Genomic DNA, 72089 nt, shown 5'->3' with positions numbered 1-72089 from the left:
CCGTTTTACTGATTTTCCTATATGCTTACTGAGATATCAGATGATATGTCAAAAATTGTCATTTACTCTTAGTATGTAATTGATATTTATCTTTTATTTTTACATCTCATTTAATATTAGACAATCTTTCTTTAAAAATTATCCATTTATGTCTTCCTGGATTATATTTCGGTGCTTTGCTTTAAAATAACTCGTGTTCACATTGCTTCACTATTTGTGCTCACTGGAAACTATTGTTTCGTATCTTGTATGAAACACCAAATTAGTCTTTATTATCTATTCCGATAGATTTTTCTCTTACATAAAGTACTCATGACTTAATTTATTATAAGGGATTTCTTTTTTAAACTTTAATTTCCGTGCTGCTACTACTAGGGGTAAGAACCACTTTCCATTCCATACCTGTAATATCTAATCATCCCATAAATATCATAATGGCGTTGATAAAATATAACAAAGTTTTAGAATTGAAATATTAATTCTGATCGAGGTTTTGAATAATGTAAGGTTTGGACATCAGGATCTTCACATCATAAATCTACTATTGGTGTTTCACTTCGGCTCCTTGGTGCTTGAGTTAAGGCATATCAGCCTTAATAATTTTTTATTATGCAAATTCGAAGTTACAGTAAAGATACATAGTTTACGAATCTATATAACAAAAATTTTGTAGTATGTACAAGTAGTAATCTTCGTGACATATACTTTGTTTCTATGTTACGTTCTATATATGTTTATATATCAGAAATTTTTTACGGTATCCCTAATTGTAATTTTAGTGGTTAACAGTTGATATCCTTAATTTAGGATTACGTAAACTAAAAAAGTAGTTGCCAACCAGCTAAACTGGACTATATCTATCACCTCCAAGTTGTTAAGGTTCAAAGTACAATTCCTAAGTTTAGAGGAAATGTCTTAGCAGGATAAATTTATATGTATCTGCTAAACTGTTAATAAGCATTGATTATTTCGATACTGTTACATTAAATTCAATTGAATTAGGCTGTATCTAATCTGTACAGATAGAATCTCTTTAGGGTATTAATCTAGTTAATTTTTAATAGACGAGGTGACTTGTGTAGCTAAACGGTTTTAGATCCGAAACCTATATAAACGGCGAGTTCGCTGACAACAAATTAGATTGCGATTTTCTAGTAAGTCTTGAAGGCCTCCCGGTGCTAAACGGTATCTGTCTTGGAATACCAATTGTCTGTTATTCCAAATAATAGTAGTAAAGGGTAGAAATTACCCTCTCAATCCTTTTTGTGAGTTAGGGCTATGCCTAGCTCGTAACGGTACACTACTTTCACCTTAAATAAAATTATGACGAAGCAGTGACAAAAACTTCTTATTAATAATTTGATTTGTTTCAGGAGATATTTTTACGGCTGAGTTGGATACTTATTAGTTTTTGCCAGTTGTAACCATCTAGCATTAGTAAGCGATACCATACTACGTAGTAAATACGATACTGAATCATAAGACAGTAATGCTACGATGGCCAAGATAAAAAAAAACTTTAACTTTGTCTTCAATGAGTATCTGCTAAATAAATTATTAGGTACAATTTGAGTAAAACTGAGCAGATATGACTTGTAATCATATCAAAATAATTAATTTATATTCTAAATATAATTCACAGGACGACACCATAAAATGATGAACAAGTCTTAAATCAGAATATATTGCAACGAATGTTAGAAAAGTAAAAGATTTAGAAGAATAATTAACTAATTATCAGTTGAACAAAGAGAACAGCTTTTGGCTTCTAAAGATTAAGATCTGATCGTATATAACAATACATTAATTGATTTGCTTTATTTTTAGAGATATATGATCACTCTTAGAGATGATCTTTAATTTAAATTACCGACTACTCTGACCGATGCCCATCTGCTAACTTTATTTCTGACGCGTATGTACACACGTATTCGAAAGATACATATTTGATATCAAAAAAAAACTATTGAATAGGCTTAAAAGAAACATACCGATAAAGAATTCATTAGCTTTTGCTATGCATTTTTAGATCCACTTCGTAATTTAATTTCTAACTATTCTATTTAAGCTATGCCGTAGCCAAACCAAGATCTCATCTACTCTTTTTACTAGTACTGTTAATAACAGAGCTTATCCGTAGTAAGCCCTAATATTGATATTACCTACATAAAAATTGAACAATATACTACTATGATATGGTGAAAATCAATTTTCTATCTAGTTTTTTTAGTAGATGGATTAGATTTTAGTAAGGTTGCAGATGAGGCATTTTGTGATATGTAGTCACTATTATATGTTGACACTAAATGAGGACCTTTGATAACTCATCAATAACATATGTACAGTATAGATAAAATATGGCAAATTTATGCTATGAAACCTTGAGCAGCTTTACTAATCATTCAGTTCCACATCGTTATAAACTACAGGAGTGGATCAATTCATCTCAAAGTACCATTATCCTAAGTGTAACATGTGCATCGACCTTGCAAGCATCAATGCTATCATTAATGGAGAGATACGAGATCTTTTTACTAGATTTCTTAATCCAACAGAAACCAGAACCCCTAGAATTTTAGTAAATTAGTTTTAGTTCTTAATCAGAACTTGAAAACAACGGAAAGATAAAAGCAAAATGCTAAATAGTGCAAATGTAGTAATCAATTAGGATATACAGATTATACGGTAGTAAACAAGCTAATCCAAAATATAGTTTACAGTTCCTACACATAAATAGTGAATATATAAGATTTTCTGATGTTAGAGAGATTTGGAAAAAAGATTTCTACTAGTAGTTCCTATATTTGGCTTATATGTGGTTAGACCCTTCATGTAGACAGCATTCGCAATAGATACTCTTATTAGCTAATAATATACAAACTATTTAAAGAAACGTTAATAGCATGCTTCGCTGAAATCATATCTACTCTCACCTTCAAATGTTAAAGAGCTCTTTATAATCACTTAGCCACCGCTGGAACAGCACTAACAAAACTAGCTTAATTGAGGTTGCTATAAATTTCGTTTCAGAAGGAAAGTCAAGATAGCTAATCTATCGTACCTTTCTCTGTTAGTAGAAATTTTTCGCAGTAATTTTCTTAATTTCTAAGTTGTACTCTTATTATACTTCCTTGAAAATGCGATTATTGGCTAAAATACTACTAAATGACCAGAACTCAAACCGAATTTATGGAGCCACTCAACTTCAGCTTTACATGAAACATAATACAATTAAATAAGTTTATTGAATGGACTTTAAAAAATATGATAATTTCAAATTAATAATAAATTGTTGCGATAAATTGACTACTGTAACCCAAAACTTTTAAATCATTAGGATCTTCAATTATCTTAATATTAACATGTAATGCTTAATTACTATTTTCTTCTCATTTCACGAACGCGTACAAGTATTTCACGAAATCTCCTACGAATATTTCCATCAAATCTTAGAAGCAAGAATGGATTAATAATAGTGATATTACCTGTCATAGATACAGCCAATAAACTTAAAATAAATAATGCTGGACTTCTATTTTGTATTTGCGTTAAGTTTACTCTTGTTAAACCCATTGCAAACATAAGTGCAAAGTAAGGAAATGTCGTCAATACGTAACATAATGAGATACTGATTAGTGATTTGATTAGCTTCTTTTTATTTTCCAAGTCCTGTTGCAATTGTCGTGATTGTTGCCCAGGCCGTATATAATTTCGTTGAAATATTATTATGCGCCAATAAATGATAATAATAACTATTGACGGCAATACATAGAAAAACGCTGAAAAAAATACTAAATATACTGAAATTGATGTTGTAATGTTAGGATAATCACATATAAATCGATTGCCTCTTTGTGCTTGAATAAACACAAAATCAGGAATTGCCACAGCTGCTGATATTATCCAGATAAATACTTCGGTAATGATGATAATTTTGCTTTTGTAGGTTCGATAAAAATAATTTAACGGTTTTACGAAAGCGAAATATCGATCGATACTAATTAAGCATAAATTCATAATGGATATACCGTATGAAATATAAACGACTGAACCAAATAAGCGACATATCACATCCATACCTTCTGACTGGTAGAGCTTGGTGATAAGTAGCAAATTACTAGAACTGAGTGAAGAAATGTTAGATATACCATCAGAGATCACACAAATTAGCATTAAATAATAAGTCGTCTTACGAAAAAATTTATCAGATGTAAAGATGTATAGCAGTAAAGCATTAGCTATCAAACCAATAGAGCACAGGCAGTTTATGAAAATGGAAAAATATGAATAAGCATCGTCATTTGTAATAGTGGAGTTAATGTTCTCCATTTTGAAGTGATGTTTAGAGGATATGCTTTTGAAACGCAAATTTTGTAATAAAGCAATAATTATTAAGTTCAAAAACTTCGCCAATAAATTTATTAAAATCTAAAGGTTAAAGAAATAAGAGCATAAAAATGCCACTCTTAAAGTTGGATTTGCTAAAGAGCTGATTTAAATTACAAGTCTATAACTAAAATTCATATCGATTACTCTTATACAACAAATCATCAAATTAAAAAATAATTTAAGAAATTATCTCCTCTTATAATCGTTGATTAAATATTGCAACAAAATAAGAATTTAATAATTTTGCAATAATTAGAGCGCAGTATAAAACCGATTGTATAAATAAAATATGCCAACGAAATTTTCCTTTAGTGCAGTTTCTATAGATTATCAAGGCAAAAACTTTCCTACAGTTTTCCTTTCATTAAATATGAAGCATAAGATATGGATACCACTCACGCTTTCCTCTCTAAAATCCTTGATATATGAATTCTGTGAAGATCAAAGTATTGATGCTATTACAAGATAATTTCAATCAAAATTCTCGAAAGCCAACAGAATTTAAATTTAAATTTCCAGATTGACATTTATCAAGAGTGCAAGCTATACCTTTGTCTTCTTCAATTTTAATGAAATCCGAAGCAGTAGTCACGTTTCTTTCAATTTTTTAATTAAGAAACATTGATTTTACGATTAATGCGTTGGGTTAAAATACCTAAACAAAAAAGTTTACATTCGTCATTATTTCATCAATTTATTTATTATTTAAAAAACGAAAGAAACTCCTATATTCCTGCAGTACTGCGATTTTTTTTGATAATGGCGCAAGTCACCTTGATTTAATGTTGCTCTAATAGAATAACGCAATTCACTTATCATGAAGCGACTTTTTCTTATATAAATTCTTATCTTTTAATAATGTTACAATTATCCCATAGCTAATAAATAAATGTTATTAACAATTAATAAAATCTTAATTACTAATTACTAATTACTAAGGCTAATACCACAATTAATTGACGGAGTCTATACTCCGTCACACTGGACTACAGTACTGTAAACTGATCTTTTAATAGACTTTAGTTCTTAGCTTTTAATTGAAGAAATGTTCGTTGTTATGATTGAGATCTCCTGACGATGGGAGATTATTAATGTTTTGAGAAATAATGGAAGTACAGTAGATATCGGAGGTAAAACATCTGACTGTACGCTTACAGGGCTTAATTTCTTCCTAGAAGTCTTCCTTTTCTTCGTTTTAAATTTCAGTTTATAGCAGCCATACAAACTAATGGCAAACTGTCATCAGATTTATAATGGAATCAGCTTAAGTAATATTTCTTTTATTGCAGACGGGTTAAAATTTATTATTTTCCAATTGTATCATAGTTGAGTTCATCATTAGAATGAGGGAAGTTATTATATTGCGTACTTTTATATTAGTATTTTTCTGCATTTTGATTAATCAGTAATTGCCAAATATCCATTGCTGTGAAAAAGATTTCGCGCAAGAAAAGGGTAGAAGAGTAGGTAGAATTTGAGCGAATTGCCACTCGCAAATTAACAAAAACAGTTAAGCAGAAAAAATTCTTTACTTTAGACTATTGTTTGTTATAAAGAGGTAGCTACCGTACAGATACAGATATTGTAAATGAATGTAGGAGGTAATAATGCCTAAGATTGTTGTAACTATTGAGATTTAAGGCTGAAGTCAGCAATACCTACAGCTATGATCATGGAATAATACGGAGAGTAAGATTATTGGATAAATTGGAGTACTTCATATATCAAAATGGAATACATAATAGCAAATGAATAGAAGAATTAGCAACAATTTTAAGTCACTCGAATAAAGCTAACAGTCGATATTTGGATGCAGAGTAGAAAACTATATCTAAATCTATCCTAAAAATGCATACGTATATTTCAGGATAAGCTAAAATTATAAACTCATAGTACAATCGTAATATACTACATCTGGTGTGTAATATTATTAGACTATCAGCGAGATTGAGGAGAGAAATGCGTTCCAATAGTAATCCTAGCCTGCATGTTGCTCCCCTCTGTAGTTTCGATTGTCACGCTAGACTTTCAATTGTAGCAGGTGTTTATTTAAATTAATCATCGCTGAAAGAGAATTATTAATAATCAGTAATAATATCTGTAATGATTCCAGCTAATTGTGCTGTAGTAGGTAGTACAGTAGGTAGCCAATAGTAATAGCAGGAGACTATTATTCGGTCATTACAATATCATAATCGGGAAAAAAGAGAAACTTAGCTTCATAAAGCTCGATTTGCTCAAATATAAGCTTAATTCGACTCCGGCTGTTGATTAGTCCATTATCTCACAACAAATAACAGTCAATACGTGCTACAAGCTTGACCAACTCAATTACAGCCTTTAATTATTAGAATGGGTAATGATTTGTCATTTTTTCAGAAATGACATCGGACATGTGGTTGACCAATGTAAGGTTCCATGATCACCACTTGTCACAACTACCCTTGCGACACAAGAAAACAACACAGCACTTATAGTAAACTTTTCTTTAATCCGCAGAACTACTCCGCTAGCCTACGGTATAGAAACTGGAATCTTTGCGAAGTACTGGCTCGCTCAATACAATATACCGTATAAAACTATCACAAAACTTAGCCTTAACCTGAATCATTTTTTATTGATCACAGTCCTTCTTATAGACTCTTTCTGTAGTTACAAACTTATTTACTATGCTATTAACATACTTCAATCACAAACATGTTATTACGATTAAATTATCAAATACGGACATTCGAGGTAATATACAATTTCATACGTAAATCTACTTCGACTGTAAGCCCTGTCAAGCTCCTATATTCTTGATACTTACTTCTAACATATCACTATATCATCATAATATCATTATAACTTAGGTTATTACTAACAATATCATTTCCTAAAGTAGTAGTTCATAATTCTAAAAAGTTCAAAACAAAATGTTATTATAAACTATACACCCATATTTAAGTTATTTCGATGACTGTGACACCACTTCAATGTAATTAAAAAGGTGTAATGATCTACGCGAAAGACAAATCAAGATTTGCAACGAGGAAAATTGATACTATGAGTTTATCATTAACTTTTCTTTCTGCCGATTTCTACTTGCAGCATGGCTTTAAATTCTACAATTTTGTCTTGGTCAGGATATCAAAGTAAACTATTAGTCACTCTTAAACAAAAAATGAAGCCAAACTATGCTGAAAAGTCAGCCAGCTTGCAGTGAATCTCTCTATATATTAATTTATCAGGTCATAGATAATATTGCAATTACTCATCTATTAATTAATAAATATAAACGGTCGTAGACAAATAATTACTATATATTTCCTTAATCAGTTACCCTATAAAGCTATGCTACGGCTGCTTTGCAAAGCTAATTTGAAGCAAGGTTCTGCGAGAATATCTACATAATGAAAAAATGAGCTTAGTTTCAAAGTAGATGATTCTGTAATTCGCTAAAAACGATAGTGCATTTGAAGGATAAAATTCTATTCCATGAGTATAACCTCAACGAAACTTATGATGCTACCGTACTTGACTTAAGTTGCACATAAAACATATACATAATTTCTTTAAAAGGATTTTAGGTCAATTGTAGTTTCAAATTAATGGCAAGTTATTTCGATAAATCAAATGTTATAACCAAAATTTTATTAAATTATATTATTGGGAGCTAAGATTATCCTGATATTAAAATGATGTCAATCTGCTAAATTCAACCTCATCTTCTCGTTATTCTACTAACACTTTCAATTTTTTTATGAAATCCGCTACGAATAATTACTCGGAAGTACTTGAGTATTTCATGAAACCTTATACGAATATTTCCATCAAATTTTAAGTACAGAAATGGACTAATAACAGTAATATTACTCGTCATGGATACAGATAATAAGCTTAAAGTAAATAATGCTAGATTTTCTCTTTGTATTTGTGTTAAATTTTTCCCTGCTATACCCTTTGCAAGCATAAGTACGTAGTAAGGAAATGTCGCCAACTCATAACATAATGAGATACTAATCAGTGATTTGATCAGCTTCTGTTTATTTGTCAGTTCATGTTGCAGTTGTTGTGATTGTTGCGAATGTTGCCCAGGTCGTATACAATTTCGTTGAAATATTATTATGAGCCAATAAGTGATGATAATAACTGTCGACGGTAACACTTAAAAGATAACTGATACAAATACTAAATGAAATGAAATTGATGTTGTAATGTTAGGATAATAACATATGAAGTGATTGCCTGATTCTACTTCAGGAAATACCAAATCAGGAATTACTACAGCTGCAGATATTATCCAGATGAGTACTTCAAAAATGATTATAATTTTGCTTTTATAAGTTTGATAAAAATAATTAAACGGTTTAACGAAAGCAAAATATCGATCGATGCCAATTAAGCATAAATTCATAATTGATATGCCGTAAGAAGCATAAACAACAGATCCAGATATTTGTCATATCATCTCCATAACTTCCAACTGGTTGATGTTAGTACTTAGTAGCAAATAATTGGAAATCAGCGAAGATATTTTTGATACACCATCAGAGGCAACGCAAATTAGCATTAAATATACCATTAGCTTTTATGGTGATAAATACAGCCTACTGAAATTAGTAGTTTAATTGGGGAATCGGGAATAATCTTCTTACAATTCAAATCACTGTGATTGCTATTTACTTATGGTAGATTGTAGATTATCGTAGAATGTTCGGTGATAGAACGTATTGTAATGTGACAATTTTGTTTTAGGGTTAGGGTTAGTCATTCGATGTCTATGTTCGTAAATACTGTTGTCTTCATTAGGTAGCAATAGATAAAGTTAGCTTTTGATTCAATATCAGGTTTCAACGTTAATATTACTAGCTAAGATGTCTTTGCTACTGTAAAAGAGTATATAAATGCGATAAATTGTATAATAAAGTTAGTTCTTATAATAAATGTTTAACGTAAGATACGATTCTTCTAAGTCTTTTTTTAATCTACTGGTATAGGAAAATAGTTCCTGAAAGAGTAGATACTGCTCCCTGATACGTGGTTCAGGGAATCGACAGATTAATCGTGCATTACGTTATCTTGCGGCAAAGCTGTTTTGTAACAATAATTTAATAAGAAATTACGCTATAATCAGAAATTAATTAAGTACCTTATTGAATTACATTTAAATTTAGATAAAACAAATTAGCAAACTGATAGCTGCACTAAAGCCATCACAAGCAGTTTAGATTTTATACAATTTTAATGAATGAAGTATCTAAGGATAAAACCGGATATTAATTTAAAACTGATGCAATTCAATGCTTGCTTCTCCGTGAATTTCATCATTCTGTATTAAGAAGCAGTGTTAAAGACTACTAGCTAACAAGTTTACTAGTCTAACGTAAAGTACTTCCTATGAGTTAGTTCTATAGATTACTACCCTAATCTGAAGCAATACCTATTAAGAATAGAGTAACGCTGCTGTAACTTCCAAGGATCACTCTTCTACAATGCTATTAATCAACAGACACACTGTCCTGTAATGTAATTGAAAACAACTTTTTTTATTGAACTCACTACTTACAATTCCACCGATATCTGCTTATTTAAGATCTACGCTACTATAACATACTAAAATTTCAACGGTAAACTAGGTCATTACTAGAAATTCAAAATTCGACGAAAAATAACTATCAAACAATTTTAAAATGGCCTTTATTCAAAGCATTTATTCTATTATCGTAATTAGTATATTAATTATTTTGTAGCTTTCTGCAGATATATGATCATATACATTTAATGACCATTATTTAAATTAGTTTATTTTACATCAGCATTGCAGCTGTCTAAACTTTCTTTCAAGTACGAGTAATAAGCTTCAATTATCAAGGAAATAGTATATGAAAGATTAAAAGAAATATAAAGGATACACCAATTAATTTTATAAATATATGCGATTTCTTAGTAAAAAATGCGATACTTAAGAATTAAAAGTAATCAGAAAAACGAAATTTAGCTTAAAATTAAATTATTGTCTAGTTTTATCTATAGATGAAAATTAAATTTTAGTAAGTTTATCGATGAGGGATTTCGTAATGTATGGCTGCCAATTATTTATCGCAATAGATTAGAGTTTATATAATTTATCATTGGTATCTATGCTATCATTAACGTAGAGACACAAGATCTCACCATAAAATATTTCTTAATTAAGATTGATATAACTTCGTTGAAAATATAGCCCCAAATATAGCTAAGATTAAGATTGCAAGATTGCTCGAGAGTAGTTAAACTTGTTTGTTAAACTGTAAGATTTTGTAAGTTTCTTTGTAGAGATAATTACGGTACGTATTGTAGCAATTCTACAGAGATGGTTATATCAAGATTTTGAAATATGTATAGCTTGCGCTAAATATGTTAGTACTACAGGATTTATATTATATAATAAACGTTTGCGACTAATTTTATGTTAATAATTTAGATATTCTAATTGCAGCTATATTGTTCTTGGTAGCTGTAAAACAACCTAATTTATGTGATGAAGTGACAATCACAAGAAAATATATTTCTTATTTTATCATTATTTTAAAGATAATTATCGTAAGAATATAACTTAGACTTAAAGCTATAGCAGAGAATATTCTTCTTAATATAGAAAAATGCGAAGGATTAGATATCTTGATGTTGCTTTTAAATTGATGTGATTTAGTAATATATGATCAAAGTTTCTCATTGAACTATCTAATACGTTGTAACGATATCCGATTGAATTAGGTAACAATGCTAAATGCCGATCAGAATCTGATAGTATTTTAAAGTTGCTAAACAATTGCTGTAGATATTTCCATTACAATTAACTTGTATTGCGAAATTTAGGATCCAATGTTCTCTATAAATAACCATGATATTTTTATATAAATAGCAGACAACTTGATAATCAAAATGATTACATGTTAAGTGCTAAGCTTGTTTGGTTGAACAATACTAATATATAAAGAGAATTCTAGTGAATATTCATTTCAGCCTACTGTATAATTTATCCTGACTATCACTGTGTAATAATAAGATGGTTACCGTGCAAGATGTTGTGAAGTAACATAAGAAGCATTAACCTTCCGATTATTTCAACTATCGAGATCTAACACGAAAGTCTGCATTATTTACGCTATAGCGATAGAACACATTGAGAAAGTAAGATTATCGGGTTGCAGTGCTTTATATATCATAATAAAATATGTAATAGTTAAGTGTGGCCCAAAAGAAGGCACTAAGCTTTATCTAGTAAATGGTAAAGTTATGAAGTATCCATTATTAATATGTAGATGTTAAGGAATAACTTTATTTTCAATTTTAATATTTAAAGCATGGATAAGATTTCTTTCCCGATGATAGCATATTATAATAACGCAAAGTGAAAACAAGATTGTTAATAAAAGCTACTGAGCAATTATAACCAGAAGCCTGCTCTAGCTAATTTTACTTAAAGCAATTAAGTAATTTATTAAAACGACTCCAGTTCTCATTTTTGTGCAGTAACTTAAGTACAATTAGATGATATTCCTCTGGTGGTTATAACTACCGCATAGCTAACAATAATTAAAAGACAATTACAATATAATATTGTCACGGTGCCACTACACCGTTTATGATACAGTAGAAATTAAGTATTTGTGTCTTGACAGATTTCTACCTATATAAGTTAGGTCGACTAAACTTTTATGATTTGACTTGTAACTACGAATATTGCTCGTTAGTAGATGATTTCTCTAGTCTTTTACGAGTACATCGCGTTGTTCAAATTAATTGAAATAAAGTAAAAGTAGCTCGACGTTGTGAAGTTTATCTGTGTAATTACAGTCTAGAAGGGAAGTTATTACAACATTATATCAATTGTACTGAGTAGCTTAAAATTAACATCAAAGTTTACCGATAAATCAACTAATTAAAACTAAATTTAATTCTATAGAGACCTAAACATAGCAACCAGAAGGATCTTTCATTAATAATACCAACTTTTAATTATTTATCGTTCACTCCCATGTGGATGTTTAAGTATTTTATGAAGCCTTTTTCGAATATTCCCATCAAATTTTAAATATAGGAAAGGATTAATAATGTTAATATTATTTGCCATGGATGCTGCAAGTATGCTCAGCACAAAGATGGCTGGACTAATCCCTTGTATCTGAGTTAAATTTTTTCCAGTTATACCCATTGCTAATAAAATAAGAAAGTAGGGAAATGTAGCTATTACATAACACGTAGAGATGCAGATTAGGGATTTGGTTAGTTTCTGTTTATTTTGTAAATCACGTTGTAATCGTTGCTTTTGTAGGCTAGGTCGTATGTAATTTCGTTGAAATATTATAATTTGCCAATAAACGATGAGAATAATCATCGACGGCAATATGTAGAAGACAAATGAAAAAGATACCAAGTACGCTGAAGTTGATAATGTCATATTAAGATAATCGCAAAAGAATCGACCATAATAATCTCTTCCAGGTTGTAGAAGCCAAAAATTCGGTATGACTACAATTACGGCTATTATCCAAATGAGTAATTCGATGATAATGATTATCTGCCGTTTATATATTTTATAAAACATATTAAGAGGGTTAACGAGAGCAAAATATCGATCAATACCAATTAAGCATAAATTCATAATGGATATTCCGTAGGAAATATAAAAAACTGAAGCATGCAAATGGCATACTTTGACTGCATTATGTAACTGATTTATTTTACTATTTAAAAATAAATTAGTAGAGATAACGGAAGAAATACTCGATGCAACATCAGAAAGAATACAAATTATCATTAAATAATAAGTTGTTTTACGAAAAAATTTATCGGAGACAAAGACACACAACAGTAAAATGTTAGCTGCCACGCTAATAATGGATACAGTGTGGATAGCAATAGTAAAGTATGTATAGATCTGCACAACATTAATGGTCGTGTTAGATGCAGACATGCTTAGGTGCTGTTCGATGAGGGCACTTACAGAGCTTTAGTTTTGATGATATATAACAATCAAAACTAAGGAGGACGTAAATACAGTCTCGATTAATCGGTAAATTTTGAAAATTATATCAGTTTTAAAATTTTTAAATATGTATGTAACAATTTCTATAAAGCATCTAGAAATTTTATTAATGGTCCATTAATCGATATTGGTTTTCGAAAAGTAGCTGATGTAAACTCTGCTCTTTGATTTGATGATACGCTAATTTATCCAAGCGATTGGTTTTTTAACAGATTTGTGTCTATTATGTTTCATGTTTGAAAATTAAGCGCAAAGCCAGTTCTCCATTTAGTATATTATCGCATTACAGCCTGTGTTTCGTTAACGCTCTTTATCTTACGATTTATTTTTTATCATATATCGAATTAGTCTTTAACAAACTGTTGAATTACACGTTGATATAGTACACCAAAAGAAATTTATTCGCTAAGTGATCATTTTTAGGATTTATCTGCGCAATAAGGAATTAAAACCAATTAAGACTCATAATAATCAGAAGACTAGCCGAATATATGATATAAACTTGTGTTGCATACAGATCAGAAAGCAAATGTTGTAAGGATCTGCAATTAAATTAAGATGCTAATTCTAAATCTCGAACGTAAACGACATTTCATCACCTCTAGTCTAGCCAATCATTATCAATTTAACTTATTTGCTTTCGCGATAAAATACCTTCTTAAATGAAATTCAGGACTTAGTTACCAAAATACAGACTCAGCTGAGGAACAGCTTGGCATCAACAACCTTAAATAACATACTCATCCTTTATTATCTCTAAAATAGGGATATATCCAGGTGAGCAAAGGAAAGTTAAACCAAAAATTTTAAAAAGTAAACGTAAGAAAATAACCCTGCCTGGCAATATAACTATATTAATATTGTTTTATGTAGACAACGATAGTTTTTAACTGAATGAAATTGTTTTTAATTCGAACAACGAAACCAGTTTTACGAATAATAACTGGTATACTAGCATACTTGTCACAAATTATAATTTTTATGATATAATAACCATATTAAATCGCTTCAACGGGGTTATATTTTCAAGAGAAAAAATCTCACCATTTACTATTGCTACATTACTACGTATTGATCCTACAAAACAGCCAAAAATTATTTATTGATAATTATAAATCACCAAGTTATAAAGCACAATTATGATAGTAAATGAACCAAGAATTGGCAAAATAAAATGAGGTCGCAGTGAATATTTATGTGGTATTCTTATCAATTAAAGTCAGTAGCGATGCTATTTTTAATCAATAACGATCTGTAATATTGGCATGGCAAATTAATTTAATGCTAAATACGGTAAGTAAAGCAGCATATTAAAGTACATGTATACCTTGAATTACAGACAACGACGAAAAGTTTTACAATGGTCTTTGAGTAAGAGCCAACTGCGATATAAGAATTAATGTTAAAAGTTCTGCTTAAAATAGCCTCAGGAAGCTAGAAAGCAGTATAGGAAGAACAATGAAATTCTGTTATCAGTTGATTTTATAAATAGAAATTTATTTCAAAGCTGATTACCTCTTAATACGTATTAAATTCTATGCAAATTACCTTATACTATTCTCATCATTTGTATTGGTGGTGTATTCGTCAATGGTACAAATAAAAATTTTTACCTGCACACGTGTTCCAGCTGTCGCAATCTTAATTGCATTTAATAAGTGCATGCTACAAATAAAACGAAAATGCAGAATAATATACTAATTTACACCCAGATTTGACAGACGCGTAAATAATATTTTCACTCAAAAATAGCCAGCCAAATTAATCATAGAAATAACCACTGGTGCGTACTGCTTTCAGCTCAGCTTTCTATCATAATATCGATCATGATAGAAAACTTCAATCTAACACTAAAATATATAAACAAATCAACTGTTTGAGATGAAGCTTCTGTACCTAGATGAGAATCGTGTGCCTAGAGTGTACGAGTATTTCATTTCAGTCAGTGACTGTCAATTATTTAACTTTCTTTTTGCTCTATTAAATTTATTATTCAATGGTTTTATTAAATCTTATACGAATACTTCCATCAAATTTCAAGTATAGAAATGGATTAATAACTGTTGTATTACTGATCATAGACGTTGCAAGTATGATCAGCACAAGTACCGTTAGACCATTAGTTTGCAATTATTTCAGGTTTTTTCCTGTTACACTCATCGCAAATATAAGTACAAAGTTGGGAAATGTCACAAATGCATAACATGCTAAGATGTTGATCAAGAATTTGATTAATTTTTGTTTTCTTGCTATATCACGTTGAAAAGGTTGCATCCGTAGCCCAGGTGTTATATAATGGCGTTAGAAAATTATAATTTGTAAATAAAGGATGACGATGACCGCCGGTAGCAGATTATTGAAAACAACATGATTCTAAATAAACTGAAATTGATACTGTTCTGTTACATTAGGATAATTGCATATCAGTTGATCAAAAGTGTCTTTTCAAGCTTGCATAAACACTAACTCTGGTATAGCCATAACTACTGATATTGACCAAATGAGTAGTTCGATAATTATGATAATCAACCACTTAGACCTTTCATAAAACATATTAAAAGATTTAACGAACGCAAAATATCCGTCGATAATAGTTAAGCATAGGCTCATAAATGATACTCCATAAGATGTGTAAACAAATATTCCAAATATTCGATACGCAGTCAACAAACCTTTTGTCTGACTGATATTACTATCTAGGAGCAAATTAGTGAAAATACACGAAGAAATATTCGACAAGACTTTGGAAGCAATACAAACTAGCATTAAAATATTACGTTGTTTCACGAAATATTTATCTGATATAAAGATATATAGTTGTACATTATTGGCTATCAAATCAATATTACATATAGAACTGATAGCAATAGAAAAGTAAAGGTAGACTTGAAAATCACTGGTCGCATAGGTGTCACAAACTTATGTTGCGAACTACTACCCTAAACTAATAGATTACTTATGCCTTGTTCCACTACACCTGGAGATCTACTGTATGGTAGTTCTTTACTACTTTCGGTTACACAGAGATAAGACTGTTCTAAAAGATTGGTATAGTTTTTATTGTAGCGGGTGCTAACGTGTCGCCATTATTAATATCTACTGTATATAGGCTCTACTAATTAATTTCAAATACAATTATGCCTTTTGTCGTCTAGATTGCGCAATCTAGACATTAATATTCTCAATTTCAATTATCGCTTACCAATATGATTCATTAGCTAAATACTAACAAAATCTATTTAATTAGCAAGTACGGTGCTTTGCTACGTAACAATAGGATATTAGCATATTGAAATATGGAGATGATAATGTTTCTTTTTTTTAATTTTGATCTCAATGCTATAATAGTTCTGAATTTAAGACCGAGGAGTGTCAACAAGCACTAGGTGAGAATTGGTAGTTCAGTTAGTGTTTTGCAATTCAGAAAAATTAGCTATTTTCTTTATGCTATTATAAGCAGCTTTAGCATACGATTTGATGGGCGTGAGTATAATTTATAATAGTTCATAAAATATAATGATAATTATGACTTAGCGTTCGATATTAAATGTGAGCCTAACATTACCTGAAAGCAGAAATGCTAGGATGTTTGAGTCTTAAAATTTTTGCTCAAGCTAATATTTTCGATTGTTATATAGGTGCTGCATAAGTAGATACAATTAAAAAAATGGATACACAAATCGTACGAAATATAAATGAATTGATTAGCTACATATTATCAATACCGGCTGAACTAGAATAATAATCAAATTAATTTTCTCAAATCAAATTGCGATATTAGTGTGTCACGGTACGCCGTTACTAATTAAGTAACTGTTGATTAATGAATGCTTATGAATAGATAAGATAAGGTTATGTGCTATGTTTAATGCGCTCGTAGCTGATAATAGGATGGTAGAAATGAGATAGAAATAGAAGTTGTTAGCAGTTAATTTACTGTAGGTTTATAAGGTGTGTTAATCTCTAAAAATTGAGCCGTATATGGACGAAGGTTAAGCGTCTGAACACCTGATAGCTTGTAGCTATCTAAGTCTGAGAATATCGACATGCATATTTAGTAATAGTATTATACTAATTAATGTAACTTGTAAAGTATGAATTCTCACTCGTTAATATTGGAATTCACTGTAGAAACCTATTTAAGCGCGTGCGTTTGTAGAATAAAGTTAGTAATTGCTCAAGAAACGGCAAGACTCATATCGTGAAGAATAGTGTAATAATTAGTCAGTTGTCTGTGGAGATCAGCCGAGAAATCGAGTTCTCAAATACTTCTCTCATAGGAACTGAAAGTGCTGGAGAAATAGCCCAAGTTTTAAGTAACTACACTAGCGTTCTTTACTTTCCTTTGCCACAAGTGAGGGTTGTGACATGGTGATATATACCGATCAAGAAATTCCAAATTTTAGAAAAATAAGGGCTTTATTGAATCTTATACAAATATTAACTACTTACAGCTCTACTCTAGCCGAATACTATCATTAAAGACTTCTAGAACGAATTAACAGAATAATCTAAAGTTGTATGCTTTTATAATTTTCGTAGCATTCGCAGCTACAATCCGCATGACAACCTTTTACCTTATTTTAAACATAGTTAAATTAAAAGTACAATGAATTAACTATATCCTAATATATGATTTACGGTTCTATTTTTACCTATAACCTTATTAGTAACTCAACACCTTACTGTATACAGCTATCTGAACTCTAGCATAGAGTCTATACCACTACAGTCTATAGTTATGGCTATCAAATATCTCTTAGGATAAATATAGAAGGTACGCTACCGTACATTATACTAAACATGGCTAACAGTCTACAATCACAATACTAAGTTATATTACAATTAGTTTTGCTGAATCTTCGAAAATTGCTATCATAAATAGTCACAAATTAGTTATCATAGTTATGATTTAATTAGGCAAATAGAATTAGCTCAAGTTAAGTGTTATATTGAACAGCTATATCTTATTTACAGCGCATGGTCTAATTTATTCTTGTAAAATGATAGAATGTTCGCCTGTAGATAGTAGTACGTACCACCAAAATTATTACGAAATTATCTCAACAAAATATCTAAATCTGGTTAAGTACAGAGTTTAAGCCACGTAAAGATGTTCTTAATATTTACAGTTAGCTTTCAGACTAATTTTAATTAACAGTAATAATCGATTACTTGTTTTAGCAACCGATATTATATCAACAAAATAATTATAATGGATCTTCTAAAAGTATAAACGCGTTAAAATTGTGATGTCACACAAAATATTTTTAGCATAATGTGGGGTAGATGATTATAAAATGAAGCACAGTATGCTATAAAATCATAAGTATTTGGCTCTAATAATCTACGTCTATGTCAGTTACTGATAGTAAATCATAATATTTGATTTAACACTAAACGACCAATCGCGGAAGTAAATAGTCACCGCGGCAGTGAAGCAATAGCCTGCAAAGAATGAATAATTATCAGCTGATCACGAAAATAGCGGCTCCGTTGAATCGGTAAATGTAATTAGTTAGCAAACAATGTTACTAAGATTATATTATTCCTATTATATATTTTTCGCATCCAAATCAAATATCAATAGATATTTACCCATGTACCAGCTGTTGTAACTACCATTATAGTAAAAAAGCGCTAAATGTAATAAAAATGAGAAAGTAGAATAAAATTTCAAAAAAATAAAAGCAGCTCGTAAGTTTTGCGTGATTTTCTTCTACATCTATTAGTTAAAAGGGTGATCATTCGATACGTATTATCTTTCTAATAATAGAAGAAAACAATAATATTAATAATGAATAGTCTGATGGTTGGAAATAACCATAGGAAAATTTAACCGGTTAACTGTAATGCATAAACAGAGACCAAACATTTTAGAAAATTTCTAACTGGGTTATTTTCAAAGTATTAAGGCAGTTTTACTGGGCTATTGGTGAATTTATTACTACATTCAAGGATTGACTATTTAGTTATAATTTAAAATTTTTTTGGTATTATTTCGAGTTTTACGTTTCCAGGTACATTAAGAAAGACTATGTTATTAATGTGTACAGGTAAAGTATAACTACTATCGCAACATATATAAAAAGTTTCCACCCATTCTGAGAGATGGTAAAGGATGAGTTTCGCATGACAATCTATATATTAGCATGCTGGCTCATATAGCACAGATAATTACATTAAGCACAATCATAACGTAAATCTATACGTTAGCTTTACTCCAAGAAAATTATAGTAAACTGTTGCCATCACTTTTCTGTTAATAGAATACGAACTGGTCTACGATCTGATTTGCTCCGTTTAATATCATATATAGTGTAAGATGACTGCAATTGTTTAGATTATTGTCAAGATTAACCTAAGTCAGTAAATTCCTATGACTGGAATAAGTTAGGAATTTTAATTTTGCTGAAGTTTAATGAAATTTATAGCTAGGTAATGGGAACTTAATATTAATTAAATTATATTATAAATGTTCTAAAAATACCTAGCCAATATTTATCAATTCATAAATATGTTCGTTGATAGTTCGTATCAAATGTAAGTATTCGTCGAATATACTTAATATGACTATCACTTAAAGAAATAATCTCATAAATCATAGTATCAAGTCCGATACTAAATTTACATATAATAATGTACTATTTATATATTACTTAAAAACCGCCTGTCACAAACCAGCTTCGTGACGAAGATAACGTAAAACAAGTGTTTAAATCAATATAGTCTCCAGGATTCAGTATCCCTTAACTACCTCACAAGAATTTAGACGCCTTCGTTTCTACGTTAAAACAACTATACAACTCTTTTTTTATTCAACTATCTGCCGAGCTTAAATATCTTTCGTTAGCAGCTATCATGCATGAGTCATAACAGTTCAAGAAATTTAGCTCATATTGGATAGCCAAATTACTACAGACATTATTCATAATTTTGGACATGTGCTGAACGATTCTAGATAATTAGACTACAGTATGTCCACACACAGAATTATCTATATTGTATCGTCTATAATTGAATTTCTTCAGGATATTCATCACAAGCGTTACAAGACATAACACTATATTCAATTAATATTAGTTACCTTAAGAGAAGTCTTACTACAATACAGCATAATTTACTGTAACAAAATAATAACTACTGTAGTTCTTACCGTAAGTCATTATTAATTATCGCCATATATAATGTTAAACACTAAATTTAGTCATTTACTCTTCACGGTGGTTCGTCCCGTGACACCGCCTTTAATCATGTTCATAAATTTATACACTAGTGTTGCTAGCTAATTATTTGTTAACTTCTTACACTGACTATATAATATATATATTCACTGAGTGATATGTTTTTACGGTTGGTATAGCAGGTTTACCTATTTCTTCTCAGAATAAATTGTGGAAGATCTCAGAAAATTAAAAATAAGCGTAAAAGCGAAGGTTTTCAAACTTAAACTTATAATTTCACATTAATTTTACAATCATGAAATAAACAAACAATTCATTAAGATAGTACATAGCTCATAGCTGAAAGCAACATCAATGTACTGAAATTAATGCCTATAAATCAATATTTATAGCGTAAAAAAGAAAGACTACTGGTACGGGTTTACATTAGGTTTATTAGCCTCGACAGTTTTCTACCTGCTTTCCTCTAACTGAAATACTGGCTCTTATCAATTTAGGAATGAAATCTCAACGTACACTGTTAGCTAAGTAAACACCAATTAATTATTATCACTTACATATTATTTCAAAAATTCGTAGTTGTCTATTAAATATCCATGAAATCCTAAGTAAAGGTATTATCAATCAATACTAAGCAGTATTATTTATCAAAATCGGACGAGAAATTTTTCAGACAATGCCATTTCGTAATAGTCATATATTAATGTGTCGGAATAATCTTATGAAAATTAATATACTACTACGAGCTAAATGTAAAATATTCTAGTATTGTTATTGCTACGAGTATATTCGTGCAAATAATTCTAACTAATAACGATTTTCTACCGTTTATACAAGCGTTAAGAACATAAGAAGTTTTAATTAAAGCATAATAGCGATCGATGCTATTAGTATTTATTCCTCAAGGGTATTCGACTTGAAGTATAGATAGAATCGCACCCACGATATGTTGCTAACAAAAAATAAGGCAAATTCGTTTTTACACTGTTGCTATTCCAATTTTTACTGGCGCAAATACGTTTGATATACTATCGGAAGTGAAACAAAATAACATTGAAGAATCTATTATTAGGCAAATTTTAGTTAGCAGTAAATACCTAGAAATGATATATTGGTAAATAACCAAATAAACAGACGTTTATCAATTAACTGTTACATGAATTCTGTCAAAGGCGTTCAATAACGGTTGATTAATTAATAATCACCTAGATAGATTATGATTATAACTTCTGCTATAATATGACTTGCATTAGCTCATTTTTATAGATCCTATGTATGGCAAAAGCATTTGCATTATCTATGCTTTAAGATAATCCAAATTACAGATAAATTACGAATTACTAATGTAGCCAGCAATGCCAGCTACACTTAAATTTGATAAAAGTGTAGCTTAATTGCTGCTTTATGCAATTATACCTACAGTTGCATTGTCAAAAGGTGCTATAAATCAATATAGAACGTTACATTTATGCAATAAGTAATAGAATAAATCTAAACTACCTTTCATGTTGCCGTCGCTAGTGATTGTATTGTGATAGATGGGAAGGTAAAAAGATGCTTTATTCGATCATTTTGTACAATGTCGCGGTATAAGCTTGCTTTCTGCCCCCCTATATACTCTACTTTCAATATACGACATTATGAAAATGAAATTTTCTATATCGTTAGCCTACGTAGCGTTTCCTATATTGTAAAAATAAGTATATAAGGTTCATCTCATAAAATTTCGATGAGCTCCTAGTGTGATGGAGGGTTCGATATCTCAGAGGTTTGAGATTTAGTCGCCATTTACAATTATTACAACAAAGGGTTTATAAAAGTTATGCTTTATTGTAGGTTAGTAATATGAAGTACAGTGAGTTAGTACGGTAGATCAGCGTGCAAGCTGTCGTGAGTAACGAGTAGAAGTATTAGACTGTGAGAGACTAACTAGAGGACTAACTGAGAGGCTAATGAACTCTGAGGTAGAAATCGCCGGTATTTACAGTTTTAAAGATAGAGCACATGCAGAGAATAGGATTGTGGAATTAGATACAACATATACCATAACAGGTTACAAAATAGCAGATGATTGTAGAAAACAGCGAGTACCGTGATAACTAAATACAGTAGTCTATATATGAATGTAGAGTAAGCGGACTGTAGATCTGTCTAAATATAAGAGCAATACAACATGTCTATATTTAAGAGTAGAATATAGTTACAGTATATTCTAAATACACTACACCTAGCATCATTTAAGTGCAGAGTAATAGGAACTGCAATCCGCTAAAAATTTCTAAAAATATTATTGACAAAGGACTGTTGCTATCATTAAACACCTTTATTATTATATATTATGACTGAGATTTGTATACGTATCGTATCATAGCAATATTCATAATTCCTTCATATCATTTTTACTTAGAGAATAAATTTTCTTTAAAATAATGCAATCAGTCATATTGCTCACTAGCAACTTCAATATATCCCTAGATAATTGCTACAACTCGGTTAAAATAAGCAGCCAAAATGACGATATGTAGTAGACTATGCAACATTTTGTTACTGTTTTCTTGAAATGGCAACTTAGTACAGTAATTTGAAACACAAATTCTGTCCCGACCAATATATCATTATATATTACGTAATATTTCCGAATAAATGATAGAATAGGGAACATAATTTAACTGTATATATTATATATAATCAATACCTATAGCGAATACTTCTGAAAGGCTAGCAAAGTTATTATACTTGCATGATCTATGAGAATAGAGTGAAATTGCCGCAAGTACATCAATTCAGATAGAAAAAATTAAAAAACTGTACATACATTGAATTAATGCTGCATTGTAATTTTTTTTAATATTAAGACGAACGGACAAAAATCGTCAAGCTTGGTGCAGATATATCATGAACAAGGAATTTTTTCCGGCAGAATATTCTTTTCACTTTTGCTCGAATATTAGAATCAAATTTCAGGCATAGAAATGGATTAAAAATTGCCATGCTCATAATCACCGAAAAGGCCAATAAGGAAATTACAAAAGCGAATACACTCCGCTTACGAATTTGTAACATTGATTGTTGAGTTATTGCTAAAGTCAGTAGAAGCAAACACGATGGCCATGAGGATAAAATATAGGATAATGAAATACTAGAAAGTGCTTTGATTAATTTTCGTTTTCTAATGTCATCCAGACGTTGTGAAGATTGTCCAGGTCGTACATAATTACGTTGATGGGTAATTATTTGCCAATACATAACTGACAATAAAATAGAAGGCATAATATGCAACAGAACTGCATAAAATATGAGACATAATGAAACACTTATGGTTATGTCTGGAAAATCACAAAGTCTAGTATCTTCTATGTTAGTTCCAGCGAAAAATAAAGCAGGTATAGGGATTAATGTAGAAAGCATTAATATCAAAATCTCACTAGCTATCAATATCTGCTTCTTATGTAAGCGGTAACAGGGTAAAAATGGCTTTACCACTGCCATGTAGCGATCAATTCCAATTAAAGTCAAATTTAAGATAGAAACACCATAAGATGCAAATATAACGTAAATGAAAATTTTACATGTAACCAATACTGAATAATAATTGTGGCTGTTTCCAGCAACAAATACACAAGAAGCGAACGAAACAGAATTGCTTACTGTATCAGAAATAACTCCGATTAACATCAGAACATAATTCGTTTTATGGAAATACTTGTCGGCTATCAAAATATATATTAAAGTTATATTTCCAGCCAGTCCGACGCTAGATAGAAAAAATCCAGATATTGCAAGGCAAGAATAAAATATATCGAATTCCGTAGACGCATTGTAATAGGTAGAATTCATCATGCAAAGAAAAATATTTAAAAATTTCTCTTGTTCCAATAGAAGATAACTGATGCAAACTACACTAATATTTTTGAATTGAAGCCCCTGACCAAATATAAATGCTTTCGCAGCTGCTGCTAAACAACGATTCCGTAGCTGCCTTTCAATTTTGCTGATGCCTACTGATATTAAAATACACAATGTTAGGGATTCTTATAACTTTATTTCTCTGTATTTGTAACTCCGAGCAGTCGCAAATGGCTTCCAATGACAATAAGACCAAACGAAAGGAAAGATATGGATTTGTTCGATTATTATTAATTCGAAGCGAATAAACTATTGATCAAATACTCTTAATAGGAAGAACAACAGCTTCAGGAAGTATGACTAAAAATAATAAGATGATAATTAAAATTAAAAACACTGATTTATGAGCATGAGGCAAAACTAACAATTGTAGACACAGTAATTGTGCATTCGATCCATTTTGTATCAATAACTCAAATGCAGTCAATAAATATATATGTTACATGGGCACCAGATGCCATTGTATTAGCCAATTGTACCATGTAGCTATAGCTTCTAATGATGGATAACACCATGACTACTTTAAACAATATTTAAATATTTTAAAATAGCCAAAATAGATCACCTATGTTATCTCTTCAGCAGGTTAATTAATTTATTTTCGTTCCATATCATCTATATATTGATTCTCTGCGAGTCTTTAGAGAAATAATTTTTTTATAGGATCAAACAAAAATTGAATCATCGTGTTCTTTTTGTTTTATCGATCACAGATTACTATCAATTTATGATCGAGGTAGATACTGTAAAGGGAATTGAAATTCTACCATCCTGCTATATTAGAAAATTTGAGATTCGATATAGACTGTTAGTACCAAGGCTATTTCTTTGTTGATGGACTCTACTTTTACTTTCTAAATTTAAAATTTTACAACTCTCGTTAATATGAGGACTAAATTTACCCTCAGAAATATTCAAATGTTTATTTTTCTCAATGCCATGTATTATAGCTATCATTAATTACTCATGTTTTTTCCTAATGAATAACAAGACATTGACGAACTAAAACATAACGCCATATATTAACAGTGACAAACTATAGCATTACAATAGATATACTTAATTATACCAAAACGTCACTTAGCGATTATTTACTTTACCATTCCAAAATGACCACTAAAATAAAATCACACCTCGCTGTTCCTGGGTTATTGATATGAATAGCAGCATACAAAATTGAATAAATTTTCGGTAATTATATTTAATGTCTTTATGCTTTTGTGTAGAAATTTATTTTAATATTAGGTCAATAAAGGGCTTGTACCATAATTATGTTACGGCTAATATCCAAATTCTATTATGATATACGGGTATATTCGTATTTGTTATTGGAAAACTAAAGATTTTTTCTAAAAATTGTTTATAAAATATACTATATATACTGAAGTAGGCTGCTTATCCTATCGAAATCAGCAAGATTGCTCTCTCCTATAACTAATCTGTTGCTTTTACTGATTTATACTGTCTAAATGGATATTTAAAAAATATCGATAATACAGATTTTAAACGATAGAAATGTAGATAAAAATACTACTCTTGTATTCTTATAGTCAATTATATACGTGTGTATTCGTATATATCATAATATTTGGTTATTGTTAAACAGTTGGGTTATTAAAGAGTCATGGACTTTAATACTGTCTTATTATGCTATTAACTCCATTGTTCATTTATTTCTGGACTTTCACGAAAGCTCTTTTGAACTGAAAAATTGCTTTCCAACTTTGAATTTAGTTCAAGCATTTTCCTATAAGATTAATATTACAGGTTTACCTCTTCAAAATCCCAAATTTAAAATGCCGTTTTGTAATGTCTTTATCCTATCATAGTTATAGATTAATCCGATACTATATGATGATTCTAAAATTAGGGTAGAAGACATATCCAGGTAGATTTAGGATAAATTATCCACGCCATTTACGCTCTTATATCTACCCAGGTATTTTATAAATTTCTTCCATTCTAACTCAAGGATTTACTCCTATAAATTACTTTTCAGTATGCCATACTTACAAATTAAAAATGAATTCGTTGATTATTAAGCTGAGTCAAAAGTATCGGATATTCTGATTGATTGTAGGGTCTCTATGCAAAAATTAAGTGTATAATCCTGCAGACTGCTATCATCTGAACTCTATAGCAAGAATAAGAATCTTCAGTTCAATTTTAGCGCATTTGCAGCATTATGCTATTAAAGCAATAGAATGGAATTAAGCGATCTAGCTAACAATAAAAATTCTTTTTTATATGTCTCGTTTTTATCTCCTTTAAGCAAAATGAAATTTAATGACGATTAGTGAAATCAATTGCAAAAATTTCAACGATTTAATCTGACGTTGGAAATGTATTATAGATAATTCAGTTATGCATAGCAGAGTCGTAAATCAATACCTATGAATGGATAATCAGAACGTGATGGTAACATTATTATCTTCCTCACGGATGCTACTTATAACTATTTTATAACATCCTTCATTGATTTATAGTAAATAAAATCATTATTACCCATGATAAAAAATATAGAGAAGGTAAATAATGTAATAACCTTAGGTTATAAGTTCCCGTCATAACTTTTGACGCCTACTAAGAATTACTTTCTCTACTAGAAACATCTTACAGAGAATTTAATCATGAAATCCAGTAAAATTCCTTTGCCAAACAACTAGCTTTCTTTATAATCAAGTATTAGCCCCTTTAAAAAAGAACTACATCGTTATCAGATCATATTTGGATCTGTAATTATCATATTTGTTGAGGATATACAATTCATTTTAAAGCTACTGAACTATAGTTGATTCTTTTACAAATCACAAAAAAGTTACTATTGTATCATTAGCGTAGTATTTAAATTTGTGAAAAAACCAATCACGAAAATTCCAAAGTTGTAGAAAATTAGAACTTTATTAGATCTAATACAAAGACTAGCTACACGCAGCTCTACTCCAATCTAATATAACTATTCAAGGACTTCCAGAAAGAATGAACTGAACAGTCTAAAGTTGCCAGCTTATATTCATTTCGTAGCAGTCACAGCCACAATCAGCATAGCAACATTCTACCTTAATTTACACATTGTCAAATTATTATTAGCGACAACATTTTACAGCGAATCATCATTAATCCGATATGGAAACAACTAAAGTGTTTCCGTAAATATTATTCTTAGCAGTCAAAGTATGGCAAACTAAGTGTTACGTTTCTAGTAACATAGGATAGTACACCTGGGTCTAAGGGTAATTTATACTTTATTTAATCAGCCTTGGCATGCTAACACTTATGTTAACCGAAAATCCCCCCAACTCAGCGTTACCGCTGTATTTATACCTTTACCTAGGCGCGTACAATCTATTACAATAGCTGATACCGAGGTACATCTGTACCGTACACTACAACATTTCAGTTTTGCTAATGCTACTGTACCTGTACGTAACACTAAGCATATCTTAATATATGAATTACAGTTCTATTTTTACCTCTAGCCTTAATAAAACTAAACACCTTACTATATATAATCATCTAAACTATAGCATAGAATCTACCATTACAGTCCGTAGTAGCGAGCTACCAAATACGCCTGTGATAAATATAGAAAGTTACGCTTCCGTACATCTTACTAACATGGCTAAAAGTCTAGAATCACAACACTAAGTTTCGTTACAGAATTGCTTTTAGCATGTTATAGAGCGATAAAAGTAACAAGTAAGCTTACTATATAGATAGACTATATCATTCATGAAAAAAGAAATTGGCTGCATCCCGGAATATTTAATGTTCTCATTTATAGAAAGGTATTTGTGACGTTAAACGGTTCTATATTCTCAAATTCCTGAAATCAATCCGTGAATTATCTAAGTTATTTATTGAAATTGTATATAGTTCTCGTCTCAATATTGATTTGATTAGCTATATAGCTTTCATTCAGTAATTTACAATATGTTTTATCAATAATAGAACGGGATATTTATCGTAACATAATTCATAACAATAATTTAATATCCTTTGTTTTAAGACGAAATAGGAATTTAAATTTTTTTTCGCTAGCGGATGTTATACTTTTGGACGTCAATAAAAATTTATGATCGAAGTATCTTCAATAGCAGGCATACCATATATATAATGGTCGAATCAAGTTTAAAATTAATCATTAACTTTGTGGAAGCTTTATAAATTGCTTTGGTAACTTTATAACTAACCAAGGCAATCTGGTTTACTTCAAAAAGCAGCCAACAACTTGGTTATTTTATAAAATGATTCGTAAGCTATATAGAATTTGCAATGATTTGATCACTTTATAACGTAATTCACTACTTTGTAAAATTATTGGTTCAGTAAACTTAAGTTAGCATACCGTAGTTTTTCCTTAACCTTTGGAAAATTATAATCATAATAGGTAAGCCTAATCTTTACAATAACAGAATTGTGCTCGTCGGTATTTATGTTGGTTATTGATGCATTTTACATTTCCTTCAAATTTTAATAACAATGCTAAGACAACATGCTTTAATTCTCTATTAAATAGAACGAAACATTTGCATTAGAATTACTCTGATTTTGATGTGATATTTAATTGACTTATAGAGTTTGGCAATACTCGAATGCAGTCTATCATCGTGTAACTAAGAACAGCTCCTTCAACGAGAATTTACGAGAATTTTTTATAACTTAAGCAATCAAGTCAGCAGTGTTGCTAAATCATCATTTATTCTTAATCTATCTTTTACATAAAAATTATGTATTCGTGGTGAGACTGCTGTCTGATTTTATCAATAAAATTATTATTATAATTATTAGTGTTTTACTGATGCACCTCATATTCGATTATAATGGCAGCTACGTTTGATTGTGTTGGTAGCTATATTTAATATATTTAAGTTACTAAGAATAGATATTATCGTGATACTAATATTAGATTATTACTTACTACTATTTTAGAAATTGTGAATGACTAATATTGACTAGCTGACTATTTATGGTACTAGATTTACATGATATGCGATACTGTAATTATAAAGATGCTTAGTACTGAAAGTTACTGGGTATTAATAGAAGTGTATTGATATCTTAAGTAGAATGATTCAGATTGCAGACGATAATGATTTCTATTGAGGAAAAGTGTTTAGTTAGATGAGTCGAGTCTGATTGTGGTCATAAATGAATTTGACGAAGTGTATTTAAGAACTGCGGAAATGAGCTCACATTAGAGACTTCATTTCACTTTGAGCTCGGAACACCATAGACTAGATTCTTGTAGTAATTAATTATTTGTAATGAAAATGATAAGTGTAGAGATCAAGCTACAAAACTTTAACAAACTTTGATTCTACTTTCGTTGCACTCCGGTCGACTTAACGCTAATACTTTGACACCAAATAAAATTTGGGAAAATAATCAAACAACAATTTATTACAAAACAAAAATGGAGAGAAATATAAACCGAACAACCTTACGAATACTTAGCTTTAAGTATTAATAAAATAAATGACAGACTTAAAAACTGTCAACGACCAAACAACCTTTCAAAAAGAACAACGTTTTAACTTACAACAATTCGACCCCGAAGGCCTTTTAAATTCAACTAGTTATTCAAATAAAATCTTCTTCTACTCTCACTCTAAATTTTCTAATTGCACTATCATTTATATCACAGTAATCGCTTTATAGGCTTCGCAGAGCCGTCAGAGGTATTTAAAACTAAACAGTTGCTAACCAATCGCTCTCAAGATCCGTTTTAGAAAACTACTTTGCACCATTTAAGAAAACAAAAATCACTCAAAGCTCAGACACAATTTACCCTACGATTCCTTTACAAAACACTATAAAACCAATAAGCTAACTATAAAATACATCAAACTTCACTTCTAACATAATTTCTATCATTAATGCACTATAAAAGTCTAAAAAAATTAACCTTTAAACATCAAGATTTAGTCATAAAAATAACATTCTAACTACTTAACAATCAACACAACTTCTGCCAATTTCCATCTTATTTTCTATTTTCCTAACTAACTTTCCTAATGTGACTTTCAAGTCACGTCATAAAATTCCAAAGTTTCAAATTCGTAACAAAAAGTTCAAATTTCAAAAATCAACTCTTACGATATTTTTCATGAACAAAAATCCAAAAATTAAAAAACAGGAAAATTATATCAGACATAAATTAAAACAGGAAAATTATATCGGACATAAATTTGACCGGTTCCGAAAAATCCGAATTTTATAAAGATCACAGTAATTGCTTATCAGACAATTTTATATGACTATTGCGACTACTTTTCTGACATTAGTATCGCTGAGTATTGACAGTTGATGTTTTAGCGTCAGATTGTACGATAACTGTACGATTATAGACTACATTACAGTACTTTACCGTCATGTTATAAATTCCCTTTCTCTAAGGATAGGGTTTTGTTACTAAGTCAAATTCCTTTACAATTTAAATAGACGATCAAACGCCCTTTCTTTAGATTAGGCAATTGCTCTAGGGCTACTTCTATAGTAATCTATATAATACCTATATAATTCTAAATAAATCTATAAATATAAATCTATATAATTCTAAATTATAAATCTAAATTATAAATCTATATATTTTAATATTTGTATCACTTTATTACGCTAATACAGATAGAAGCATATTATAATGTGGAAAATCTAACACGGCACTGCTGCACATTACACTATGATTAAGAATTATCACTGATTAACGCCAGATATCTTGTCATCATGGATAGCTGCAGCCTAGTTAGATTAATTTTGTTAGGATTATGAGATATCTCCTAGTCTGAAATATGTGATATCAGAAATTGTATTACTACTAGCCTAGGTAACCAAAAGTTTATAGAGTAACTAATGTGTTCGGTATTCACATCATCTAATCTTGCCGATTTATGTATAAGATTTCTAATGATAAAATGAATAATTGTTGCTGTTCATGGTATTTAAGAAAGAATGTCATTCCATTCTGCAACAATATAGTAGATAAATGAGAATGACTGCCTTGTAATTTTGATATATCCTAAATGAAATATCTACTTGCGTTATTAATCTGTAAAGACAATCTTCTAGAGTAGATCTGTCTACCTATAACTGAAATCTATACAAGAGTATACCGATTTATGATACAGTTATGTCATAGAGTGCATAAGAAAGGAGAATATTAGATTTTGCCTTTGAAACAGTAATACAATATGATTGTGTACCATAGTAAAAATAATAAATTGCTATTTGTGGCGATCATACTAATCATTCGTAAACCTATCTACAGAATTTCATAGGATGAATTCTTACACAGTACTGTAATATAAATTTAATCTTTGCTCGTTCTTAATTACATGCCAATTCTACAATATATTCGATTTCTATTGATTACTCCACTGCAATGCTCTTTAATTAATTATCACTTTGATTAAATACGCTCCAAATGGTAGTGTTTCTATTTTGCAAGAGCAAGAAGGAAGCAATTGACAGTAGTAAAGCTATGTGAGAAGGAATCAAATCGATCAAATCTAGAATTTGCCGCTGGCTGAAACGTAACATTTCTTTTCTTCTTCTCAAATAAATTCAATTAATTGATCGTCATAGCAATTGTTGAATCAATTTTTCTGTTTACTTTTTCAACCAAATACAATAAATTAATTAAAGAGAATTAGTTTAGTAAAGTTGGTAATATATTAAGATTAGTTATAACTAGTCTTTGTTTAGCAATGGTTAATGGAAACTGAAATTGATGTATACTACAGTTGCATATGACACAAAGATGAGCTGAAATTATTGATATCGTAAACTTATTGGGAGCCAAACCAAAACTCTAGAGAATCTACTTTGTTTCATATAGCGTGATGATTATAGAATTGTAATCACCCTAGATCTGGCAATAATAGCGTTTGTTCACCTCCGCTAGCCATTTACGGATAGAATTGTCGATAAGAGATTAAATCTACCTTGCCCTGCTCTTTATTATATTATTGGTAGGATTTCTTTTTATTACTTTAAGAAAAGAATTGAATATGCAATATGACAGGCTAAAGAAGTTATACTAAAGAGCTAAAATTTTTCGCATTGTTTTAAAGAACTTTGCCTGAATATATTTATCAAATTTTATAATTATTAATGGATTAAGAATAGTAATATTAGCAAGAGTAGACATACAAATAACCGAAATGATAAATAGGGCTATGCTTTCATTTTTTACTTGTAGTAACGGTTTTTGAGTTATTGCTTGTACAATGTTAAATATACAGAAAGGCCAAATATTAATGATATTGTAAGCTGAAATATTTATGAAAGCTCTGAGATGCTTTTGTTTTTGCGTTAGTTGCGTTTGTCTTCCATTAATATAAATACCTTTTAGGCGTACAAAAATTTGCTGATGAACGATTATTCGCCGATATATAATGAAAATGAACAACGATGGTAAAATAATGACTAGAAATGAGTGTAATATCATCAAAATTGAATCTGTTATAGTTATGATCTTATCATCACAAAATGTTGTCTCATCCTCGTAAACTCCAATAGCCATTGTTCTTGGTAAAGCAACTATAATAGAAAACAGCAATAGGACTATTTCACTCATAAAAAAGATTTGCTTTTTATGACGACGATAAAATAAATTGAGAGGCCTAACGATTGCAATATAACGATCAAAACTAATTAAGCATAAATTGTAAATGGATATGCCAAGAGAAGAGAAGGAAATTTGTTGAATAGCGCGGCAAATCAAGGTTCCGTAACTGTAGCTGATCGAAGTTGATATCGTGAAGCTGAAGGCAAATATAGCTGTTACATTTGTAACGATATCAGATAAAACCCCTATCATCACTAAAGAATAAGTTGTTTTATAGACATGACGATTAGTAGCCAAAATGTATAGTAGGATAAGATTGATTAACAAACCGATAATATTTAGCGCTATGCCTACTATTCCAAAATATACAAGAAATTGACGGAGATTTAGCCTGTCCGTTTCAACAGATATATTGCTATAATTACTACTATTGTTATCCATATATAAGAGGATAGTATAACATCAGTTAACTGCAAATAAAATTTGATTCAGGTAATTCGATACGTATTCCAGAAATTAGTTTAAATCCTTGAAGATATCAAAGATATGAAAATGTTATGGAAATTAACATTAAAACCTAGATATGAATTATAAAATAACCCTAATAGTTGAGATTTTTGTGCTTGTTTATGAGAAATGAAATAGCAAATTCTTGGTGGTAAGGTCATAATATATTAGATTAGAAGAGGAAAACTTCTCCAATTGGATTATAAGACATTTTGCTAGCACTTATCGAAGGTAATTAAGAAGGATGTGTTGATCAATTCAGCTAAGAAATGGCATCGTCAGACGCGGTTAAAGCCAATGTAACCGTATCACCGCTTCGTATTATAAACTATAATCGATTCGGAGACAAGCATAATATAATTTAACGGAAGTACGCAAAGAGATAGGTATATCGCGATTGAGTTTAGATTGCTTTCTATATTGACGTCATTCTTATTGAACAAATAGAAATGCGTTGTTAATAACCGGTGAAAGATTTAATCTATTGATATGTCTGATAGCACAAATTGAACTGCCAAGATTTCCGATAACATAGTTTTACAACTGTATGAGTATATAAAGAATCTATTATCTTGTTCATAAGCAGAATAGCTTGCATCTATGCCGATACAATGGACATATAGAGATTGAAAGTCCAAAGTCATTCGCTGTTGTTGACTGGAAAAAAAATCCTTAAGAAATATAGTACCATCAATGAGTCAATCGTTGGTAATAATTAAAATAGCAGAACAACATTTACTTTCTCTTCAAAATATTAATATATATGAATACTGAATTGAAATTGCGCGTAGCAATCATTATAAGTACTCTCTGAGCCCTTAATATGCTGTCGAACGGATACTGTAAAAACGGTAAAAACCGTACTGTGAAAAAAATTGAGATATTGTATCAGTGTCTTTGAGATAAATTAAATCTTCTTCTAATGAACGAATAAATTAATTTAGATGAACCTAGTTCTGCAATCAACTGCCATTATTTCGAAAACGGTTGGAGTTGCATATAGAACCAACTAATCCTTTTACAATGCATTCGATTAGAGTATCCTCAAGGTTTATGAATTACTTCAGCAACAACTTTGATTTTATCGTCTCACTATTGGTTCCGTAAGCTAACTTCCGAGCACAATACCCAAACGGATACGCCTATTTATAACGAAATTAGTCTTTTAAAGAGTATTCTTATTAATTAAGCGACTGAAATTTAATTCTACATATTCCAAAATTAAGTTGATTTGAGCTCAAAAATGGCCATCAAGAAGCCATTTCACTTTCATTGATCATTCGTGTACTGTACAGTACTATCATACAGTACAGAATACACGATACTGTAAACTGTACACTGTAACATGCCTTAGGAGAACAAGCCTTCTCGTCGGATGGACGGACTTATTGTACCAAATGAGGCCACCAATGTTAAAAAATGACTACTTCGTACTTACGGTAGTAAGTATGGATCTTCCATGTCTGCTTTCTAAATCTTTGGTACGAACTTCAATAATACTTACGATCTTATATAGCTATTTTCAAGCAGAAATTGACTAACAGATAATAAGATTCAGTGTAATATTACTTAATTTAGTAAAAATCAATCAAAAACTGAATCGACCGTCTGGATACTTTAGTACCACCATCATAATCCTAACCAAGTGTTTGCCACCATATTTGAACGTGATGAGGCAGAAAGTGTCTGTCTGTCCAATAGTGATCCATCCGGGTCTCCATCTAGTGCATGAGTACAGTACAGTACAGTAACACTCTGCAGCAAAGTACTGTTGGTACAGTAAAGTAGAGATTGGGTATAAGTGTATAACGCGACAGCGTTACCTTGTAATGTACACTGTGCAGCAACGGCGGATATATTGCAACTGGCGTGAACGCTGTAATGTCCATCTTTTATCACAGTCAATTGGTAATTTGATTATGGAGGAATTTCTGCTAGATTGAATAATATGCACTGATATGGCGTTAAGTTGTTAGGCATTGCTCACGATTTCCCTGTCTAACAATTGATGTTTTAAATTTATGATTCTTATACTCAGATATCTTGAAGTTGTTGCTTTCAGTAAGGGAGATTGAAGATGTCGACAAGTTCGTTGTATCCTTTTTTAAAGCAGACATCCGTAGATATGCATGACATTACTACGTCATTGATTCCAGATTCCTTTACAACATTTAATCCATGGCTAAGTCTGTGGTTTAATCAAAAATTGAATGCTTGTCTGATTCTAAATTTCTTGATCATTTATTCATTGAACACGTATGTTGTCATATTCTTAACACGTATCAATCCTCTAGCCAATTAACTGTCCCGTTTCCTGATAGCAAGACAGCAGCAATTGCTTATAGGACTCTAACTGTCGACAAAGAACCCAAACGTAGCTCAGCAGTCAAAAATCTACAATTAAACGACAATCAATTGCTTGTGTCAGTATTAAAGTAGGATGGTCAACAAATTACTCTCATAGTTTATAAAATACTAAGAATTATTTCGTGCTGTAGACTAATAATGTGTTGGTATAGCGAGTATTGCATGGCTACCTTCAATTCTCTTGATGTTAAGTTACTCCGGATAGGAATCAACAATGAAGCAGTATTAAAAATACCTACTATACTTTAATTAATGTATACTTCAGAGTGACTAAATGTGTTGTAGTATAACCATTGATCGCTATTCGTACATCATTTTTCTTCTCTCACCGACAGGCAATTTAACTCACCTGATCCAAGATCATTAAGAGTTGGAGTCAATTCGTTTTTGGATTTGTTAAAGTTAACCGTCGAAACAATTGAACAATTTGGAGAGTAAAAAGTTGCCAGACTATTCCGATAGGCATCGATCACAACTACAGTAGCAAATATTTGGCCTCTTATTTATCGGACCTTATAACACAAGACCGCTCTAAGCATTCCGATCCCTTGCGATCAGCTCATTACGTGTAAATCGTGAAGATACGACTAAATGATACCGAGTGGATCTTTTGTATGATAAAATTTGGCAATTTTTTGCACTAGCTTTGTAATATATGATCCTGATACATTGTAAAATTACCGTACAATATAAGCATACATTATCATGGACTGTTAAAGTAAGAAAGCAAGACAGGCAAGATACTGTACGCCGATTCTGGTATTGTTGAAATTAATTAATTATAATTGATTATAGAAGAGTTCAATAAAAACACCCATCTGCATTAATATTCAAAGCCTGTTTAATACTACACTGAAAAATCACTGCCGTTTATTGAACGGTCTGCCAACAATCCTTGCGTTTTGTTACTACCGCAACCACGTTATACAGTCGCTCGTTAAATATATAATTATGGCAATTATCGTAATTTTGGACTACTGCTTATATGCAAAGCAACAAACACTCGTATTGACCTACAATTTAACGATATATTAACCGAACAAAATTTATTCTGACGCTTGCAATATGCAGATTTAAAATGGTACATCATACAGTGCTGACATTTAAACTTGAATTGATTTAACTTAACTTATAAATTATAACAGGTAGTTCACAAGTTCTTCGATAAAATATATCTGTTGAAATGGCAATCATACAAGTGGCCTTTTACAAATATTTCTTCATAAATCAACATGGTTAGCGTACTATTACGAGAAAACGCTGCTGTAGTGCCGTGATTGTAGCTAGCTACATATAATACAAATCTATCGAACATTATAACCTTTAAAATTCATGACTTATTCCAATCATCGGCTGTTATCATTTATAGAATACTATATTCACTTAAGCAAGCAACTTAACAAGGAGCTGGCGAGTGTTTTGCTATTAGATAAATGGACACGTTATTAACTACAATAAATTTAAAATACTAATCCTTATACGAGTGTATGTCGTATGATTTAACCACTACACATCAAACAGGCTTCCTTATTTTCGAGAGAGCAAACCATCGCACTTTCTCTATCTTTCTGCAATTTTTCTTTATCTACAGTAAATTGTATAGCACTGGCCGCCGGCTTTGTCCGTAAATAATACATGCCAGTCTTCAGGCCCTAACACAATTACAGCAATGTAACATTCAATCGCATTTTATAAATAGCTTATTTAGCTTTTGTAGAACCCTTTAAATAGAATTGTGCGTCATTCTATATTCATACCTTTTTCCAGGCGTAAAAATGCATGCTGGTTAACTTCGCAAAATTGGGCTCAGCAATATGTACGTTAAATGATTGACTTTGATCAATGTAAGCTCCCCGATCAGCTGCCATATCGATCAAGGTTCTTTGAGAAATTTCCCATACGGTTTTATATAACGCTTTAATATCATCTGGTATGTTGTTTATTTTCTGTGATATAACACAATCTATACATTACTTTCTTGATTTCCGATGAAATACTAATATCATATTCAACTTATGTCTTTCCAATTTAATATTAGTACATAGTACGTACTTGAATAGAGCCGTTATTAGCAATAAGTTCATTTTTCATCATATCATTCCAAACACCCATATCCGTTAAATCTTTCAGCAAATGCTGGTTGACCACCTATTTTCCAAAGCGGTAAAAATTTTGAACAGATTCATAACATAAGATTATGTCCTATAAATGCTATATCTTAGTGTTAAAACTAATATTTTGTACATTGAAACGTCAAGTCCCCTTAAAATATTATAAAATCTTATAATCATTGCAAAGTAGACTATTAGAATAACCTGGAATTCTCCTGACAAAACACGTCTAGAATAAATATTGCTTGTATACGGCTCAATTGATTCGTTATTACCAAGGATTTGAGCAGTAGAAGCCGTTGGCATTGGAGCTAATAGTAAGCTATTTCGTAAGCCATACCTATTGCATCAAATAGGGATGGTTAATAAAAACACTCCATGCACACTACTCCAGTTGACTAGCAAAAGTTTTATGTTGTAGAACATACTTTTTGATGTCTTCTTTTAACGAATTCCAGTTCCATAAATCAGTCGGTTGCTTTTCCCACAAGTCAAATTGTAATTGCTAAAAGATATTTCAAAAATGCCATTGTCAATGTCGTAAGTACACGAGCAAGGCAATATGATAGTATCCGTAATCATTAATTCCGACGAATAGCTACTAACCCCTTGACTTGCTGGAGACCCCTCATAGGTTTCGTATGGACCAACTTCTTTTGCTAGCTCACAGCTAGCCTAAAGTAACATGCGTAAGTTAGATATGTAGAATTAAATTATTGCATAACGTAATCCACCACTACGTTCAGTATTCTACCTGTAGAGCACCATAATAAATACTTTCAAAAATTTTTATATTCAAGTCGCGAGCCTCTGGTCCATCGAACGGGAAACGCATTAGAATAAAAGCATCAGCTAATCCCTATAAGAAATTACATAACCAAAATAAGATAGATGATAATATATAGAAATTAAGATATAATGTAAATACCTGAACTCCAATCCCGATAGGCCTATGTCTTTTGTTAGATTTCTCAGCCTACAAAAAATAGCATTCGTACAATACATTATTTCGCAATTATTCAAAGAACATTTATACGATAAATTCCACTATCAATCAATATATTAAGGCAACGCTATCGATTTACTTAACGTTTACTAATATATTAATTGCTATTCATAATTCGCGTAGCCTACCTCCGGTACAGGATAGAAGTTAATATCTATGATTTTGTTCAGATTGCGTGTAATTACTTTAGTCACTTCCGCCAACTTATGAAAGTCAAAGGTTTTGTCAGGTCTTACGAACCGAGGTAAAGCAATCGAGGCGAGATTACATACAGCAACCTGTAAGATTGTCATATTTTTACGTCAGTTAACGGAATAAAGATGTCAATCCGATCTAATACTCGCTAATAATTCATGTACCTCATCAGGGCTTGTATATTCTATAATTTCCGTACAAAGATTGCTGCTTTTGATTGTGCCTAAATTCTATAGAACGACACATCGATTGCTGTTACATAACTGTTAGGCAGAATTGAATATTAACGAAAATCATGTTGACAATTTGTAACTACCATACGAACCTTTTGATTACTTTTACGATTGCACGCATCTTTATATAACATGTAAGGAGTACCAGTTTCTACTTGGGCTTCCAAGATTGCGAACCAGAGTTTTTGCGCTCGAACTTGTCGAATAAACTTTCCAGCGTCTTCATACCTGTACACGTTAATAAAAAAATAATTCTTGTTATATTATCGTCGTTTATTACAGTATTGCGTAGAATGAATGCACCCAAGCATTAAAACGTACTCTGTATATAACTTTTCAAATTCTTCGCCATAAGTATCATGTAAACCTGGACAATCATTCGGGCACATTAACGACCATACTCCGTTTTCTTCAACTCGTTTCATAAACAAATCCGGCATCCACATTGCATAAAACAAATCTCGCGCCCTCTATACACGATATAATTATAAGGTAGTTTTAGAAACAATGTGCAAAATCATTCGATTGCTAATTAAACAAGCTATAATTTACCTGCTCTTCTTTTCCAGTATTCTTTTTCAAGTCTAGAAAATCAAAAATATCCGGATGCCATGGCTCTAAATAGATTGCAAAAGCTCCAGGGCGCTACAAGATAGCATGCAATTTTAGCTGTTAGTTAATCTAAATCATATTCGAATCCTTAATATGTCGTATGCTAGTTTTTACGATACCTTATTTCCACCCTGATCAACATATCTTGCTGTATTGTTGTATACTCGAAGCATTGGCACTAGTCCATTCGAATGACCATTAGTCTGTGGCAGCATGAAACAAATCGTAAAGACAATGTTAGCGAGGGAATTTTGTTGGATTACGTAAAATAGAAACTAGCTTGGAAAGTAAAAGGACAATACATACCCCTGCAATATAGCTTCCAGATGATCTAATACAATGCACACTTAAGCCAATCCCACCAGCAGATTTAGAAATCAAAGCGCACTGTTTAAGTGTATCATATATACCCTAAAAGTACAATTTCAACCACCCAATTTAGATAATGCTATAGCTAAATGTTGTATGTAGACTACATACAGTACCTCAATACTATCATCCGACATTGTAAGTAGAAAACAGCTAGATAATTGAGGTCTGCAGGTACCAGCATTAAAAAGCGTTGGCGAAGCGTGTGTAAACCAACGTTCGGACATTAAATTATATGTCTGAAAAATCAACTTTTAATGTTAAAATCGTACATCTACTATAAACTACAATACATTCGACAATTGACTGTAATATCTGTGACGATTAGAATTTTAAGGCTACCTCAATTGCACCATCGATGTCTTCCCCGTGGATACCAACAGAAACACGCATTAACATATGCTGGGGTCGCTCAGCCACTAATTGTTAAAGAATTTAATCATGATATTAATATACAGCGATTTCATACTTGAATAGCTCCATATGTAAATGATTTGAATTATTTTAAGTTCACCTTTTTTATCAATTTTCAACAAATACGATCGCTCTAGCGTCTACATAACATAAGTGTGAATTTGATTATTGAAATATTCTCATTTAAGGCTGTGACCGAATAATATGCTTATAGTGATGTTGGTAACAAAATCAGTAATTGCGATGGAGCCGTTGTAGATCGAAAACTGCAGATTAGTTTATCATTTATGACAAAACTTCAATGTGATGAAATATCTTGATTGATTCCTATACATACGAGTATTGTAGTCACATAATTATAAATAGTAGGCTTAACATCAGCATGATTATTGCTTTGGTACATACTAGGACCAGATATCACATTCGGTTTAGAAATGTATGATGACTTAAAATCTAAAATGCTACCGCTTGAGCAGTTCAGAGGAACAGCCATCAATGTAGTTTAGCGAAGTAATAAATTAAAATATCATAATAAAGAAGATATAGTGTAGTATTAACGGCAAGATACACTGTATAGTATACATGCACTGACCTTAAAGCCAAAGAAGTTGTAGTTGTAGTCACGATCGTAAATAATTGCAGAATTTAGGCGCTATAGTAACATGAATGTTCATGTGGTGTAAATATTGCGAAAAATAGAAATGACTGCATACTTTGTAAATAATTACCTCACAATGCTTAGTTATGATTTCGTGAGTTTCTTTAGAAATCATTGGTGAATGCTTGCCATTCTTGGGGTTAACATAATTGTATAATTCATCCATGACAACTAAAATAAGGTAAAATATTATATCAGTCATGTTTTAGTAAGATCAAGGTACTCTTAATTGATTAACAATTCATTTGTAGCTACAGTATAACTATCTTGCAGATATCGTAGTTAACGTACCACTGAAAGTTTTTTTCGTTTCTTTATGCAAATTAGAAACTGCAATACGAGCAGCAAGAAGCGCATAATCAGGATGGTTTGTAGTCATTGACGCGGCAATTTCAGCGGCCAGGGTATCTAGTTCCACAGTCGTCACACCGTTATAAATACCAGCAATTACTTTCATGGTTATAGCAGCCTACAGAAGTCAAATTTATGTAAGAGTGAGTTGAAACATACATACGCAAGTCGGCCGTTTCTATGCTCAATTAATAGAACAAACTACGTAAGAATGATCATCGTAGCCACATGCCAACTAATACATATTTAAGCATTTCTTGGAAAGTAGCCAATTCGGTGCTACACCGATTAGCCATATAAAAAGAAACATTTTTCAAATTTCAACCATAGAGTTACTAAGAAAGATACTGTATCTATTTTTAGTTTTTGCTTTCAACATAAATAATCGTATTTAATTAGATAAATTTTCACTTTTGTTACTGCTACAAAACGATAAGGCATTGAACTAATAACTAAGCAGAAGCGATTGTACAATTGCATATACTGCATGACAGACGACAGTTTACTTCATTATTAAAGTATTCTCTTACAGTTTAACACTCAAAATTGTGAGTCTCCTTACTCTGACTCTACTATTAACTTGGCTGTTTATTTAAAGCTCTTCTAGTTACGATACAGCAAGTCTATTTTATTTTATCTAGACTCAAAGAAAAGATCGCTTTCCTTGCAACACTTTTTGATTCTATTTACACATCCTTTTCTTTCCACGATACATTATTTTATTGCATAGTAGTTGTTTTATCTAAGGATACATTAACCTTGATATTACGATACAGTATGAGGGAAAATCGAAATTTCTCCATGCGAATAGCGTATCTGGAAGTTATGTGAAAGCGCTTGAAACCACTCGATAAATCACAATTTGATCTAAAATGTCCAATCATAAACTATTCCAAAAATTTTCTTCAGCAAGGTGTGAAAGACTGTTTAAATATCGGCGCCAAGTTAATGGCGCCAAAGCGGTCAATCCTTCAGATAGAAACAATAAGTGTTTCATACTGTAAGCTACAGTACGATGCTAAATGAAACGTTTGGTACACTGTACTGTACCGGTGTGATTTACCTCCACTCGTGCAGTGCAGTACAGTATGTTTACGGTGCAGAGATTGTTGCGAGTTGATATTTGGGATCAATTTCTCCTGTCTGATCTACAACTTTACTACAGTAATGCAGCTAATGCTTATTCATCTTTGCCAGTTTACAGTACTGTACTTAACTACTCATTAATACAGGTGGACGTGGAATGTATTTGTAGGGGATTAAAAAATCGCACCTTTGTCTCCCCCCCTACAAATCATGCTATAAATTCCACATACATGGCATTAAACTACTTGCAGGCAATCCAATTTAGATGAAATTATGCTGTAGAAAGTACAACGTGGCAAGTTCACTTTGGTGTTTTGCACTGGTTCATCCTCGATGATAGATTTCGTCAATTGTGCTGCTGAAAATATTACTTGTTGGACTGACAATAGTATTGAAACAGTGAGTAGCTAAAAATACATGGAGAAAGATACTGCAATCTGATCTAAGAAATGTTACGCTAGTTAAGATCACGAATATGTGTCATTGGTGAATGCATCATGATAAATAATACTATAGTATGATTGAAGTTGCTAACAAGTCAACAAATTGAAGCAATTTTGTACGCTAGTGCGATTGCCATTAGATAGTCCAACTTACCGGATCAACATGGTCGTTGTTTAAATTGTAGCAAAGCTTGGATACTCTGCTTGTTATTTTGTCAAACATGACTTTTTCCTTTCGACCGTCTAAAGAGAGAAATTGTATAAATGCATTTGGATTAAGTACGCCGTCTTGGTCGTTGTACGAATTACTCTAGTCTAGATCGCTTCAATGTTAGCATTCATCCACATTACTGCCAATTAGAAAAGTCATTGTAGCATGCTTACCTCTTTTAACGACATACATCATGGTGATTTGTAGCTGAAAGAAAATTCAATGGGGAAAAAATGAATTTTTTTCAGTGAATTGAAGGCTAGTTAGTGTCTACAAGTTACTACACCAAATCACGAATGGCCTGCGAGCAATCTTTCGTAGCCAAGAGTGAGCACTTGTTGCCCCGGTCTGTTCAAGCGTTTTATACGTATATCAGGTGGGGTTGTACCGTACAGCACGTCAGCCTCCCACTGCCGTCCTTAGTTACCATGTTTTGCCTCATTTTCACTCAATCACTGACTCAGCCGTTCTGCATACTACAGTATACTGTACTCTACACGTACTGTACACTGTACTGTACAGTACTGAAGCTTGACTTTTACAATACTGTACACACAGTACAGTACTGTACAGGAAGTTTTATTTTTGCCTCCAAAAACTGAAGTTGGCGCCTTAAACGCGTCCACCAATCATCTTTCGACTTTATATGCATAATCATGTTGAATCACGATTGGACATTGAACAAAGAGGCATTGTTGTTGGATAGCAAGACGGTCCGATACGGTATAGTCCGGTACGATACGGTATAGTCCGGTACGATACGGTATAGTCCGGTACGATACGGTATAGTCCGGTACGGTACGGTATATTACTCTAGTTCCAACTGGTCTATGCTACCCAGCTCAAGTAGTCATGCAAGTTATAACATTTGCAATCCAATTTGCTTGCTTTACGAAAAATGATAAAGTCATTAAACTCCAATGGAACTCCAACGGATCCATTGTAACTAAAGTAAATAAATTAAATTAACAGTTCAATATTGTTGCCGTATAGCCCAAAATAATCCACTTCCCCGATGAAATGGTAGCCAATGAATCTGCGATGTTGTTGTTCGTTCACATTCTTACTGTATGGTATAGGTTAGCCAGCGGAATGTCAGCCGGGCTTTTCTACACAAAATGTCTCAATCGATGACTTTACGCAAAAATATCCCCAGTTTAGCAGTATTCTCCGTTGAACCATGATGGTATTACCCCCCTAAAATCGGCTTCTACTGTATGTCTATAGATAAGAGTAGATGTAGTCATCGGCTTAAGCAACATGTCAAACTATAGCAATAACAAATAAATATTTCCAGAACAATCTGCAGGAGACATGAAACTGCAAACAATATCCCCCCATTGCCGGCGATGTTCAAAGTTCTTGGTGTCAAAATCTCCCCACAATGCAGTCGTCCTTCTTCAACAAATAATCATCAAATCAATACGTAACATGACATTAGTTGCAATTCAATGAAATACATTATTCCGTTGCATGCCTTATTAAATTGACGTCCGTAGCCGTAGGTAGAATGGATTAAACAATCACTTGGTGGAAACAATATTGTATCGTATCACGAGCCTAACAGTTAATTATTGTGTCAATACAGTATTCAAGAAAAACGGACGTCTCGGCGGTTTTCTTGAATTCTTACGAATTGATGCATGTATAGAGTAGAATGGACAGTAATCAACAATACTCGATCAACCTATTATTCTAGTGTACGTTAATTCAAGTTCTATTGCTCTACAGAGAAGACTTTTCACTAAAGAGTCCACCCTTAATGCACAATAAGTCTGAACGAAAGGTCAAATGTGACCTTTTTACGTTATGTATTACTTTAGTTTGTGAAAACAGTATTGTCAATCAACGAGTGGACCATCGGATACGATACAGAATAACCTACTCCTATACTGTTTATATAACTTGCAGCTATCGAAGAGACTAAATAGCCGATCTCGAATTTCCATCTTTCCCATTAGTCGTAAAACATTTTCTATGCTATAACAGTCATAGATTCATGATTGAGTTATTCATAACTCTCCACGAATCTTCCCCAGTGATCAACGCACGAGATTTTAGTCCAATTGTAGTAAATGATGTAAAGCATCATACCACTTGTCGTCAATAGTCTATCATCATGATATAACCGTCAGTCATCCAGATTATTATGGCGTTCCACTATCTATGTCATGCATTCATACATTTGTTGCATTTTATACGATTAGCGAATGGCATAGTTTTGGCAATATTGCAATAAGAATTATAAATTAGCGAAACCAGTGGAAATTCCACGAAATATAGTACGATTTGAAGTTAATCGCATTAATATAATTTGATTATAACTGGAATCAATAATAGTGTGCTTATTATCATGTCCAATTGATGTTACCTCTTCATTGAGCTTTGTGTTAACTTTACCACAACATTTTCGGCTAGCAAACTTTTCGCGATGAAAGGCTTCACGAAGTCTAATTACAAATCTAGTGGTAGTACGGGCAATCGTCAACCTACGCAAAGTATTTCATGCTATGATAAAATGACTAAATGAATAGCCTTCAAAAGTCAAGTTATGCGACATCTCTTCCTATTTTGCAACGATTCTGTCAGGTTAAATAAAATTCGATTACAAAATCAGCATACAGTACTGTAGTTTACCATTATCATCAGCACTCTATTGTTAGTATGCCATTAATAATCTCTGCATATTGTACTGTATATTCGGTATATTCCGATGCTATCAGTAATAATTAGTCAGAGTTTAATGCTGACTAGATATCAATAACAAATTTAGTGATACTACATCATTCTATTAGTATAACCTGTCCCGATAGTGCAGTAGCTGCAATAAAAGCTAATAACTACTAGAATAGCAAGTCCCTGATCATTCATTTACCTATTATTAAATGCTCTAATCATTCCATGCAGGTCATAAAGTACTGCTGCAACTACTAGAATAGCAAATCCCTGATCATTCATTCACTTATTATTATTAAATACTTCAATCATTCCATGCAGGTCATAAAGTATTGCTGCACTTTCCTTTTACAACAGATTTTATTTTAGAGCACGAGAGTAATAATAGAAACAGAAATAATTGTCATTTAGATAGAAGTACAAGTGGTTCACTTTAACGAGCAAGTGAAAGACTGAGCTACCACAGTACGCGATTCAATTTTATATTTATCGTTGTGGCTATAACTCATTCACTAGCTTACGGAAAATGTAAGTATCATCAGCGATATGTCGACCAATGAGCCGACGAACGCAACATATTCCGGTATTATTGAAGAGTAAACACACAACATACACGTATGTTCCAACCATAGAGGTAAATGGAAAGAACTCTACGGTTTCAACTTCCATTTACAGAGAGCTCTTTCATGGGGCTATCACCTTCAAAGTTTGCTGCAGTAATAACAAGTAAGAATTTTGTTTGCACACTACCGTACGCATTGCACTCGCAAATGAAGTCTTATTGTATTAAGCCAGCAAACTAACATTCATCATGGTGCACATAACATTAGCTTAATCAAATTTTCCTATCGATTAACATGCAGTATGAATTAAGTAATGCTACGGAATCTTATACCATGAAAATAGCGATAACTACAAATCACTTGATTTGATTTCGCCAATCCTACACAGCAAGTAAATCATCCTACAAAATTAATAACTGTAAACAAGACGTACGGTACTCTACCGGCTTCAGCACGAAAGGTGTGCAGGTATTCCTACATTTGCATAAAGTAAAATTGCCCCACAAGAGTAATAAGTAGAATCGTTTGAGAAGACCACTAGCGAATACCGTAAATACTTTATTTTAAAATTAGAAGTCAACACCATTAACTGCTATCACAACTTATCATGTCAACTCGTATATTGTAGTTGTTGCAGTAGATAAATATGTTACATAAAAGTAGTCTTGAAATGTTTTCATATAATGATTGCTGTAGCCTGTATAGTAAAGTCAAATTACGTCATCATCGTAATATATCATGTTAAAGATTTAATGACCAAATTTAAGCCACAATTACCCGATAGGCGATGTGCTGGTATAGTTTAGTAAGAAATTAATTAGTTCATTAGTTGTACTTGTCTATAGATCATACAACCAGATCTTCATCAGTGCATGGCTACTCTCGTATTTCGTTAACGCTAATTAACGTATGAATCCTCTTGCTGAATCCTGTTAAGCAATTTCACGTCTACCAATTCGTGTGCAATAGAATTGGTTAAGTTTCATACCTATTTGCCTTGACTTGCAGCTCTAACATTTCATTTTCACGAAGTAAAGTAAACGCATTCTATGGGAAAGACGCAGATGTACTGTATATAGGACGTAAAGATGTTGAAAAACATTTAAGTAGTGTTCTACTTATCGTCTATTCAGCCATAACTATCAAATTTTATGAAGTCCAACTTTATTACAGATGATCCTCGCACAGGACAACAGTTACTGGAAGATAACAAATCCGAAACACAACTATCATAGACTCCTTGATATTTTAATGTAGTGTACTTTACCGTCAATCAAATAATTAAGCTATTACAGATGCATCAACGAATAAGATAAAAGTTAGAGGAAAATAACAAATTAGCAGCAGAACTATCATAGACTCCTTGATATCTTACTGTATTGTGCTTTACCATCAATCAAATAATTAAGCAGTAAAACAGAGTCAACCGTCAGTTACAATTATTTATCATTAAAGACTTTTATTAGTTCTTATCCATTTGCCTCGATAATCTGATATGCTTGATTACAGTATCGTTGCAATTGGCTCTGACTGCAGTCACTGCACCACTCAAAAGCATCGTAAGCCATCTTGTAGATCCTATTTTACTAATCAAACAGCACTACAGTAGCACGATATGCATAATATCTTTTCTGTTTACTACTATATAGAGCTAAAGGAAAGAACAAAATGAATACTTTTTCATTCCTGCCTATCCATGACCATCTACACTATCGATAACCGATTCGACTCCTTTTCCAATTATTTTCAACAATCACTACGGAGCTTTTTGATATCATTTTGCACTTGCATTTCTAGTTTCAACTTTCTCAAGTAAGCGTATCATGGCAGAGTCGATCGAATATCCGATCTTGTTGCTTGTCATCACAAACATCAAACATGTCTATGAAATCATTTTGTGTGCAATAAACGGGGCTACAAACATCAAGATGAATTCTGTGTAGCATGGAAGACATTGCACTTACATTTTACTGTCCCTGCTTGCTTCAAGAGAGTTGCACATAAGAGCAAACATGCCGCGCAATCCTCCAAGTTTTGCAGGTAATTAATGCCAATTGGACACGAGTGATGCTCCTTTTGTATAGCATCGGATGTCAAAAGCACAGTACGCTTTACTAATCTGTCGACGCCTTACTATTCCCTATATCACGTTGGCTTGAATTGTACAGTAGGTTAACTTACTATCATGATCACGCCGAGGTCGAACGTGTCACCATTGAACAGTTCGTGCGTGCTTCAACACGTTCCAGTCGACCGTTACTCGGTGTCACTGTCCCACAGGGTGACGGTGATTCATAATTACGTCACGGTTACTCGAGTACCGTTCCATCCGTATGTCCGTATGCCATCATTCATACGTATGATACCATACAGTACAGTACAGTACTATAGTTTTGAGATATAGACAGACGGACTTTGGTTTCCAACGGAGGCCTTCAATATCGGAAAATGACTACTTAATATGGTTCTTCCATCTCTATTTTCGAAATCATAAGTACTAATTTAAAATTGCGTTTACAGTCTTGACTGGATCAACATCAACATGCGATTCCTCTACATTACATGTATAAAATACGATACAGCAGATTCCAATATTATACTTGTAATATAGGAGAGTCGTACAATATTGATATTGAAACAGTCGATTCTAACCATATCGTATTTGCGAATTTGTATATTGATCCTAAAACTCTTTTCAAGCAGAACTTTGTAGCAGATACAATACTCAATTAAGCAGTATCCTTCAACGTCTACTCGCAACCCGACTTGAGAGCAAGATTCGGGTTAACCATTTCTGTGGGTGATACAGTGTTTGTAGAGCGATTGCACTCGTTTCGGGTTTGAAAATCAACAATTTAATCGAGTTCGGGTTGCGTTTTCACTCCATTGCAGGACTCTGAAATTAAAGTTAAGATTCAATCAATGTACTGTACGCTGCACTTGAACACCATGACTGCACAGTGCACAGTAGTATTACTTCATTTAGAAAACATCAGCCAATTCAAAATCGACCATCCGAATAGTAAAGTACAGCCATAACGCGGAGGGTTAGGTACAATATTTTGACGGGATGAGGCCGAAAAGGTCTGTCCGTCCACGGATGATCCGGTTCATAGTTAGTTAGTACGGTTGAACAGCAAAATAGAGTAGTCGGTCTACACATCGCCATTACTGCATGATGGAGTAAGAGTAGCAGTACAAGTTCTAAAGATGACTGATTCAGATTAATGAGAGATACAAATAAATTCAGAATGTTTTATAACCTACTAGATAAACTACAATAGGAGCAACTATAGCTGGCAGAAATCGATTTAATTTTCCTTCATCATATTTATTGATTTCCTAAATGTAAGATATTACATACCAATATAGTAATCACGGTAGTAAATACCACTACTGAGGTATAAACGGTAAAAATTGCCATCTCAAAATAATTAATTTATTCCTAATTTAACAATTATAATGATAACATTGATCGACAATATGAAAATTAAACAGCTTTATCCTCCGAATACAAGCATTTATATTAGTAAACACTATAACGCCTCCAATCGAGACTCATTAACAAGCATAGACTGCTGCCGTATACTCAGATAAACAATGCTAAGAAAAATAGTAACTGTTAGATTATTCAATGCAACAGCATTGGAAATATTAAATTATTTTACTTCTTTTGTAGCCGTCATTTAAATGGCACGATTAAAATTTACAAAACGCTTTGCAAAACCTATCTTTCAGCAAACTATTCTATAATATAATTAAAAGTTTTATCTTTGCCTTAGGCGTATTAATTAGTTCGATGCGCTATCGTACTTTGCGCTAATTGTCGAAACAAAGGCACTTAGCCAGTAACAATCGACTACAATATATTACAATATTGTAAAAGTATCAACTGTTTTTTACATAAGCCAGTTAAACATTAAATTCCGATACTCTCCAAAACAATACTGACAATCCTTTGCTATTTTTAGGTAATTTTTCATCATCCAATTGCTGCTTGGAACTATTCTTAAAAGTTCGGCAGCCATGACCACAACTCACAATAAACACACTGGCAACTCCTTCAGCATAAGACGCACTATCATCTTTGCCATGACTACTACATCTTGACAGCGTTGGAGAGTCGAAACGGCAACCTGACCCTGCGTCAGATGTATCACTATCATATGCTGATGTGGTAATAATAACACTAAGCATATCGACGGAACCATAATGACCGCAACTGAGCAACGTTATGGGAGGACATTGTTCCAAACAAGACGTAGAGATCGTAATATTAGGTAAAGGTAAATTCAGTATAGCTCCCATATTAGTACCAATCCATAATAAATCATTGTAGACTAAAAGCGAAGTTACTTGAATATCATTTCCCATATCGTAGAGACTTTGCATGCCGTCGCTATCGATACCTAATAGTTATTAATTAGTCAGCAGTAAGTAATTTAATAGAAAGATAGCAAAAATGTAACAGCCATCTTGTATCAAACTAACCTGATAATACATCTGGAGCTGTATCGATAACTAGTAAACGCTCGTAACTAATTGCATGAAATAATCGAAGAATGGAATTGCGCGAAAAAGAGACCCAAACACCGGTCTTGTAGTATATCATTTTATCAATTTTACTATCTTTCTTAACATTGATGATAATACTTGCCTAAAGAACACATTCAACATCCAGTAAATCATGACATTAAGGATAGCGACGATGCAAATTTACAAGAAATTGCCCTTGTTAATATCGAATAACCGCAGTATGTGCAATATCTACGCGCTGCTTACCTCTATAGATAGTGTTTCAATGTTGATGACTTTTATATTATTTTCGCAGCTGCACCAGATAGTATCTAGGGCGTCGATCATATACGTAATTGGAGTCTCAAATAAATGTATTTTAACAGCGTCGTGATTATCATTATTCCCAGATCCTAAAATACACAAAAAATTCGCGTCAACTATTGCAATACTGAAATTAAAAAAAATGAACTATATTCCAGTTTAAGCCTATCTCTAGTTACCAAGATTATATACAAGAAGGTTGCCACTTGTTAATGACAAAAATACTCTATTCTTGGTATATCTACAGATAGATAAAAATGATTAATCAATAAAAGCCTAATACACGCCACTACTGCAGTATAAATATTTACAATAATTTATTTAAATTAATTAATTACGGTATGATTTGCTACTTACAGGATAGCAGTTATCGGTGCATCGTGCTGAAATATCACTTCTTTCTTTTGATCCTTTAAATGGCAACTTAAAATGCGAATACTATTACAGTGATAATTATAATAGTACCGACACAAATAAAACGAGTTAGAAGTGACGACAAATACACAGAAAAACGGTAACATTTTTTTAAAAAGTTTTGCAATCCAACTCACCTCCCATTGTTTAAAGCTATCCATAACGTATTTCTTCCTTCCATATCATCCAACCAGACGAATAATTCTTTTGTAGTATCATCCAATGAACCATAGTATGACTCTCTATCGGTATTCAATTGGGGTGATGCAGGTTCACGATCTGTGTAGTATTTACTCAATTGGCTTAATTTTAAGGATTCATTACCAAATGAATCTGGCGCATTAACTTGATTATGTGTCGTAGATTTCGCATTATCTTCTAATTTATTTAATGAATTTACACAATTAAAGATCTTTTACTTTGTAGTCAAAATCAAAATTTTGTAATCATCATTGAATGAAGCAAAACTACTCTACCTTCAATAGCATTAACTGCATTTGGTGTCTCGTCTGTCGATGAATTCAACTCTGAGGATGTATTTCTTTCCAAGTCATCTTTCATCGCGTTATCATCATTTGAATATGTTATTTCCATGAAGTTATTGCTAGGCTTACAATCGGCTTCAATGGTACTGACAATAATTTTGTCAGCTTGTACAGTGATATGAGGCTCATTGAGTGATGATAACGAGTTGTTATCGTCAGTTATAGATGTCTCAATGGTTTCAGTACGATTACTTATGGAATCGACTTGGAGCTCTTTAACACTTTTCGCATGATTTAAATTTGCTATCTTTACAATATCATTTGTGAACTGATCATTGCTATCCTCTGTCATATGTATGTTCGATCTAAAATTTAAATTGAAAGGTGCACAGGCTAACGAAGTTACACTTTCCTTCATGTCAATCACCTTATTGCATATAATCTGATCAGATTTTATAGAGAGACAATGAATTTCAGTCCTATTGGAATTGCCAAGTGCCATCCATACAGCGCTATTCTTGTGTAAATCCTGTATACTTGATCCAGTAATATTATAAATCATTGAATTGGCCCAACGAATTACCTACATGTAGTAGATAATATTCAGTCACCAATACTGTCTCTTATCATACAGCAATGACAAAACTACTATACTGTTATTAGATGTTATTAGAATCATTACCTTTAAATTTTCTTGTTCATTAACATCAGTATTTGGAAATTCCCAAGTACGGTCCAACTTAGGCAGTGCTTTTCTTTCCTCATCGTCATCTATGCTCTCTAAAACATCAGCAAAACTCATTCCTTGAGCAACATTGAGCTAGTTACGTTGCTAATTACACATTTATTACCTAGACGCTTTAAAAGATCCGCAAAATCATATTTCCATGATGATTTGGCTTCAGGAGATTCAAAAGAGAACGAAAAAGTTGCTTCACTACCATCCCTAATCCAACCAAATCCGTGAAAAAATCAGTGCATCAAAATTAAATGTAATCGCCTCTTAGTCACGTAAGATGTTCTAGAGTATTTACCGAAAATTGATAGATAATTCTACCAGTGTAAATAGTAGACCGGAAGTGTTTTGTTTTTGCTCCGCCAATTGATGCTTTTCCAGCAGATTTGCAGCTTGTTGCAATTTTTGCGCTAAATCTTCCGTTAGCTTTTGTGAGCAATGCTGCAGTTCCTATTAAAAGCATGCCTCGAATTAGCTGGCAGTATAACGAACAGATAGAACTAAAGAAACTGATTTAAAAACCTTATGGTTGCAGTTAAGAGACTCAGAGAGTGTAGTAATTTGCCGCATAATATGTAAATCATGTTCAATTTCTTTTATTGCGCTCTTATCAGTCAATATACGAGAATTTTGCCCTACTGTTGCAGTTGATGGCGCTAAATAAATAAAACGATAGATAGCATTTTTAGTAAATCCCTACAGGCTACGCGTATTATTGACGATTATTTTATTTTTCCAAAGTTACTATTACGATCATTGCATACCTTGACAAATGCTTATATCTCGCAAAGGCGCCATCCATTGCAGCCTATACTTAAATGTCTCACCGGAACTCATTCTTTGCATTAAATCGATATTGAGATAAAGTAGTTAATGAAGTAGCCTAACAAGCGATCTGAAAAGTTAAACTGTGATGATACCGTAAGTCTATACCTTTTAAATGTGCCAGCTCTCCGCTTAACAACACATACCAACAGATCGGAAAAGAGAATTAAACTCCTATCCTTCCTAACTATACCTTTGCCCTTATTAATACATATCGAAAGACCGAAAGGTTAAAAGTATAGCCAAAATTAAGCTAAAGTAATCTAGTAGACTTACCAATTCAGATACGTTATCGCGTCTTATAAAGTGTCTTCCTGGTGATGCAAGCTATCCATATGAGACAAACAATGAATATCAATTTTAATAATTGAGAATCACACTCGTAGAAATGTCGCTAGTTTCTACATACATGTGGAAAACCATCGATAAGGATTTCAATATCACGAATTTTCTCTTCTTCCTTTTTATGCCTTTCCCTTTCTACTTTAACTTCATTCATAGAATCAGCAAGCTTTCGCAACTCTCTTAATGCAACCTTTAAACTATCGTAATCGTGATGTGATAGAGGCGTATACTTTAACAATTCCTAATAACAACAACTTTATACGTCAATATTCAGTCCATACACAATAAGATTGAATAATTTGTCAGCAATATGCAAGAAAATTTATCCAAGATAGATAGCTCTAGCTTCAAAAAGAATGGTCACCTTAAGCACCAAAACATATCGCGGGATTCTCTGAACGGGCATAATCATAAGATCTTGTAACGTTAATTTTTCTTTATGTTCTTTAGCACATACCTAGTAAATGACGCGTAAGATATAGACAATACGTCTTTAAAATTTCAATCTTGACTTACTTCTAAGAACTTTTGGAATCCTTCATTTGATGAATAGGCAACTGTTAATGCTTTTCTAGCTCTTGAAAAATTTATAATAAAGTTACTGTAGGCGTTAACCAGGATAACCTTGGTAAACTAAAAAAAAGCAAACCGATCCTATTAGTAACAAGTAAAACAGTACGAAGTAACGAGCGGATAATAATAATTTTTAAGAATAGCTCATTGCCAGAAAACAAGTAAACTGTTAAGTAACATACACTTTGAAGGAATAAATCTCCTATCCTCCTTTTATTGTCGCTAGTTTCTATTCGACGAGCCAACTGATCGAGGAAAAAATCATGACACAACAAAATTTCCGGTACTTGATAGAATATGGCATTGATTAAGTTCTTATTAATGACGATGTTATTGCTAGGATCCTTAAGAGTATTATAATAATCCTACAAAATACGGAATATGATCATCCAAAAATGTAAAAGCAATATATATTGCAGATAGGTGATTAACGCATAAATCTGATCAAGGTTAAACCAAGAAATTACATTCTACTAGCAATTTATCCTGCCTAGGTACATGTTACAGTACGTCAATATAGCGTAAAGTAACAGAATCTTTTGTAGTAAAAGTATCAGTTATCAACTGTAACTCATCCTATTTATACTTTCCTTTAATTTACTTTAAGTGGTCCTTTAAATACATTAGTAATAGAAATTGTCTTTCTTTAATTAAAATTATCATGTGATACTAGTAGTTCAAAAGTTGTTGAGATTCACAATAAGTTAATTCATTAATAAAGTATATAACAGTAAAAATCTTAATGTGACTTATATGGATAAAAACATGGATTAATAGTCACATGCCGTATACCTGCTTCAATGTCCGGAGAGCTGCTACGTAATTTATTTCTGTTTCTAAAAGATTTTGTAAGATATGATGTCTAGTATCCTTGAGAAAATAAATAAGAAAATTTCAGTAAGCAGGTCGTATCACTGATCTTTTCCAATTCTACGCTGGTAATCAAGATGTACCTCAATAGAGCTTATTGAGGTCGCAGCAACTGAATCCTCAGTGTTTTTATTGGTCTTATCATTTCCCATATTTTTAATATTTGGATCTAACGGTGGTGGAGTGTTAGCAACATCATCTTCTTTTGAGTGTTGCTTTTTTGAAGTTAGTATAGGACTGCTGCTACTTGAATTTGTCACCGAACGACCAGATACACCATGAAGAAGTATTTTACGAATCGACGGTCGTGATTTCAATTTGGGATAATGTGTTGGCACCTTAACGGCGTCATCATCAAGAAGCAGTTTAGCTGAAAGAGCTTTAGTAAGTTTCTTATGTGTATAACTCAATGGAGAGCCTTTCTTATTTGGAAGTAAAGCTAAATCTTCTGCACTTTCAAATTTGTGAGATTTATGTCTACGACTGCCATTTCTGATTTTGGCATCAGTAGTATTGGTATCATGGGAACCATTATTTCGAATAAATGCGTTTGCATCTCCGAAACTACCACTGGACCTCATTATATCATCAACAGGTTGAATAATTGCTTGACGAGGTACTTGATAATCGTCAGTTGTAGTATCAGCTTGAGCTCGATCTCTTAAATTGTTTTCTACCGGTTTATTACTTCTAATATCGCTAGGTACACAATAATAATGTTCCTCATCGACTTGTTGTTTCTTTACTTTGCCGTTAGGTTCTACATCTGTTTAGGGGAAAAAATAGAAATACGCAATAGTTTTATTGATAGTTCAAGAAACTATTCAATTATAACTTAATCGTAATCTAGAGTAGCAAGTTGTCAATATTATCTTTCCATTTTATCAACAAGTGAGTGAAAACTAGTTGTGCTTCAGCAAGTAATTACTTACCTAATTTGCTGTATAATTTGTGGCGTAACGTAGGACTTGTATGCGCTGAATGAGACTTTTCTTTAGGGATCTTTTTCGATAGTAATTGGTTAGCCGAGCTTACAATTAAGGAATCGGATATTAAACTCCTTCGATTATGTACTGCTTGTAATACTTTATCACGTCGAATTTTATTCTTGTCAGAAACGTCCAATGATTTTCTATTTTCTGCCTGATTTACTAATTTACTATCGTCATGGCGTGCTCTAACCGAATACTTGGAGTACAATCCAACCTATATAGAATCAAAAGGAGGAAAATTCAAGCTTCAATTGTGTCCACTCTTTATGTCATATACGATGTGGAACACTTTAATAACAACACACATTTCGGTTGAAAAATACGATAATAATTATTATTCATCAAAAGTTGTCATTTTTAAGTTGACTACAGTTATCTCCCATTTTATCGAACTTCAAGAATGTCCAAAACCTCCATCAACATTGACTGTGCGTATAGTACCGGCGAGATAATAATCATTGCAGAAATAGAACAGATATCCTGGTGCCAGAAATTATTGCAAACGTTAGGATGATCAGCGTTACTGTCGTCTCTTCAAGCTCAAGACTGGCAATAATGACAAACTCGTTACTCTTCATCATCGTATATGGCATGAGAATAATTTCAAATTAACAATATTGCCTTTCACCGCTGCATTAGGTTATGATATAGTTTAAAAATTTGCATATAGAGGCGTTTAGAAGTAGTAGAAATTGGATCCATAATTATAAATCCACATTTTTGTAATTACAGCTAAATTAATCTAATTCATGAATATTACAACAATCGAGTTCTTCCATCGACGTATCGATTGCTCATGTGTAAATTGGATATTATTTTGACATCTTACGCTTATTAAAGCGTTCATAGGTCATATTTTGAAGGGTGTATTAATGGTTAAGGTAAGAGAGAAGTTTCTAGCTGAATTTCTATCTACATTACTACACTTTCAAATGATCTACAAGGATAGAAAATGATGTTAAGACACGCTGCTTGATCCTTACAGTATGGCTAACGTACAGTGAGGAGATCACTTTATAATGTCTTCAAGTTTATCGTCATCAAATGGTGAAAATAAACGGCTTCCATGGCTAGCATATATCATCAATTCGGTCGTCATGAATATTAGAGTAGGCAGGCCATTTTACAGTTGGACTTGCATGCCTGGATAGAGATGGACAGGAAGAAAAGTCCTCATTTCGAGGTGTTGCTCATCAACTGTCCACAGTGAGAGCTGTATTACTGACTATCTTGAAAGTTTCTCGTTATCAAATCGAGGCATAAACTACATTAATGGCTAGCAAAGAGTCCATAATAACGTTAGTGGTCATTGATGTCAGAAATCAAGGATATTTTCCATTTAAACCTACATTCACTAACAAGGGTGTAAAGTGATTCTATAAAATCGTCATCTTCGTACTTACTATATGAATGAATAGTGATGATATTCCTTTCCATTATCTCCCTTTTTATCAACTTATGGAATGCATTTTCGAGTCACAGATATCAGAAGAGAAGACAAACTTTCTATTTCAACCCACATTTTACTTTACTGTACTTGTAGAAAGAATTGGTAAGGATAAAAATTGTCGTTTGCTAACTATTGAAGTTCATTTTCGACATGTTGCTGGCGATTTCCTGTATGAATCAACAGTAGCGATATTCCTTTTACATTATCTTCCAAGTGCCTTGTTATCAAATTATGCAATGAATTCCATCGTCATGGATATCAGAAGAGAAGGAAATTTTCGATTTCAATCTACACTACTTTACTCTACGCGTAGATAGGATTTGACAAGGATAAAATCATCCATTGCCCATTACTCAAGTCCATGTTTGATATCTTACTGATTACCTACAGTACGAATCAACAGCGAAAATATTACTCTAGGTCTATCTAGAATTTGATTGTCATCAAATCATAACCTCTTTCGATGGCTAGTATATTGTACATCATAAATTGTGTAGTCATTGACATCAGAGTAGAAGGAAATTCCATGTTGAAATCTACATTAATGGACGATAGAATGGATTGACAAGGATAATGATTGTCCTTTTCCATGTGTTGCTGACTACTTATTGTAGGAATCAACAGCGAGAATAGAACTGGGCATGTTGATGGTCATCGAATTAAAGAATAAACGCTTTCCATGACTAGTAGACATCATCTATTCCCTTGTCATCTATATCGAAGGAGAAGGGAATTTTTTCCAGTATTTGAACTTGCATAACATGAAGAAATACCAGGGATTGACAAGGATCAAAGTCGTGATTGGCTCACTACTTGCTGTACGAATCGACAACCAAGGTAAAGAATCAACTCCTTGGGTAGCTACTAGACATTATCCATCCCGTAGCCATCGATAGTCGAGAAGGAAACTAACTTTGCATTTGAACCTCATGACTACACTGTACCGGAGACGCATCCATCGCCAGGATATTGCCGTCCATCTTGAAAGATTATCGTTATCAAACTAAAGGAATACGAGTAAATTCTTTCCAGAACTACATCATCGATTCGGTAGTCATTCATATTACAACTTGATTAATGTTGATGTGATTGTTTAACAAGTATATCTCCACTATGCAAGGTCGATAAATCAGTCATAAGTTTGTATTTCTAGCTATGCGACTTAACATCATTCCTCTATCCCTAACACCTCAAAGAGCATCGATATGATGATCGATGGCCATATTGGATAGTAGGTCATCACGATAGGTTACGTCGTGGCTAAAATAAAAGTTACTTCCAGCTATGCTATGCTACTACAGCCAAGATCGTTCCTTTAACTACAACATAGTAAACAGACTCGACGATCGTCATGCTCAAATTAATAAGTCAACAGGATTGGCTACATCGTGGCTAAAATCAAAGTTATTTCCAGCTATGCTATGCTACTACAGCCAAGATCATTCCTTTAACTACAAGTTAGTAAACAGATTCGACAGTGGCCATATTGGATAGTAGGCCATCTAACCACTATATAGTAAACAGACTCGACGATGACCGATCGCCATGTTCAAATTAATAAGTCAACACGATAGGTTACATCGTGACTAAAATCAAAGTTATTTCTAGCTATGCTATGCTACTACAGCCAAGATCATTCCTTTAACTACAAGTTAGTAAACAGATTCGACAGTGGCCATATTGGATAGTAGGCCATCTAACCACTATATAGTAAACAGACTCGACGATGACCGATCGCCATGTTCAAATTAATAAGTCAACACGATAGGTTACATCGTGACTAAAATCAAAGTTATTTCCAGCTATGCTATGCTACTACAGCCAAGATCATTCCTTTAACTACAACCTAGTAAACAGACTCGACGATGACCGATCGTCCTGTTCAAATTAGTAAGTCATCACGATAGGTTACATCGAGGCTAAAATGAAACTTCTTTCTAGCTATTGCTACTACAGTAAAAATCATTTTTCTACCGACAACATAACAACTAGACTCGACGATGACCGACCATCATGTTGATATTAGTAGATTATCACCCTAGGTTGCATCATGGCTAAAATAAAAGTTCATTCTAGCTATGCAGCTACAGTAAAAAATAAAAAACATTCCTCTATTTGTAGCTTTACAACAGAGCAAACAGACTCGATAATGGCCAATCGCCATGTTGATATTGGTAAGTTATGATGATAGGTTACATCGTGACTAAACTAAAAATTATCTCTAGCGATGCAACCACAGTCAAGATCCTTTCCCTATCCCTTAACACAGTAAGCAGACTCCTTACCTTATCCGAATGATCGCGTGATGTATTGGAATCTGTAACAAATCATGGGAGAATATCATTAGTTGTTAGCCATGGTTGATTATAAAATTAAATATACAAATTTCATTTTGTGATTAATTTAATGATAACCAAGCATCATCGTGACGACAGAATAACAACGTGATCAATATTGCCAATATTACGCGTCTTTCTAATGGGAATAATCATGGCAGTTGGAAAAGTATTTATCATCCACCCGTGGCATGATTACTGTGTATCCCCATCAAAATAATTAGATGTGATATAAACGAGTAAAAAAATCAATCAATCTTCTATCGACAACTATGAATAAAATTGGTAAGAAAGGAAAGTATGCTGTAAAAGTGAGAAAAGGAGCTTTGCGTTAGTAAGGAAGAAACTGTATTTTCATCCTCGTATTCACACTATTTTAGAGATTTGATGCAATCCAAACTGGTTAAAAAAAAAAATCATCCTCTTCCATCTGCAACTTTGACCACAAGAGACAAGGAAAGAGAAAGCGTTTGTAAAATTAAAAGTAATCCGTATGGAAGAAATTTCATTTTCATATTCAACTCTATTTTAGTGATTTGATGCAATCCAAATTGGTTAAAAGAAACAAAAAATCATCCTCTTCCATCTGTAACTTTGACCAAAAGAGACAAGGAAGGAGAAAGCGTTTGTGAAATTAAAAGTAGTCCGTATAGAAGAAAATTCATATTCAACACTATTTTGGGATTCCATGCAATACAAACTGATTCAATAGAAAGAATCGTCTTCCACCTACAACTTGGACAGCAATAGAGAAGGAAGGAAAGAGTTTGCACGCTAACTGAGAAAGGAGATTTTAGTCAGTTAGAGAGAAACTGCGTATTTATCAACCCCGTTTTAAGTAGTACTACAGTTGCTTTTTCAACTCTATTCAACTCGACGAATTTTCTTTCCTTCGTGTTTTTTCTTATAAACATCAGTTTCTTAGTGCATCGTGATTCTCCATGTTGTTGGAGAAGAGCTTGAACACGCGGGTAGAGAAAGTAGGATGCGAATCCAGTAGGGAGGACAAGACTACGACTTACCCACAGTCGATCTTCGAATAGCAAATGCTGATGCATATTCAACGCTTTCGGCAAGTTGCTGGGTCTCGACAGCCACTTTTTCCTCATCTTTATGATAACTAATAACTTTATTCCGATGTTTTTTACTTCTCAAATGAAACATTTTGTTCCACGGAGAAAATTATTGCAAGACCAATCAATTAATTCTACTACAAGAAAAGAAAACTATTGCTTTAAATGTGGATGCAAAAGACCGCCATGACGACAAGCCTGGAAATGGATTAATTTTGCGGGCCGCAAGCAAGATTGTCAACGATGGCTATGCCTTTGGCGGACAAGTGAACTAATAGGCTTGAAAGAATTAACACTTTTCAATGGCGTTAAGCACTATGTCAATACCAATTGGCTTGTGAGTCTATCCAATCGACACTGGTGTCGATTGGATAGAAGAATTGCAATCTACGTCTTATTGACAGACCGAAAGCGATAATTTCTTTTCTGTGTCGATTCCGCGTTCGAGGATGGAATGGCGACAAACTGTTTTCAATAGCAATCTGTCCAATTCTTCAAGTCACGAAGGATTGAAGATGGAAGAGTATGAGAACTCGAGCATCAATGGCGCCAAGTGGTTAGAGAAATAAATGACACAATCGCTGATAGAAAGGAATCCACCTTTTTAAAACTCTCCACTCGCTAGAAGGAAGAAGAAGGAATGACCATCCGCCAAGCTCAAGACTGTACTAAAAAGATTGTATCTATCCTACTAAATATGTCGTCCTTCTCCACAGATTGGTTGTTTATAGCAATTTCAGTCAGCAAGTAAGTATGCAATTACCCTTGGCACAATCCGAGTTTCCTTTTCTATCTGGATAATGGATCGATAGCAAGTTTGCTAATGGCACCACTGTTCCTAATGGGTAGCTAAAGAAATGCTAATGCTCTCTTTAATTTTTTTCTCCGATCACGTCGATCACGTAGGCAACAAGGTGGATGGGAAAACGCTATTTAACAGATTATAATGGATTGAAAGTTGGTTTTGAAATTGACTTTGCAATGGTAATAACCAATTAGACTTAATTTCCACTAGAGTGATCAATCAATTCGACTTAATTTGCGCTAGACCAAGAACGAATTGAAGGTGATTTCTACTTGGCTAACAACCAAATTCGACTTGATTTCTACTAGACGAAGAATCGATTTGATGTGATTTCCACTCGGCTAACAATCAATTTGGCTTGATTTCTATTAGGCTAGCAATCAATTTGACTTTGATTTCTACTAGACGAAGAATCGATTTGATGTGATTTCCACTCGGCTAACAATCAATTTGGCTTGATTTCTATTAGGCTAGCAATCAATTTGACTTTGATTTCCACTAGACTAACAACGAATTGAAGACGATTTCTACTTAACTAACAACCAAATTCGACTTGATTTTCACTAGACTAAGAATCAATTTGCTTTGATATCTACTGGACCAACAACGAATTGAAGGTGATTTCCACTCAGCTAACAACCAATTCTACTTGATTTCCACTAAACTAAGAATCGATGTGATGTGATTTCCACTCAGCTAAGAATCAATTTGGTTTGATTTCTACTAAGCTAGCAACCAATTTAACTCTGATTTCCACTTGATTTCCACTAGACTAAGAACCAATTTGAAGTGATTTCCACTCAGCTAAGAATCAATTTGGTTTGATTTCTACTAGGCTAGCAACCAATTTAACTCCGATTTTTACTAGTCCAAGAACCAATTAAAGGTGATTTCTACTAAACTAAGAATCAATTGGACTTGATTTCTGCTAGACCAAGAACGAATTGAAGGTGATTTCCACTTGGCTAATAACCAATTCCACTTGATTTCCACTTGACCAACAACGAATTGAACGTGTGATAATTTCCACTTGGCTAACAACCAATTTGACGTGATTTCCACTCGGCTAACAACCAATTGGACGTGAATTCTACTAAGCTAAGAACCAATGGGACTTGATTTCCACTAAACTAAGAACCAATTGGACGTAATGTCCAATATTGGCTAAGAACGAATTGGACTGGATTGCCACTAGCCGATAATGAATTTGACTGGATTTCGACTTGGGTAGTAACTAATTTCTATTTGATTTCCACGTAATAAATGTCAATTCTACTTGAATTTCACTGAACCAACAATTAGAATTAATCACTTGGACGTAATTTCCAGTGAACGAAGAAATCAATTGGACATCAATTTCAACTTGACGAAGAACCAATTGAATATACTTAATGTTTGCTCTACTTAGCAACAAATCTTTACTTCTAGCAGACAGTAGTCCATTCACAAAGACAGTCCATGTAGGAATAATCCATTCATTCAATAAGCCACTATCCCTCTTGACGGTATGGGATCATTCCAATTTGAGGAGAAATTCTTTCATCAATGGCAAGCCTTGAAAAGTGAATTAGGAAGTTTTTTTTTATCAAGATGAATGGGGGGCATCGACACCAAGGCATGGAGCCATTCAATGATGTCCGATAGAAAGGGGAAAATGGCAGCGGTATATCCTGATCGGCTAACTCACTCGATCACCACTAGCACCCAATCAATGCCTTCTTCTACGCTTGTAAAATAAATTGAAATACAATATTCAAAGAGGGAGAACTTATCTGATAGCAATCATCGACCGGCGTATCAAGGTTAATCGTTGATAAATTAATCAATCCACTATAGCTATCGGCAGTTGGTATGCAATGAGTCACGGCGAAAATTTGTTTTTGGGGCCTTGACAGGAATGGCAGCACTACAGGATAGTCTTCTCAATTTGATAGGATTTCTTGCATGGATGCTTTGGCTATTGGAAAGGCGATAAGTGATCAGAATAGCTTGTAGAAGATCAAGCAAGTTGTGCTCTATTTGTCAACGTCGAAGCATGTTTCATTAGTCTGTCGTTGATTTTGTTTGTCAGGTTGGCATGGAGGCATTTCCTCATTAACCCTGGCAATTCCTTCACTGCCTTTGAGGCAAAACCTGTTGAAAATCCTTACCAATCCCAATTGTGCTTGAACTCTCTTGCAATAGCACAATTAAGGCAATGAGATCTCAAGGGCTCGTATGGGCATGAGGAACTGCAGGTGTATTAAAATAAAGTAAGGATAGCCAAACAAAACGTCAATGGTCCAATCGAGGACTTTACTATTCTCTGATCAAGTCATTGAGAATGGAATTGGGTAAGTGAATTGCCCCTTTCCTATTCTGCCAACTAGATTGTTAATTCAGAATGGAAATTTTGCAAATCCATTCTCCATTTCCTATTCTATTGACTGGATTGTTGATGGAGAATGGAAATCTTGCCAACCCATTCTCCATTTCCTAGTCTATCAACTAGATTGTTGATTCAGAATGGAAATTTTTGCAAATTCATTCTCCATTTCCCATTCTATTAAGTGGATTGTTGACGGAGAATGGAAATCTTGCCAATCCATTCTCCATTTCTTATTCTATTGACTGGATTGTTTTATAGGGAATGGAAATTTTGCAAATTCATTCTCCAGTTTTCTATTCTATTAGTTGGATTATTGATGGAAAATGAAAATTTGACAACTCCATTTTCCATTTCTTATTCTATTGACTGAATGGTTGATGCTGAATGAAAATTGGGCAAATCCATTCTCCAGTTTCCTATTCTATTAGCTGGATTATTGATGGAAAATTGGGCAAATCCATTCTCCATTTCGTATTCTATTGACTGAATGGAAATTGGGCAAATTCATTCTCCATTTCCTATTCCATTGACTAGATTGATGATATTGAAATGCATCGACAAGATAGATACAACATGACTACCTACTCTAGTAGCATAAAGTCGTGGATTGACTGCTTATGGTGATGGATTATTATTCCCTGTTGAGAGTAGATTTGCTTGCTTGTGCGGGTTATTCAATGCTTATTTACAGCATAGAAATACAATCAACAACATGTGCCAAATATTCTTGATACATTTATTCCCATCATCATGCGAGTTATGGATTTAAAACGGAATTGGTGCTATAAGAGCGAGTGCCAAAAAATTGGCTTTATCCATTGGCTTCAAGGAATGAAAATTACAGACTTATCGGATTCAACCAATCTAACCGTCTATCCAAAATTTAGTCATTTTTTCATGTTAATGACTAATTTAGGTTCCCGACCGGGTATTTCAATCAAGCTAGAAAAAGATAGCCAATTGTCAACGGAGCATTGGATGTCTTGAAGGTTATGCATTTCCAATGGTGTTGTGCTAGGAGAGTTAGTGGCAAGAAATTGGCTACCCATTGGTTTCAAGGAAATAAAAATTCTAAATCCATTAGCATTGGCTAGTTGGAATGCATGCAAAATTCAGCCTCTGTTTCATGCTGATGGCTGATTTAGGTTATTCCAAGAAAATGGTAGATAATTCACCTGTAAATGTAGTCTTATTCAAAGCTGTAAAATGGTATCAAGTTGTCACAGTTCATTTTTGAAGATGGCATCGTTGGTCTCCACTCATAGGAAAAAAAAAATTGTCTCTGTCAACTCGTATCAAATCAATCAATTTCAGTCCATGTCTATTTTCAAAAGTAATACCACCGAGGTTAGCTTATTAAAAGCAATTAAAGGGAGGAAAGGACGAAAGAAATTAAGAAATGTCTATTTGAAAATAAATAAATTCGATCATTCAAACTCGGTTGACTCATGTCAATTCTGTAAAATATTGCATTCATGTCCGTTTTCACAGGCAATGCCACTCCAAGTTGGCTATTAAAAGGTAGGAAATGACTGAAGAATAAAAGTGTGTCTTTCATGAATTGGGTAGTTCTAATGGAACTCTCTATTCGGTTGACTAACGTAAAATGTATAAAATTCAACCCGTGTCTGTTTCATAGGCAATGCCACTCGATGTTGGCTATTTAAAGGTAGGAAATGATTGAAAAATAAAAGTGTGTCTTTCATGAATTGGGTAGTTCTAATGGAACTCCCTATTCTGCTGACTAAGGTAAAATGTACCAAATTCAACCCCTGCCTGTTTTATAGGCAATTTCTTTGGCTGAAGAAAAAAAGTATCTTTCATATTATTGTATTGGGTAGTTCCAACTCTGTTGACTAACGTAAAATGGACAAAATTCAACCTGTGTCTGTTCCATAAGCAATGCCACTCAATGTCGGCTATTAAAAAGTCAACAGTAATTAACAAAAGGAAATGACGAAATGAATTGGATAGCTCTGGTTCTGTTGATTCATGTTCAATCTGTGACATTCAATCCATATTCTCTTTCATAGGCAATGCCACCCGATATTGCGTATTAAAATGTCATTAACGATAGGAAATGACAAAACTGAATTGGATAGGCCCCAAATTTGTTAACTCATGTCAAATTTACAAATATTCAATCCATGGCCTCTTTCAAAGGCAATGCCACTCGACATTGGTGATTAAATAGCAACGAAAGGTAAGAGACGTGACTCCAATATGCCTTTAGTCCAACTAAAACAAATGGCATCGTTCTCGCTCTGTTGACTTTGGACTTGAAGATGAATGGACAGTTGTATGAAAACATGCCATCGATGTTTACGGAGTAAGTACTCACTTTGAAAGAAGAAAATGGATAGTCCAGGCTTATTGATTGCATAGCTGTCTCCTTTTTTTGAACCTACTGGATAGCGAGATTTCAGTCATCATCGATGATGCGTTGATGATAAAATGAAAAAGAGACAAGACAGTTTATCTGAAGCTATTCTATAAAGGAAGAAGATTATTGCCATCAAAAGTAATCATCCATGCAGGTATTGCAATCAAAATCAACATATGGAATTATTGATTTAATTCCTCTTTCCATTCTGTTGCTCATTTTAAAATGAAATCCATGCAAGAGAGTGGTCGATGATATAGCATATTTCCTTGAATAAATAAGATACGCTGTGCTGTAGTCCAATAATCCATTTTTTCCTCGGATCAATACCAACTTTTTGACAATTGCCAATCCAATACCAACATTGGCTAGAATCAATAGGGTCGCTATGGTGAATCTTATACTATGCAGAAAGGCGTTTTGTCTTTCTTTGTGTTCTTCAATGTCTCCAGGCCTTACTGCAAATGCTCTTCACTTTCAAATGGATTTCCAGAATAACGTAGAAAGCCAATGGACGGCCGATAAGTCTTGCTGTCTCTCATCTCCAAGAAGACATGTTGATGGCTTGCCTTGACAATCATGAATAATTGAATAAATCTTTGTAAGAGTCAATCAATGAAGGATATTCCTTGCTTTCTCTTCTCCATTGATTCATTCGATGGATGAGTAGAAATTCAATAGGGGAGATTGAAAATTGCCCTTGGCTATCATTGAATACGTATATTTTGTAATGCTAGCATGGAAAGGCGTCGATATGAAGCCTTCCTGTAGAAATAGCCATTCGATTAATCATGACTTGTGTTTCGTCCTCTACAATAACTTGTATTTACTCAAATTAGACGAGATGAACATGGACATTGACTATAACCCAAAAATAAATGGAAAACATGGCGAGTTGAAAACTGGCGTCGATATTAAATATGAACACGGCCAATGGATCAGGGATCGTCTTGCCCTTGTCTCCAATAACTTATACTCACTAAAATAGTGTAGGGGGAGATGGAAGTCGGCTATAAAATAAGCTTTATAATATACAGCTCAAAACTAGTTTAGCTATTCAATATACGCGTCCTGTAGACGCTACTCATTAAATCATGGATCACTTTTTAATTTTGTTTTCAATAACGTCTACTCGCTGAAAGAGTGTCGGAGGAGATTGACATGGTCTATTCAAATGGATAGACAGTCTAACTGGCGCAAAGACTAACTAGAGAAATGGCCCATGAATCATGAACAAGTCTTTCTTATAAGTCTTACCTTTTCATCTCCAATGAATTATTTGTACTGACTAAAGTGCCTGTAGGACGAGATCCACATTGACATGCATTTAGGAATAGTGGATGTGATTTGCATTGGAATGGATTAGCCCACTACAGTTAGTTCTACAGAAGACTACAACAGTCTCATTTCTTGTTGCTAATGAAATATGAAGAAAGAAATTTATTCATGCCAACTTTTCATTACAATATTGCATGTCAATCACTTTCCATTGGCTAACCTGCTGGAGTAGATAGAGGACTAATGTCCATTAATTGATATGGATAATTAATCAATGTAATCTAATCCAAGTAATCATGTTGTACGCTAATCAACTTAACCCCCCGAAATCTCCACTCTACTATCTCCAATCGGCGTTGTTCACCATTAAGTTAAGTTAAATGTTGAATCAAATACATGGCATTGCTATCCGTTGAGTATTCATGTCGAGTACAAGACTGTATAGATGGTCCGTGAAATATGTCGTATCCTATTCTGTTAGTAGACCACACTTTGGAAATCAAGATTGCATTGCAAACTTACCACAATGTTGGGTTTTCACTCGCTGTAGCTTGTCCAACTTGCTGCTAATGGATACGATCAGTCGGTGATGACTTTGATAGACGAGCTGTACAAGGATAAAGGAGCAATATCTCTATAGATCTGTTGCAATCAAGAAAATACAAGTTAATGAAGTGAACAATTGCTAAATAGGCTCATTTGCGCTGTATCTTTATTAACTAAAATCACGGTAAAACAACAAACAAATAGTATCCGTTTCGACGTCTTCAATAGGCCCGCAGCAAAAATAAACTAGAAAAAGATCATCGCTGTGTCGACTTGAAATCACTATCTTTCCAGAGAGACTAGACTGCACATGCTAAGGATGGTTTATTGGGTAATTTGTGCCATTCAATCCCTTAAAGAATACGATTTTATTGAAATTGAATTACTCCATTACATATTGTCATTTGGCGATGCCATTACTGTAGTGCATGATGGAAGAAAAGGATCAGGACGTCGTCGACGCCTGCAACATTGCGAAGTATTGTTCATCGTCGAAATGCTTGTCATGCATCACGAATTAGCCTGGTAACTACGGTCATGGAGAGTTCAACTCATGCACTATTTAAGCCAACTATGGTGTAGTGCCGCTACCTAAAAGAATACGCCATTAAAGCACAAACATGGACAGTTGAATTGATGGATTTTACTGGTATGTACAATTTATCCAGCTACGGCATAATGCCGCTACCCATATCATCATTGGTGGCGATCCACACATGCATAGGCTAAAATCGACTTCAACAACTATAATCATCATCATCATCTACTTTAATTTCACTATATTATAGTCCATTGGATGCCATGGCAGTTTATTGATGATTGATCAATGTCGACCAGCAATCATCGCTTAGTGCAATTCGTCTGCTGTTTTTGTCGATCACGATGGCAAGCAAACAGGCTCATAGCAGCGACGCAGTATTGGAAAGTATCAATTTAATTCAATTAACTAATGATTTATAAATGATGTGTATAATTACATATCGATCTTTGTCAGCGGATAACTAAAAAGAATGACCGTAAGCTTAAATCCCATTCTTGTTGACTAAAAGGACGTAGAAATTACCCATGTCGAGATTTTTCAGCATGGTGTCATGGCGATAATTTACTAAAATGTACGTCAACTAAAGTTAGTCAAGTCGAGCATGAAAGAAAGGATCGCCAAATCGCCCCCGATTTAGCGTTGAAACGTTGGAATCGAGAAGTAATAAAACAGATTATCCACTAGTCCTCGCCACCTTACATCAAGTTCTTCCAATATTTAGATGAAACCGTAGCTAAATATTCTCAGAACTTTATGTAAGGTGGCGGGGCTGTTGTCTACCGTAGGCTAAAGACAGACTCATTCTTGCACTTGACTACTGAATATTACCATACATACGATTCATATTCGTCTGTACACGATCATGGTAGGCCTTTTCTGAAATCAAACATCTAATAAGCATGTTCAACTCCAATTTGATTTATTGGATCCCATTTCTTTCCCTTATTCAGGAAAAATGGTGAAAGCGCTCTGTTGTTGGGTATTGAAGAACTATCGACGGTAGACTAAAGGCAAAGGGATTGATGATGACTATGCATTAAGTTGATAGGCATTTTCTTAAATGATTGCGTCGTTGAAAAAGGCCTTGCATGTCCTTTAGGGATGTTACTGCCGGAAATCACTGTGTTTGAAACGGACTTGTACAGTAAATGATCATTGGGCGATGTTATTGGCAGTTTTAAGAGTAGAAATGATTGTTTTTTTCGCCTCTCCCCCTTTCCTCATTTTCATCATCATTTGTACTGGCACAGCGTGATGTTCTTGTTGTTTCATTTCTGTCGAAAATAAAATGATAACCTACTAGTTGATTGGATTAAACCCAATGACTGTATATACAGGCTCTCCCATGATTAGAAGGAATTTTTCCCTATTCTAGCACAGTTATGGCTACTTTGCAATCCTACACATGGATAAAAAAGAATACCCTGGCCTTGCCGCCCATGGCATGCATTCAGTTGATGGCGATGATATTGAAGTAGTGCAGTCGATGTGGAAATGAATGGAAAATGGAATGGGGAATAAAGCATTTGCTGAGACAGAAAACAATGTTAAAATAAAAAGATTCATTCATGAATGGAAAATGGATCATGATGCAATCAAAGTGATTGTCCTGTTTGTCAAATAACAATCAAGGCAATCCATATGTGGTTATCGATCGGTGGGGAAAGACTCCTTCGCCATGGATGAGAAACGCTCCATCCACTTCATCATCGTCATGTTATTCTCCATCTTCTGACTCAATGCTCGACGCCCATGTCAACGATGATTGCATGGTATACACGTTAATTAGGCCATCCAATTGATTGATGCATTTTAATTCTATAATTCTATTAGTGATTAGTGATGGTCCAACCTAAATCAGCGATCGATTGCGATGATGATCGTTTCCACTTGATGTACTATTGACCCTCAGCTGTGAAAAAAGGGAAAAAATAGAATGCCATCCAAAATGGAAAATTTCAACGGTACCCATCCATTGCGATGGTCTTGCCATACGCATAGTTAACGATGATGAATGCCGTTGCTTCCCCTTTCCCCCCCCCCCCCAAAAAAAGTAAAAAGTAAGGAATCCAATTTCCGCCATGGATTCCATAAAGCAAGGCGTTGAATTTCGTCGTCTTATCCAAATACTGTAGCCATGTCATGACTATTTTATCATTTGCTCGCCATGTATTGAAAACAATCAAAACAATCCTATTTTAATATGATGATAAGATAGATAGAAACGATAACGATAAAAAAAGTAAAAAGTAAGGAATCCAATTTCTGCCATGGATTCAATAAAGCAAGGCGTTGAATTTCGTCGTCTTATCCAAATACTGTTAGCCATGTCATGACTATTTTATCATTTGCTCGCCATGTATTGAA

General features: G+C 33.0%; 3 protein-coding genes across 3 annotated transcripts; 1 reads left to right on the top strand and 2 right to left on the bottom strand.

The window, feature by feature from the left end:
- Positions 1 to 35866: 35866 nt before the first annotated feature.
- On the top strand, positions 35867 to 36373 carry TRIADDRAFT_30453 (uncharacterized protein; the record flags this gene model as incomplete). The annotated part of the gene is made up of 2 exons (XM_002116091.1): positions 35867 to 35991; positions 36271 to 36373. Coding segments are annotated over 2 exons (228 nt in total), but the record flags the coding sequence as incomplete, so codon positions are not given.
- A 1061-nt stretch (positions 36374 to 37434) lies between these two features.
- Positions 37435 to 43816, bottom strand: TRIADDRAFT_50804 (uncharacterized protein; the record flags this gene model as incomplete). Its single annotated transcript, XM_002116001.1, has 23 exons — positions 37435 to 37587; positions 37693 to 37881; positions 37988 to 38083; positions 38251 to 38386; positions 38475 to 38551; positions 38653 to 38721; positions 38801 to 38905; positions 38975 to 39022; positions 39181 to 39330; positions 39412 to 39477; positions 39573 to 39708; positions 39802 to 39950; positions 40033 to 40125; positions 40212 to 40295; positions 40399 to 40503; positions 40578 to 40700; positions 40804 to 40880; positions 40976 to 41015; positions 41468 to 41527; positions 41604 to 41704; positions 41825 to 42002; positions 43568 to 43656; positions 43798 to 43816. The coding sequence occupies 23 exons, from the start codon at positions 43814 to 43816 to the stop codon at positions 37435 to 37437; spliced, it is 2343 nt and encodes a 780-aa protein (XP_002116037.1).
- A 6959-nt stretch (positions 43817 to 50775) lies between these two features.
- TRIADDRAFT_60075 (uncharacterized protein) lies at positions 50776 to 61892 on the bottom strand (the record flags this gene model as incomplete). The annotated part of the gene is made up of 23 exons (XM_002116000.1): positions 50776 to 51272; positions 51355 to 51520; positions 51646 to 51791; positions 51882 to 51943; positions 52060 to 52140; positions 52254 to 52494; positions 52593 to 53184; positions 53284 to 53405; positions 53453 to 53547; positions 53636 to 53787; positions 53860 to 53993; positions 54102 to 54175; positions 54271 to 54362; positions 54439 to 54489; positions 54572 to 54748; positions 54872 to 54964; positions 55024 to 55140; positions 55263 to 55445; positions 55873 to 55950; positions 56034 to 56716; positions 56883 to 57156; positions 60678 to 60709; positions 61751 to 61892. The coding sequence occupies 23 exons, from the start codon at positions 61890 to 61892 to the stop codon at positions 50776 to 50778; spliced, it is 4284 nt and encodes a 1427-aa protein (XP_002116036.1).
- Positions 61893 to 72089: the final 10197 nt, after the last annotated feature.

Source organism: Trichoplax adhaerens, genomic scaffold, assembly GCF_000150275.1.
Source record: "Trichoplax adhaerens TRIADscaffold_13 genomic scaffold, whole genome shotgun sequence".
NCBI classification, from domain to species: domain Eukaryota; kingdom Metazoa; phylum Placozoa; class Uniplacotomia; order Trichoplacea; family Trichoplacidae; genus Trichoplax; species Trichoplax adhaerens.
Note: the sequence above shows the minus strand (reverse complement) of the source record. Positions and strands in the feature narration are given on the sequence as shown.